The sequence below is a fragment of the Azolla caroliniana genome, unplaced genomic scaffold, assembly GCF_043228905.1.
Source record: "Azolla caroliniana isolate FFs.n. ecotype wild unplaced genomic scaffold, voAzoCaro1.0.p SCAF_31, whole genome shotgun sequence".
NCBI classification, from domain to species: Eukaryota; Viridiplantae; Streptophyta; class Polypodiopsida; order Salviniales; family Salviniaceae; genus Azolla; species Azolla caroliniana.
This window is the reverse complement of record NW_028230466.1, coordinates 120,984-193,072: the sequence shown is the minus strand read 5'-3', so window position 1 is coordinate 193,072 and position 72,089 is coordinate 120,984. Positions and strand designations below refer to the sequence as shown.

At 41.4% G+C, this 72,089-nt stretch overlaps 3 protein-coding genes and 1 pseudogene across 3 annotated transcripts in view; 2 read left to right on the top strand and 2 right to left on the bottom strand.

Moving 5' to 3' along the window:
• The first annotated feature begins 27,669 nt into the window (after window positions 1-27,669).
• Window positions 27,670-34,246, top strand: LOC147849578 (pectin acetylesterase 8-like). Its single transcript, XM_087337355.1, has 12 exons — window positions 27,670-27,917; window positions 28,067-28,149; window positions 28,273-28,399; window positions 28,542-28,642; window positions 31,101-31,187; window positions 31,322-31,446; window positions 31,812-31,872; window positions 31,958-32,005; window positions 32,095-32,172; window positions 32,251-32,356; window positions 32,498-32,640; window positions 33,895-34,246. The coding sequence occupies exons 1-12, from the start codon at window positions 27,716-27,718 to the stop codon at window positions 33,991-33,993; spliced, it is 1,260 nt and encodes a 419-aa protein (XP_087193481.1). The 5' UTR covers window positions 27,670-27,715; the 3' UTR covers window positions 33,994-34,246.
• A 5,732-nt stretch (window positions 34,247-39,978) lies between these two features.
• LOC147849576 (protein HEAT INTOLERANT 4-like) lies at window positions 39,979-50,863 on the top strand. The gene is made up of 14 exons (XM_087337364.1): window positions 39,979-40,286; window positions 41,144-41,182; window positions 41,269-41,322; window positions 41,425-41,488; window positions 42,191-42,249; window positions 42,341-42,468; window positions 42,552-42,611; window positions 42,705-42,763; window positions 44,089-44,174; window positions 44,275-44,313; window positions 44,392-44,454; window positions 44,538-44,585; window positions 44,668-44,796; window positions 50,526-50,863. The coding sequence occupies exons 1-14, from the start codon at window positions 40,059-40,061 to the stop codon at window positions 50,571-50,573; spliced, it is 1,104 nt and encodes a 367-aa protein (XP_087193490.1). The 5' UTR covers window positions 39,979-40,058; the 3' UTR covers window positions 50,574-50,863.
• LOC147849577 (secreted RxLR effector protein 161 pseudogene) lies at window positions 45,489-46,475 on the bottom strand (annotated as a pseudogene).
• Window positions 50,864-70,175: 19,312 nt separating the features above from the next.
• Window positions 70,176-72,089, bottom strand: part of LOC147849575 (putative pectinesterase/pectinesterase inhibitor 51) — a 3,005-nt gene continuing 1,091 nt past the window's right edge. Inside the window, exons 1-2 of the mRNA XM_087337354.1 lie at window positions 71,664-72,089; window positions 70,176-71,229 (exon numbers count right to left, since the gene is read on the bottom strand). The exon at window positions 71,664-72,089 is cut by the window's right edge and continues 1,091 nt beyond it. Of these exons, the coding sequence (XP_087193480.1) occupies window positions 70,538-71,229; window positions 71,664-72,089 (1,118 nt within the window). The 3' untranslated portion in view covers window positions 70,176-70,537. The remainder of the gene's footprint in view (window positions 71,230-71,663) is intronic.

The window sequence follows — 72,089 nt, the reverse complement described above, 5'->3', positions numbered from 1 at the left end:
TGTCTCTTTGTTACGCGCGTGCGTGGAGAACGAGCTGGGATCACGAGGGCCTTGGACCGAGAAATAACCAAATGAGAAGAGGGGAAGCAAACTACCAATATACTTCACGCGCACACAGACACACAGATTCACAGGGGTTGCAACTAACTCTGAACAATGGAGACAGAACGAATGTATATGTATACATAAATCAAGGAGTTACAACCGGGAAGCCGGCGAGTGATAGGCTCCGACGCCTGCACGCACGCACGCACGCACGCACAGAACATGAGATAGAGACTCTACCGGAAGCACTCGGGCGTTCCACGGAGCAGAGTCAGCCTCCCGAAAACCTGCACAGAACGACTATGGAGACAACAGAGGAGAAGAGCTCGGTTCCAGTCCGGCAGCACTTCGTCCTCCACAAAACGCGATCCTACTTTTTACAATACCTCTCCCTCTCTTTTATAGCCCAAGGAGGGAGGTCGTTACCACCCGTTACATCATGTTTATTCCCTGTCCTTTCGGACATGGATACGCCTCGATTTTCTCCCCAATGAATGTGTGCTACCTAGGATTTCACCTCAGCCGACTTGTACCTATCTACGTACTATACAACAACTTGTGCCCACATGTAAGGGCCAGTTTACGCACGTTATACCCGGTTTCCGCCTAGGGACGGTTTTCTCCACGACACCGTCTTTGTCCAAATCAGGTCGCTTTTTCCAGCACTCATTCTCTCTGTGGCCCTTCCGGCCACATTACCAATAGTCTGTTGCAGCCTTTCCTTGCCGATGTCATGATTTAGCATGGCATGGCTTCAAATCCACATACCACACCTCATTCGACCTTGAGGTGTTCGCCGCCATAGAGTTGGCCTTGTGCTTCATCACGAACACTGGGCCCGATCCATTTTCGGCTCTTCTTGAGCCCTCGACGTAGTGCAATCTTTGACGCCTATCTGTGTCTTCTCAACCCGATCCGTCTCTGTCCGAATCGGCTCGCTTTTTCCAGCACTCGTTCTCTCTGTGGCCCTTCCGGCCACAGTACCAATAGTCTGTTGCGGCCTTTCCTTGCCAATGTCATGATTTAGCATGGTATGGCTTCAAAAGGATTTGAACCCATGACCTTGTGGTACATGGGCAAAAGCCTTACCATTAAGTTATACATTGTAATACAAAAAACATTATTCTTTTTCCATTTATTATTTGACTTAGAAAATCCATGTATATTCTAGATTTCTTTGGAACATTCTAGAAATGTCAAGAGTATTCCTAAAGCCACTATAAAAAGAGGCACATGGCATTATCGAGAACCAATCGATTGAACACCATTCTTAAGCCTCCTAGATATCCTTGTATATTCTTTTCACATAATATATCCTTTTGTTATCATCATTCTCTCTCCCTCGATCTCTCCCTCTCTCCTTTTTTCTCGACTATTCTACACCCTCTTTTCCTCTTAGTACTAATCTTTATCTCTTAGTACTAATTCCCTCTCTATTTCAGTACTATTCCTAACCATTTGAACCGATTTACCTTACTTCTTCTTACTCCTCCCTCCCTTCATACTAATCCTCTTATCCCTCCTTTCTCTAATACTATTGTTGAGAATCAAGCTCAACTTGGTCTAGTGTGTGAACTCACCTTGAGAGTGAATAGACACTCCAACGGTCAAGAGTCACCATTATGTCACCACTTTGTATTCTAGCATTTAGTATGAGTCATAGAATCATATTCTATGACACATAACTTATGATCTTTCACATTCCCCATGCTCCATGAGTCTTGTAGTTAATGAAGAGAGAGGGTGACTATATAAAGCACCCTCCTCCCACCTTGTATTGTTGTTGTGTCTTTCTCCTTTGGTAATATACTTAACCTTGCGTATACTCTGTGTGTGTGTCTCTCTCTCTATCTCATACACACACACAGTTCACACCTATTCCGCTTCACAAGAATCCATCTCTTGATTCTTTACATGGTATCAGAGCGATTTGGTAGTTTGATCTAACTCATTCGCCTCATCGTGATCGTGTGTTGTGCTCCACGTTGACGACCAAGAACCGGCTCATCACTAGCGTAGCTTCGCTACATAGCTCGCATTCGAAGAGAGAAGAAGAAGAAGAAGAATCGACATAATGAATACTCAAATGGGGAGCACTCTCCCTACCGAGAAGTTGGATAGAAACAACTTCGCATCTTGGGAGTACAAGATGCACCAATACCTTGTCGGACAAGGCTATTGGAGCTACATCAAAGGAGCGCATGAAGACCGACCCGTCGACACGGCTCCCAGATACGCGACATGGGAGCAAGCCGCAAGCCGCGTGATGTATTGTTTGGCGACATGTGTTCACGACCACATGCTCGGTTACATTCAAGAAGCCAATACGCCGAAGGAAGCGTGGGAAAATCTACGAAAGATTTTCGCCGCCAACACGACCGCGAGGAAGCTTCAACTCCGCCAAGAATTGAACAACATTCAACAAAGGGACATGTCCATCACGACATACACCTTGAAGATCAAGGAGCTTTGCGACTCGCTCAGCTCAATAAGCGTAAGTATAGATGATGATGAGATGGTGCAAATATGCCTCGGCGGCCTCGCACCACGGTTCGGTGTGATGCGAACCGCCGTTCTAGCACGAGAAATCTCCCTCCTTCTTCGAGCTCCAATCAATGCTATTGGTCGAAGAAAACCACGTGCGTTCAAGGAGCAATTAGTCGAAAGGCCACATGCTCTACACGCACTCTAACGGAGGAAGAGGACGCGGACGAGCGAGAGGCCGATTCAGCCAAGGACAAGGCGGACGAGGTCCGACCTATGACAACAACTCCCAATTTCGGCCGCAAAACGGAGGCCAACGAGGAACCTTCGCAAGAAGGAGGAGCTTCTACTCCGGCTCGAGCCGTCAAAACGCAACCGAATGCGGATATTGCGGAAAGCTCAGCCACCACGAAGAAGAGTGCCGAAAGAAGATGCGTGAATCGGCTTCCACAAGCCGACAACTCACGAATTACGCACACAATTCCGACTACGAAGATCGTGGCAGAATGTATGCACGCAACTCCGACCGTGGCGGAATGTTCATGATGAAAGATAGAGCAAACTCTATGTCGGCCTCTACCTCAACTAGTGCCTCCGGTCCGAAAGACGTATGGTTCGTTGATTCCGATGCCTCGAACCATATAACATCACATCAAGAATGGTTCCGAGAACTTCGAGAGCCAGACCAACCCGGCTATGTCGAAACCGGAGACGACACTACGCACCTGATTCGGCACATTGGCAATGTTCCATTCGGAAAAGAAGGTAAGCAAAATTACATTAAAAATATCTTGCATGTACCGACCATTATGAAGAATTTGGTCTCTGTCGGTCAAATTGTAGAGCAAGGGATGCAAGTTCGATTTAATCAAGGCAGTTGCTTCATTGAAAAAGAGGGTTGACTCATCGCACGCGGACGAAGAGAGGGCCGAATGTTCATTCTCGACTCACACGAGATGAAATTCGCCATGTTCGCAAAGGGCATGAAAGCCGACTCCGACATAGAGTTATGGCACAAGCGGATTGGCCATATAAATCTCCAAAAGCTCAAAGCAATGAAATCGAAAGGAGTTGTGATCGGCCTCCCAACATTCAAAGAGAAGGAGATTGAAGGTGTATGCGAAGCGTGCCAATTCGGCAAGCAACACCGACACCCATTCCCGAAAGAGCGGAACGTGAGCAAAGGTCTACTCGACGTAGTCCATTCTGACGTATGGGGACCAGCGCAAACGGCTACATTCGGCGGATGCCGATATTACGTGGTCTTCATTGACGACTTCTCTAGGCACACTTGGATCTACCCGATGCGGCAAAAGAGCGAAGTGTTCAAACACTTCCAAACTTTCAAGAATGAAGTTGAGAAAGCCACGGGCCGACATGTACGTTGTCTTCGATCGGATGGCGGCAAGGAGTACTTCTCGGACGACTTCATGAGGTATCTCCGAAAGGAAGGAATTCGGCGATAATTCACTTGCCGACACACTCCGCAACAAAGCGAGGTAGCCGAGCGCAAAAATCAGCACATCCTCGAAGTAGCGCGGGCCATGATGAACAAGAAGCATATGCCCAAGTCATATTGGGCCGAAGCTGCAAATACGGTCATCTACCTAATGAACCGGTGCACAACATCCAGCGTGCATGAGGTCACTCCGCACGAAAAATACTTCGGAAAGAAGTCGGACTTATCGCACATCTGCATATTTAGAGTGATAGCGTACATGCACATCCCCGACAAGAAGCGTCAAAAGCTTGACCCGAAGTCAGAGAAATGTATCCTAGTAGGATACTCATTGGAGCAAAAGGGGTACAAGTGCTACAACCCTTCAACTCGAAAATCTCGAGTAAGTCGAGATGTCGTTTTTGACAAGTCTGCATCCTGGTACGCACCAGAGACGACTCCGACTCCGACTCCGCTCGACCCAAAATTTGCCGAACAAGAGATCGAGGATAAAGATTTCCTTACGTGCATATTCGAAGAAAGTCCGATCACGACCCGATTGAGTGGACCACAAGAGCCTTTGAGCGATCAAAGCACATCACGGTCTAGCCCGAAGATGGACAAAGGCAAAGCAAAAATGTCAGAATACGAAGATGATCGCTTCAATGACGATGAGTCAACTCACTCACTCGACAGTGAGTTCGGCGGTTTCAAGGTACCAATCGGAGCTAAGAAAGCCCTCATCTCTGCAAATGAAAAACTCCGACGATCCACCCGTGAAAAGAACCCCGTAATCCGATTCGGCTACAATGATTATATGGCGTACCATTACACCTTTATGATGAAGGTAGCGACAGTACGAGAGCCAGAAACCTTTTCGGAAGCTGCGAAGGACCCGCGATGGATCGAAGCAATGAATGAGGAGATGCAGGCACTATGGAAGAAAGAGACATGGGATCTCGTTCCCACCTCACCACACAAAAAGGCGATTGGATGCAGATGGATCTACAAGGTGAAGTATAACGTTGATGGCTCCATAAACCACTACAAAGCTCGACTCGTAGCGAAAGGATACACTCAGACGCATGGCATCGACTACGAAGAGACCTTTGCCCCGGTGGCAAAGATGACGACGATGTGGACCGTAATTGCGCTTGCCACGGCGAAAGGGTGGCACCTCCGTCAAATGGACGTCAAGAACGCCTTTCTATAAGGTGAATTAGAAGAGGAGGTGTACATGATACAACCACCCGACTTCAACTCAAGCACCCTTCCGAAAGTTGTATGCTGACTCAAGAAGCCCCTCTACAGCCTTAAGCAAGCACCGCGTGCTTGGCATTCAAAGATAACGCAATATCTTCATCAAATCGGCTTCCGTATGTCAAAATCAGACAACTCCCTCTACATACGAAGCGATTCCACAAGTTCGATCGTCATCATCTTATATGTGGATGACGTAGTCATTGGAGGTGAGCATCTCGTCAAAATCAATAAGGTCAAATCCCTCCTTTCCAACAAGTTCGAGATGACGGACATGAAGGAGCTCCACTACTTCCTCAGCATCGAGGTAATTCGGACTCCGGTCGGAATCATGATCTCTCAATGGCACTACATCCTCAACTTGTTATACAAGTTCCGGATGGCTGAGTGCAAATCCGCGGTAACCCCGCTCGATCGCAATCTCAAACTCGATGCGAACTCCAGCACCAAAACGTGTGAGCCGACTCAGTATCGGCAACTCATCGGGAGTCTCATCTACCTCACGATCACACGACCCGATCTCAGTTATCCGGTCAGTCTCCTTAGCCAATTCATGCAAACACCGCGTGATACTCACTTGGACTGCGCTAAGTGAGTTCTACGATACGTGAGCGGCACAATGGATTGCGGCATCCTCTACAAGACCGCGATGCCAATACGACTCGAGGGGTACACAAACGCTGATTGGGCCGGCTACAAAGCCGATAGAAGATCAACCTCTGGATTTGTTTTCTCCCTCGGCAGCAGAGCAATATCCTGGAGTAACAAGAAGCAGCCTATCGTCGCTCTTTCGAGTACAGAGGCGGAATACGGAGGCGTAGCCGTAGCTGCGTGTGAAGCCGTATGGCTCAAGAGGATTTTGAAGGATCTAGGCGTACCCATCAAGGATCCGACTTCCCTTTACTGCAACAACATGAGCAGTATTTATTTGGCTTGGAACCCGGTGTTCCACGCACAGACAAAGTACATCAAAGTGCACTATCACTTCATCCGAGAGCGCGTTCTAGCTAGCGATGTCGACCTACAACACATTAGCACAAATCTTCAAACGGCCGAAATCTTCACTAAAGCCTTAGGAGCCGACAAGTTGTGGAAATTCATGACCGATCTCAGATTGACGATCCCTGACCTACCAAGCTTGAGGGGGAGTACTAAAGACATTACGCAATAACGCGTGGATTCCGCAAGCCGAAGCACAAACTTCGCAACTACACACAACGCAAGTTGAAGCACGGATTCCGCAACTCCGCATAAATGCGAGTCAACGCGAGTCGACGTGGATTCCGAAACGCGAGTCGAAGCGGATTTCAGATACCGTCTGAAACCGACCCAACTTGAGCTTGAGGGGGCATGTTGAGAATCAAGCTCAACTTGGTCTAGTGTGTCAACTCACCTTGAGAGTGAATAGACACTTCAACGGTCAAGAGTCACCATTACGTCGCCTCTTTGTATTCTAGCATTTAGTATGAGTCATAGAATCATATTCTATGACACATAACTTATGAGCTTTCACATTCCCCATGCTCCATGAGTCTTGTACTTAATTAAGAGAGAGGGTGACTATATAAAGCACCCTCCTCCCACCTTGTACTGTTGTTGTGTCTTTCTCCTTTGTTAATATACTTAACCTTGTGTATACTCTATGTCTCTCTCTCTCTCTCTCTCTCTCTCTCTCTCTCTCTCTCTCATACACACACACACACACATAGTTCACACCTATTCCACTTCACAAGAATCCATCTCTTGATTCTTTACAACTATGGCCACTATTAGTGCTCAAGAATATCAATCCATTTTCTAGGAGTTGTAATGCTTGAAAGAGAAGTTTCTCGCATTGGAACAAGAAAATCAATAATTGTTGGGGGATCTTCAACAAATCTCCTTAGAAAACCAACTGACACAACAACAACATGGGGAACTAACGTTACACGTGCAACAACTTGAAGCAACCATTGTAGTGTGGCAACAACAAGGACCAAGTACGCAAGGGATTCATAAAGAACCCAAGATCAGCTGCCTTCCTATGAAATTTGATGGACCGCGATCATAGTTTAGAGGATTTCTTAATAAGGTACGATTAGTCATTAAAATGCATCCTTCCCGATATCCCACCGATGCATCACGAGTGGGTCTAGTAGGCACGTTGTTAAGTGGCTCAGCTTTGGCATGGTTTGCTCCGTTGTTAGAAAAGGAATCTCCATTACTAAACAATTTTGAAGAGTTTATAAGCGAGTTTAAAGCCTATTTTGGAGATACTAATAACATAAGGACAACAATCAACAAAATCTGTCGATTATGTCAAGGTGATCGTCCAGCCTCCGCATACGTTGCAGATTTCCGTCTACCACCTCTGATATCCCCTGGGATGACCAAGCATTAATGGAGCAATTTCGTTATGGCCTACGTAACAATGTCAAGGATTTACTCTTGACTTTCCCCAAAGAACCAAAGTCATTGACAAAAGCAATCAGTCGCGCAATACGATGCGATAACCGCCTCTTCAAAAGACGTTCGGAACGTCAACTCCAAATGTCGAGGACAAGATCGAAGCCCACATATGCTTTAGTTGTAGCAAAGTCATTCCCAAGGGAGTCATTTAATTCATCTCCAACAAATACTCCTACTCCAATGGAAATCGACACCACAAGTCGTCGCGGGCCACTATCAGAAGAGGAAAAGCAACGACGTTGGGCAAATCGATTATGTCCTTATTGCGATGGACCGAGGCATATTGCAGTGAACTATCCCCATCAGCCAAGACGACATGTAAATCAAAGAACCTCTAGTACTAATAGTACTAAACCTAAGCCTATTTCTCTAGGCATGTCTAATAGTCTTAATAGCCCAAGCCTTTCAAAAAAATTTGAAATCCTTAGTCAACCAGAAGAAGAGTTAAACGATTAAGTCCATCCAAAATAGGAGTCGTTTGGTTGGACAGCCCTAGATCTGTGCAGCCCATTAGTGGTTCCATTTCCTCTAAGCAAGTTAGCAATGTGTTCTTATCTCAAGTAATGGTTAGTATTAAAAGTACTCCTCTGGTACATGTCTTAGCACTCTTAGATTCCAGAACCAACTCTTGCTTCATGGATAGGAATTTTGCCCAAGCTCATCAAATATCCCTAAGAAAACTTTCTTGCCCAACATATGTACTAGTTATTGATGGTCATCCCATTGCTTCCGGAAAAATTTTAGAAGAGTCAAAGCCGATTCAAGTTGTCCTAGCTAACTTGGTGTGTGTAGTATCATTTAATATAATTAGTAGTCCAGATCATCCAATTGTCTTCGAGTTACCATGGTTCGAATTACATAACCCAAACATAGATTGGAGAACAAGAGAAATCCAGTATCGACAAACCTGAGGATCTACTCATAGGATTGCAACCATTTCGCTACATCAATTGCGTGAGGAAGCAATGAAGAAATATTTTTCTTCGTAGTATCAGTAAACCCTTCCAACATCACTAAAGAGGAGTCCACAATTCAACTTCCAAAGAAGTATCGTCATTATGTTGATGTGTTCGATAAGGTACAAGCCAATACGCTTCCTCACCACCGACCGTATGATTGCCCCATTGATTTACAACCAAGAAAAGAGCCACCATGGGGACCGATCTATAATTTGTCACCAGCTAAGCTAGAAGTCCTTCAAGCTTATATAGAGGAGAATTTGGCAAACGGTGTCGTGTGAATCTTCACACACTATGTAAAAAAATAATGAAATAATTATTATAGATTAGATTAGTAGCTTACTATAGAAAGATGGATATACTCAAGAGCTTCAAAATGTATTTTACTATATACAAAATGGAGAAATACATATCAAGTTATGGGAAAATGAAGTTTGATTAGATAGAGAAATTAGAACTATCCCACATAGATAGGAAAGTTAAGGCCCTGGCTATATAAACACCTTGAGCTCCCTCATTTTTCATTTGTGCTGAGAGAACTTTGGCCACTTTGTCTTGATGGATGATGGTGACCAAAATCCCTAAAACCGGAAACTGGCCGGTAAGCAAATTCGGAGAACGGGTCCGGTAAGCAAATCCGGAAACGGGCCGGTAAGCAAAACCGGAACCGGAATGGGTATGCAAACCGGAAACCGGCCGGCAAGCAAAACCAAAAACCGGCCGGTAAGCAAAACCGGAACCGGAACCGGCAAGCAAACCGGAATCGGAACCGGCAAGCAAATTGGAACCGGAACCGGAACCGGCAAGCAAACCGGAACCGGTCGGCAAGCAAAATCGGAACCAGAACCGATCGGCAAGCAAAATGGAACCGGCTACCAGACGATGTTGGACGCGGACGGACGAAAGATTGGATCATGCAACAAACTAAAGTAAAGTGAAGAGAACTAAAGTAAAGGCCATGTGGACGCAAGCAACTAAAGAAGGGAGTGCATGGAAAAAGTAAAGGTCATGTGGACAGTCACATGCAACCAAAAGAAAAAGCTAGGCAACTAAAAGTAGAGGCCATGCAACAAAAAGTGAAAAGGCTATGATCAAGAGAGAACTCCATTTTTATTCCATTTTTTTTTCTACACTATGATAGACTCTCCATATTATCTTAATTTTCTTCTCAACTCTCTTATCTTAGGGAAGCGATAACACTCAAAAAACCCGAATCTTCCCTACGGAAGCCATAATACTCATATAACCTAATCCTAATCTTCCCTACAGAAGCCATATCTCTCAAAACCCCTAATTTTTCTTTTCTATTAATCTTAGTAAACCTAAAACTTCAAAATCCCAATCTTGGGACATATTGTAATTTCTTTTTCCTTTGTTAATGAAAATTATTAAATTTCTTCTTTCCGTTATTTGTTAAAAATATAAACGCACGAATGTGATTATCCTTCGGTCGGAGGCCCCGGGGTCCTGCCTCAAGTTCGCGTATCCTCGTCGTATTTTCGCGACAACGGTTTCATTTGACATTCGAAATCTCCAGCTGGCGCACCCATTTTCTTCGTCAAGAAAAATGATGGATCACTTCGTCTCGTCATAGATTACCATGGCTTGAATAAGGTCACCATCAGGAATAGGTATGCACTCCCCCTTATCTCAAGTCTTTTAGAACGAATCAATGGTGCAAGGTTCTTCACAAAGATCGACTTATGAGGAGCATATAACCTTATACGGATCCGACCAGGAGATGAATGGAAAACGACGTTTCACACCAGATATGGGCACTTCGAGTATACGGTCATGCCATTCGGTCTCACTAACGTGCCAACAATCTTCAAGCACATGGCAAATGATATATTCTGAGATCTCTTGGATGTTTGTTGATCATCTATTTGGATGATCTACTAGTTTAATTGAAGACCCAAGAAGAGCATGATTCTCATGTACTGTTAGTACTAAAACGACTTCGAGAACATGGTCTTTATGCAAAACTGGAAAAATGTAGTTTTGAGTGCAACCAAGTGGAATTTCTAGGCTATGTCCTCTCCTCAGAAGGCATCTCTATGGATCCAACTAAGGTTAAAATTGTGGTAGAGTGGCAGACTCCACGTTCGTTGTGAGATGTGCAATGCTTTTTAGGCTTCGCCAATTTCTACCACAAGTTTATACAGGACTACTCAATGCTTATTCTGCCTCTCACACAGCTTCCCAAAAAGGGGCAGTCGTTTGTTTGGTCTAAAGATGCGAACATTGCTTTTGTGAGTCTTACAAAGGCATTTACATCAGCTCCTATTCTAGCTCATGTTGATCCGAAAAAACCGTTCATCATTGTGGCCGATGCGTTGGATTTTGCCTTGGGTAGCATTCTATCATGACAAGGCGACGATGAAAAGCTACATCTTGTGGCTTTCCACTCACACAAGTTTGACGCCGCCGAAATCAACTACGAAATTCATCACAAGGAGCTATTAGCAATAGTGGACTCTTTTACACAATGGAGGCATTTTCTAGAGGGATCTTCTCACAAGTCGCCGTATTCAATGATCATAAAAATCTTGCCTACTTCTAGAATGCTCGTGTATTAAATCGACGTCAAGCGCGGTGGGCCCAATTCCTCACTCGTTTCGACATCAAATTTGCATATCACTCTGGGAAGCTGCAAGGAAAGGCAGATGCGTTATCACATCGTTCGTATCTAGCACCACGTCCCGGTGAGCCAGCATTCGATAATCAAAAGCAAGTAATCCTGGGACTGGCACGACTACAAGCAATGTGGGTTTTCGATACGCCATTGGATTCCCACATTATCGATACCATACGGAAGGACTTGAAGGCAGACACTTTTGCTCAACTCATTCTAGCACAAATTGACCTCTCTCGAGCATCTTGTTCCCAGTCGCAACAACCAGGTTACGGACTATCGACAATTCGAATGTCATGATGGATTACTATTTTTTAAGAAACTCTTGTATGTTCCTAATGGTTCTTGTCACCTTCAAGTAGTCCAAAATTGTAATGACACATATACAGTTGGGCATTTCGGTAGTACTAAAACGTTAGATTTCGTACAACGATCATTCTGGTGGCCCCATATGCGACAATTTGTTGAAGACTATGTGTTACCCAGCCGGCAAAGGAGTTAAAGACCAAAATGTGAAAGGGATGGGTTATTCGGAATAGATTATAATTAAATAGTTTATGGGACGTGAACGGGCGGACCAGAATCGGTATACCGATCCGGATCCAGACCGGTTCCGAACAGGTGCCAGTTGGCACCGTTTTGTACTCAGCATCAGTGACCTATATAAAGGCCCAGTTACAATGTAAAACTTGGATGGATAATGAATAGAGCTTCTTGTTTTATCTTTAAGTGTTGATTACCGTTCTGTACTAATTGTTCTATCATATGCGTGTATCAAGTCTAATGCCATATTGCTAAGTAACCAATTAAGTCGGATTAATCGTTGTGTCTTAAGTTATCTCGCTGTAACACCCCTTTGGTGAAGTGTCTTCCGTAGACACCTTGTGTTAGGCCATTGTCCGGCCCTAAGGAATAACACAGTTTTTGGCAACCACGATTCTTGCACAATCGCAGCGAACAGCAGCGGGAATGGATGACTAGACCAACGAACGACCCGGTTACAGAGTGAGCACGGAGACTTGTTGAACGGTTGAGGAAGCGAGAGGCTTTCCAGCAAGTGGTAGAAGAAATCAGAGTGGATCGCTCATTTTCCAAGGTGATCTGGCGAGTGGCCAAGGAGTCACTACGTTCACAACAAAACGACTACCCGGACGAAGGAAGCAACCTAAGCAGCCTTCGAGAAACGGAATCCCTTCTTCAGGCATTGGCAGCGGGCGAAGGCGAATCCGAAGCATTTTCAGCTTTTGAATTGGATTCGGAAGGGGAATACATCACGCATACAAACTACTGCAGCAGTAATGACACCCCAAACAGACCGGAGGAAGAGGAGTCGAATACCTTGCCGACACCAGAACCAGAATTGACAAGGCTGGAACCTCCGACACCGGAAGTCGAGCACACACCGGAACTAGAAGTCGAGGAAGAGAGACCTCCGACACCGGCAGTTGAGGAGGAGAGACCTCTAACGCCGACAGAGGAGGAGGAAAGACCACTGACACCACCAGCCCGCGCACCGACACCAGATGACGATATGTCGTTCCAAAATCCCAGATACCGGGATGATTCGGAAGCGAAAGCTCACGTCCATGCGTTTCAGCAGACCTGGGAGGCAAACCATGTATCCCAACACTTAAATGCAGCCGAAGAGGAACGCTCAAAAAGGGCAGAGTTCGGCATGAGCCTAGAGGGACCGGCCGCCAAATGGCACCGAACATAAGATCCCAGCACCATCCCCACGTTTGAAACATTAAAGACCAAATTCTTGCATTTCTTTCACAAGGAGATGGACCAACGGGAAATGATAGGCTTATTTTACAGTATCCAGCAGGAACCAACGGAGAACATTCAACAGTTTGTCATCCAGTTCTAACGGATCCACAGTCAGCTCAGTCGGACACCACCGGAGGAAGAAACAAAGGTCATATTCTTAGCAGCACTCCGGGAAACCTCACAAACGGTGTGCACCATCATCATAGATCAAGTGATCGACCAAGTTCGGGAAATGGAAAACTGGGATGGTGCTGGGATCTTATGTTGCACTACCGACAGATGAGGACCTCCGCTTCCGGCAAGTAATTCAATGTATGACATGCCTGAATGCCGGACATTCGGCGCTAGCATGCACCATGTGTTCCCAATGCTTGCTCTGCCACTCCAGAAGTCACACAATGGAACGGTGTGAGTATAACTTGTTAAATCGGCAAGCGCGAAGCCGGTAAGAGGGAGCACGAGCTGGAAAACAGCAAGAACGACGCGACGGCAAGCAGTCCAGTGGCCGGCAAGTCCCACAATTCGGATAGGGGTCCGATGGGACCGGATGTGAATTAACCAGATAGTTTTATTAAAAAAGAAAAAAAAGAAAAAATTGTATCAAATCAAAGTAAATCATGCAAGGGCGAGGTGTGCACGGACACATGCAAGAACAAGGAGTGAACAGGCACTTTGAAAAGGTACGTAGTGGGCTATTAATAGGGTATTAAACCCCCGCCACATGGCACGACATTCTATTTTAGTACACGACGTGCACACGCGCGGGTAAGAAAAACAGGCGCCAACATGCAGCAAGAAAACCCCTACCGCATAGAGGTCTTCACATTTCGTGAACAGAGGAGCACAAACGCAGACAGGCGATTGAAGATCATCATACGCGAGCCCACGCACACAGAGCCTCCTCACACACACCCCTCACTAGCACTCACCGACCTCGGAGAAGCCATGGACTGCTAAGCACTCTCTGAAGCAGCCAAGAAGTGGCTAAGGCAACATGGGTTAGAAGGTTTCCTCACGATCATGGAGGCGCCACCGCACCGGGAGGCAGAGAAGATAGTAAAAGAAATCGACACAGAACTTATCACGGAGGAGGCCATCCATGCTTTGATCGGACTTCCGGAGGGGGGCATCTTCACTATCGACAACCCTACCCCAGACCAGCTCTGAAAATATTTTGGCGAATACTCTCTGGCCAGCAAGGCCTACAGGACACAGGGCGGTGAAGATACATTATTTCGGGAGATTGCCCGTGTGCTCCATGAATTTGGACATGTATACCCTCGACCCCCGTGCATGCCTCAGAACCGAGCCGGCTTAATCATAGCAACGTATGAAGGCATGAAGGTGGAATGGGCGGTACTGATTGCGGACAGCCTCTGTGTGGCCATCGACTCTGTAAGAGGCAAGGAGGGTCGGAAAATATGGACTATCGTGGCGCAATGGCTCACCCTATTGGCGCCACCTATCGAGCCCACCAAGACCACGAAGCGGGGGAGAACGACTGAAGGCACCCCGAAAACGGCTTCGAAATGGCAGCAGTTGTTGGCCTCTAAGGTACCTAAAGAGAAGGCGGCCGACACGGACAAGGCGGCAAAAGAGCACGCCAATAGGAAGCGGCAAGCAGAAACGCGGGAGGAGACACCGGCACGGCCAATTAAGATCAGATTACACCGACCGGTTCAACAAGAGCCGGACCCCTTGGTAGCAAAAACCAATATCGGGACTCAAGAGGAGGAAGCGGAGGAGGAACCGTTAGAGCACCTCCAGCGGCGCCAGAAGGCAAGCACCGCAGAACCGGCTGGGGAGCATTCGGACCTAAAGAAGGATGGAACGCCTCTACCCCGCACTGAGCACCCCGCACCAAAGGTAGAACCGGTCACAGAGCTCCCTGCACACAACAAGCTATATCGGCGGGTCAAGATACAGCAAGACCCGAAATTCAAGCTCCGGCAGTACAGTTGCCTTCTGCACCGGCAGGTCAAGAGTAATCAGAGGCGGAGCGGCCAACGGAGGTACAACCGGAACTAGAACGGCAAAGTGGTCACCAACCAGAGCCAGAGTTGCAGCTCGACGCAACCGGACAAGACCGACCACTAGCTAGCGGAACCAACAGCCAACCCTCCATGCAGACGCAACAACAAGGTACCGGCATCCAATGGCTCCGGTGGATTGGAGAACAAATTGTCGGAGTGATGCACTACATAGAGGAGGAAGAGAAAGCGCAGATGGACCGGTTGCTAGTCACAACCAGAGAACTAGAGACGGCTTGGTCGAGGATCCGGACCCTAGAACAAGACTTCGACCTGGCCACAGAGGAATTGGCCAAAATGGACTTAACCGGACCACAGATCCAAGCACCGGTGACTTCGGTAGATGTACAGAATAAAGACACACCAGCACCTGAACATAGTAATAAGACCCCAGAGACGGAACCAATCCCGAAGACAGTGGTGGCGCAAGCAAAAGAGCTTGCCGATTTGAAAGATGAACTGACCGCACAAGAAGCATTACGCACCCGAGAAAGGGACTTGAAGAAAGCGGCAGAAGAAGAACAAAGAAAGACTGTTGAGAACTTCCGCCGGGCAGAAGAGAATCTACGGAAAGGACATCAGGCATATGACCAACTTAAGGAGGAGAAAGAGAAAGTGCTGCAAGAAAAGGATAAGTTGCAACGGATGGCAGAAACGGAGATTGAAAGACTTAAAGAAGAACTCCATCAACAGAAAGATCAGGAAGACCGCACTTGCCAGCAACTCAACCAGAAGCTGAAGCTGAAGACCGATGGTTTTGAGCACCTGCACCGGGACTATAAGCACCTGGATACGGAGCATAAGAAGCAGCAGGAGAAAATGGCAAAGCTCCGGTAGGAAGTTCATCTGGCCGAGACAGCGATGGCTGAAGAACGGGCTGAAAGAACAACGCTACTGGAGGAAGTCGCGCAGGAACATATGGAGCTCCATAAGCAGCATTATGAAGAAAAGGAAAGAACGACAATGGTATTGCAGAGGTTGCAGACCACCTACCAAAACCAATTGTCACATTACCGGGAGCAAGAGGCAGACACGGTGACGCTAATCAAGCAATTGAAGGAAGAATGCCAATCCACGGAGGACAAATCGAAGATGGGACTTGAGCGGATCCAGTTCATTGTCCAGGCATGGAGGAACAAGACAAAATGCTTGATTGACAAAAGCTCCATGCAATGGTGGGACAAATGGGCAAAGCACACAGTCGAGCTTCAGTTGCTAAGGGCGGACACGGAAAACCGGCAGAAGGATGGGGACGACTACTACATGCTAACAAAGGAGGACTTCACCGCCGTAAGAGATGAGTTAGCAGAAGACTTTGTAAATCTGGCAGAGGAACAATCAGCAGTGGTCCGGCAACTTGTAGCACAGTTGGATGATGATCGACTGGATGCTCAAATCCAGTTTGAAAGCTATGAGCAGACCAGGCTACGGCAAGAAGGAGCAAAGCAAGCGGCGACCGTCAACCTCAGCGATGAGGAGCCATCGCCGGGGCAAGGACCGGACGAATATAAGGTCGGGGCGAGTCAACCGGAGTCAAATCCGGCAGAGCAGCTGACAGAGGAATCACCGCCACAACCGCCGGTACCGGGAGCCGACAAACGCCATCCAAGGAGCAATAGTCGGAGGAACCGGAGCCACAACAACAACAACAACAGATTTCCGAAGAACCATTGGATACCCTGGAGCAGAGTATTTTGGATATCTTGAACGAAGGCTAAGGGCCGGATAGTGGGATTCGACGTACAAGGTACTGTCCCACGGGTGTGCCATGTGTTACCCGGCCGGCAAAGGAGTTAAAGACCAAAATGTGAAAGGGATGGGTTATTCAAAATAGATTATAATTAAGTAGTTTATGGGACGTGAACGGACGGACCGGAATCGGTATGCCGATCCAGATCCGGACCGGTTCCGAACAAGTGCCGGTTGGAACCATTTTGTACTCAGCACCGGTGACCTATATAAAGGCCCAATTACAATGTAAAACTTGGACGGATAATTAATAGAGCTTCTTGTTTTATCTTTAAGTGTTGATTACCGTTCTGTACTAATTGTTCTATCATACGCATGTATCAAGTCTAATGCCATATTGCTAAGTAACCAATTAAGTCGGATTAATCGTTGTGTCTTAAGTTATCTCGCCGTAACACCCCTTTAGTGAAGTGTCTTCCGTAGACACCCTGTGTTAGGCCATTGTTCGGGCCTAAGGAATAACACTATGTTCGGACATGTGATACATGTTGCAGAGCAAAGATGCCAAGACATCATCCATATAGTTTATCGGAACCATTACCAATTCCAAGCAAGCTGTGGCAATCCATTTCTCTAGGTTTCATCACAGATCTTCTAGTTTCAAAGGGATTCCACGTGATCATAACAATAGTATATCGATATACAAAGATGGCACATTTTCTGCCTTGTACTAAGGAAATCATTAATGAAGAAATTGTTGAAACTGTCATGCGAGAGGTATGTCAGCATCATGGCCTCCCCGATAGCATCATCAGCAACCGTGGACCCCAATTCATCTCGAAATTCTGGAAGCATCTCTTCAAAATGTTCAAGGTCATTTGTAATCTCTCCTCCGGATATCACCCGCAAACAGACGAACAAACAGAACAAACGAATCAAACATTGGAACAGTATCTTCGGTGTTTTCTAAGCTACAATAAGATGGCTGGGCGGATATTCTCCACTTTGCCAAATTTGCATATAATAACTCTGTCCACTCATCGACTAGGGTTACACCATTTTATGCTTATACGGGCTATCATCCCCAGTGGTGTGTATTCGAAACTTCAGAGTTACCCACAAATCCTTCTGTAGAGGATCGTTTGGAGCGACTACGCAAGATACAAGCGGATTTATCTACTCATTTACAACAAGCTCAACAAACACATAAGGATTATGCGGATCTTCATTGACTTCCATCTAGATTTAACATTGGAGATCGGGTATGGCTATTACGACACATCAAGACTACTCGCCCATGCATAAATTGGACTATCAGCGATTAGGTCCTTTTCGTGTTATCGGAAAAAATAATGATGTCGCTTTTCGTCTAGATCTACCTCCACAACTACGGATACATCCGGTTTTTCGTAGTTCTCTTCTCGAATCGTATCACCACAATACTATTCCAAATCGTATTACACCACCTCCACCCTCGATCAAGCTTGAAGCCGGACCGGAGTACGAAGTAGTTGCCATCCTCGATTCCAAGATTGTTTGCAACAAGCTCTACTATTTGGTCGATTGGCTAGGCTATAGTCCAAGTGTGCGTACTTGGGAACCAGTCGAGAATGTGGTAAATGCTCGAGCTCTTGTTGAGGACTTTCATCAACAATATCCCAACAAGCCAGGTCCTCCATCTAAGACAACTCGTAGCACTCGTCGTCTAAGGGGGGGGGGGGATAGTGTCATGATTTACCATGGTATGGCTTCAAAAGGATTTGAACCCATGACCTTGTAGCACATAGACCAAAGCCTTACCATTAAGCTATACATTGTAATATAAAGAATATTATTTCCATTTATTATTTCACTCAGGAAATCCATGTATATTCTAGATTTCTCTAGAACATTCTAGAAATGTCAAGAGTATTCCTAAAGCCACTATAAAAATAGGCACATGGCATTAACGAGAATCAAATCAGTTCAACGCCAGTCTTAAGCCTCCTAGCTATCCTTGTATATTCTTTTCACATAATATATCCTTTTGCACAGTATTTCAGATGAATAGAAACCTAGAAATGGTAAATGTTGATCCTTTAGACATAGGCACCACACGTAGATCAAAGGATCAAGGTGCGGACGCCACGAGCTTTGGCCATCACCTGCTCGAACTTGGCAGTCGGCACCAGATGGTCATATATAATGGTTTAGCTAAGTGGCCGGGCTCGGAAGAGCCCACATGTTTCCCACATGGAGGAGGGGAAAGCACAGTTGACTATCTAATAGGGCGCCCGACAGCTACCCACTTGATTAACTCCTTCCGAGTGGCCCCATGCCCTATTGGCGCAGACCATAGCTTCTTATACTTCGAGCTAAAATGTGATATCTCTAAGGTCACCAAGTCTAGTCAACCATGCCGTCACACCACAATACATTTCACACATGAGCTCTCTGACATATACTCTCAACATGTTCAGGCCCGTCTCCCCTCCATTGATCCCTCTCTACCATTAGAAAGCCTTAGTACAAAACTCACACACATCCTTCACTCCGCAGCAGCTAGCAGTTTCCCATATACAAAACACTCAAATCAAGGTAGATCAGGATCAATGCCACAAAATAAATGGTATGACGAGGATTGTAGGGACCTACATAGACAACTTACAGTATCGCAACTCAATGGTAGTATTACCTCCACACAAGCTCGCAAAGAAATGTGTAAGATGACACGTCGTAAGAGACGAGCGTGGGAGGCATCCCAATACTGGGAACTCTACCATATGCTCATGAGTAGCGATTGCGCCACAGCATGGAAGAGACTACGGGAGCCAAGACCACAAACACCCATCGAAGATCCCGAAACTTGGCACACATATACAGAGAGACTTTACCAAATCCCAAACCAACCACCTTTTCCAATGCCTTCCACACCCCGGCCTACCACGGGGACACTTTTCACGACCTCTAGGGTCATGAAGGTCATAAAGAAATTACAACATAGGAAGTCCATGAACCACACAGGATTGCGAGCAGAACACATTATATATGCGAGAGAGTGCCTAGCTCCCTTGCTAACTCTAATCTTCAATCGTGCCCTTGCGGAGGGTTTTCCACCACAGTGGACTATGAATACAGTGACCCCCATACATAAAGGGGGGGACCCCATGGACCCAAATACATATAGGACCATTATGATAGGCCATACCCTTGCTAAGTTATATGGTGCAGTAATGGAAGCAGAGCTTAGCGACTACATGGAGACCCTAAACCTTCGTGCACCTGAACAAGCTGGCTTTAGACGAGCCTTCTCCACTATTGATCACATCTTCACACTTAGATGCCTAATTGACCAAACTAGGGCTCGCAAGAAGAGATTATATTGTTGTTTTGTGGACTTCCGCAAAGCCTTTGACACAGTCCCTAGAGATCGGTTGTCTGATAGACTTAAAAGCTTGAGGATACCAGATGATATGGTATGGGCCATCTACGCACTATATGAACAAGTGTCCGGGTGTGTCCGATGCCCAGGTGGCCTATCCAATCGTTTCACTAGCACTATTGGTGTAAAACAAGGTTGCCCCCTATCACCGACGCTTTTTGGGATCTACATTGATGAGATCACAGATTTTATTGCTCGTGAGGGAGGCACCGGAGTGGTCCTTGGGGATACGCAGGTTCGTATCTTGCTCTATGCGAATGACATAGTTTTGCTCTCTGAATCCGAACACGACCTACAGAGGCACCTCAATGCCTTAGATGACTTTTGTGTACAACGAGGATTGGTAGTGAATCTAGGGAAAACGAAAGTCCTTATCTTCCACACATCGGCCCAAGTTAGAGCTAAGTGTCACCTAACTATCTCCCATAGCCCAGTCGAGGTGGTTGGATCGTACGTATATCTCGGAGTCACTTTTAGTGCCCGCTCAGGTAAATTTTCGATGACACAGGCAGCGAAGGATAGACTCACGAGAGGACATGCATCCCTCTCACTCCTAGAGAGACAATGCCACCAAGCACACTTTCAAGAGCCACGGACTAAAGGGTGGCTCTTTGACTCATTAGTGACCCCCTCCCTCATGTATGCATCAGCGGTTTGGGCTCCAGGATTACCATCCTTCATGTGGACGCAATTAGAGAGACCATTGGTGATGATGCTATCACGCCAACTCCGAAGCAAATCGACTGTACCACATGACATTATTAGGGCCGAGTTCACGTTACCCCCAATGCTAGTAGAGGCACTTTTTCAACTTGTAGTCTTTATTGATAGGATACATAGCCAACCACATGATAGAATATCTCATCAAGCCTTTAAGGCCTCTCGATCATTGTATGAGTCCGGCTATACTAGCTCATGGTATGGCATGATGGTGACTTGGCTTCTTGCGAATGGTCTAGACATTAATAACCTACCTCCCCTTAGGTACAACCACACGAGTGATAACACCTTAATCTCTCATGAGAACCGCAATAAAGTAATACGCCAAGAAATATGGCAATTTTACACTCGGTGTAAATGGATCACCCCACTAGAGCCACTCCCATCTAAAATGTCGTACTATAAGAAACACTTCATGCACTTCTCTGAGTTAGGTTTTATCACACGGCCAAAATATCTAAATGTATTCTTACCACATGCACTAAGGGTTGCCATTGGACAACTTAGAATATCGTCTCACCAACTTGAGATTGAAAATGGCCGTACTAGTGGAGTCCCTAGGGAGGAAAGGATATGTAGGTTATGTCACATAGAGATAGAGGATGAGTACCACTTTACATGCAAGTGTCCAACCTATGCCGAGATAAGGGCAAAATACCAAGACATACTTGGTCCGTCTCCCACCCTCCCCAAACTATTAGATACTCTAGATATAAAGAAATTAGGCAAATACATTCTAGAGCTAAAACAACACAGAGAGAATAAATTATAAAATGTTGACAATAATGTTGCTAATGATCACGAACATGTAACAAATGCAGTTTTTCAGGAACCTGAGGAGACAACGAATGCCGACACACTTGCACCACCCGGCCTTTCCATTGATGAGGCAGAAAACCAGAGAAGAATCAGACGTCCTCGGGTGCCGGGTTTCAAAACAACTCAACGTGATGTGGAAGCAATATTAAAAATAAGGGAACGTGAGCTACACCGCCTAGAAGCCATGGCTAGGGCACTCTCTACATTGGAACCCACATCAAGTCCCTTTGACCCCCCACTTCTTTTCGAGAGGCTTGGGTGGAAATAAAATTAGGCTTAGTGTATAGTCACTTTCGAGTATACTACATATTGTACACTACTAGAACTCTTTTAGTTTAAGTTCTATTTTTTTTTACTTAATTTTATTTTTAGTTATGATGACTGGATAAATACTCTATTGTTGTAAACCAATTGTCTCATGGGCCAAATTTGGCCTTAGAAGACGTTAATACATCTTTCTTTCTTTCTTTCTCTACTTTTTTCTCGATTATTCTACATCCTCTTTTCCTCTTAGTACTAATCTTCATCTCTTTGTACTAATTCCCTCTCTGTTTCAGTATTATTCCTGACAACCGACCTCTGGCGCCGCCTTGACTCTCCCTACTCGTGGAGGGTTTAAAACTGTTGTCGGCATTTCAATTATGCCTCGAGTTATGCCTTGTTGGCCGCCTCCATTGCGCGCCGACCCGTCTCGTCCACCACGACCACAAGCTCGATCCACCTCCGTGTACAGTATCTTGATGTCGATATGTGTACTCATCAACGCATCCAAGTGGTTTTCTTCTATGAACAACATCGATTATAGCTCGAAAAATGAAGTCGTATTCTCCCTCGTGCAGACCGCCATTCGAAATGTTGCGAACTTTGATGGCAACCCTTGGAGACAGACCTGCACTGTTTCATCCTCCTCGACGTTCACGATGATGGTGGCAAGGGAGTCGCAGATCTCCTTGATTCAGGTTGTATAATCGGCCACAAACATATCTTTCTGTCAAACATTGTTGAGATCCTGCCTGAGTTGCAACTTCCTGGTCATTGTGTTGGCGGCGAAAATCCTTCTGAGATTCGTCCACACATCCTTTGACATATTGGCATCCCGAATGTAGCTCAAAAGTTGGTCACTCACACAGGATGTGAAGCAATATAGAACTCTGCTCGCCGCATGTTCCTAGGCCAGGAAATCTTTGTGTGTCGATTCGGGTGTTGCATCATTAGCTCCTTCGAGATAACTCTAGTAACCATGCCCAAGCAGGTATTGGTGCATCTTGTACGACCAAGATGCGTAGTTGCTCTTGTCACGCTTTTCAGTCGGAAGCGAGCTTCCCATTCCTTTGTCCATGTTCCTGTCTTTTACCTTGTCTCTGTCTTGTTCGATTGCTTTTCTGTCAGCTATAGAGGATTCTCAACCCTCGTGCTCTAATACCATGTAAAAGTATTCATGTGCGAAAGCGTGTGTGATAGACACCAAGTACACAGTCAATTGTTCGGAACTCGACAGTTAGGTAAACACAAAGAATGGATACACAATGAGAGAGATCAGAAAATAACACTTCAATTTCAAATCATGAATACTTTGTACATCAAATGTGCTCAAAGAGCACTTTTATACAAGTCCTTAAAAGGACTGACACAAGTACCATCAGTACTTGAATGCTCATAAATGAGCCCCTACACTTACTCCCAAATATATCCCCTCGCGGAATATCTTTCCAACAGCCTTCTGGCTCCCACCGATCCAGTCCAAGTTTTGCTCACTCAACACCCTCCACTATGGTGTCCTGGCCCACAACAATAGTATTTGGATTATTCTTGATAGATGTAACACCCCCTTTTCTACCATGCTCACCCTGAGCTTGGGACCAAAAAGTATGCCAATCCCCCACAAGAGGATTGCCAATACTCAAGATTTTGTTCACACTCAAATGGTGCTCTTGCAAGAGCAAAATGTCTAGGATCCCCTTAAAGCTCGGGGATTTGAACTCTTGACGGAAGTTCTTCCTCTCCATCATGCATTTGCTACCGCCTAGACCTTGTATGTTCCACATGATTAATTTCATGAAATCAATTGTGAAGTCTCCCACAAAGGACATAGTCCCTCCCCACAAGTCCATGCCCAACCTCCTTCTCTAATCCTCTCCCATCCTAAAACCATGTCTTGCCTTGTAGCTTATTCCATTTCCTCCTCAAGGCAGCGGGGACCGCAATATTGTATAGACGACTTGTTCATAAGGTGGAAAAACCATTCCACCTTATCAACAAACTGTCTATAAAATATACTTATGTCCCAAATGGCATGAAACTCCAAAAGCTTAAGCTCTGCTTGGTGAGTGTTACCTTTTATACTATCCAACAACGCTCTAAGATTATGCACAATCTCTATCCAAATTCCCGAAATTATTTGGGAAGGTCTTTCAATCACATTTTGAAATATTTAAACATGATAGGTAGTGGTAACGGTTGTGCTTTACAACATTAGGAGTCTAGGTTATTTCAATCTAATTTATGCATGGTATTATGGGCATAAAGGTTTGCGACATCCCCCCACTGTCCTTGGATTGTAGAATGATCCCTCTAGTTTAGAGTTAATCGAAGCCACGGAGCTCTATATGAGGCTCGGCCCTTGTACATATGATACCTCCTGTATTTCTTCCTAACTAATGGGTAGCATAATTTTTTGGAAAAAAAAAATGTTTGCATCTTTGATCAATGTTTTATATAATAGCTTTTATCATTAAGATACTAGAGAAATTTGAGGAAACTAGTTAGCAATCTCAATCCTTCCATATTTTCATGTTTTAATATTTGTTTTATTGAAATCCTATCTTCAAACAACGCATAGAGCCCAACAATCTTAGTCATAACTATTCAATTATTTAGGTAAGTTTTTTCTTCCCTTTATGTATTGTTTTCATGAATTTTAACTTGCAAGTTTCGTGCAAGACTTTACATTACAATTAAGGCGATATCAAGGAGGATGTTATGTTATGAATCAAAACTGCACCTTTTTCCTCCTAATATGCAAACCACTTTAAAGAATACCTCTTAGAATATGAGCAACGCCATACAATGAAGTGATAGTTTGGACTAAAGAACCCTTTTTAGTTTGAAGAGAGAGTAGCCAAATTGAAATGGTAGAATGCAATTCAATGTTAGACTATTAGCTCTTGTGTTAGTAAAAGATGTTATGGATAATATGCAAGAATTTTGTTTTTGCAAAGGTTTTTGCATTCATCGAAGATAATGCCGCGCAAGATTTTGTCTATTTCTTAACAATGATTATATTATTATGATATGTGGTGCTTCACGTGTAAGATGTGTTGGTTATACAATATTGATTTACAAAAGGGTATTCCATGGGGAAAGTGACAAATTTTTATTGGTATAAAAAGGGCACATCCAATTATCAATAATTTTTTAAAACAAAGATATACATCTCAAGGAATATTTAAATCAAGTAGCGCGTGCACACCTACACCAAATATTCCCCTCTAGCTAAATAGTATCAAAGGGAAAGACGAAAATATTAGTTTCGTGACCACATTAAATATGTGGGTGGATCAGAGACCTTTCTAGGTATCAAAGGCAGTGCGCGTATACACATTGAAAATTAGTTCCATCATGGATGAAGTGAAGGGTTAAAGGAATATAATCAATGTGACAACGAGAGATTAATTTTTAGCCTATGTGTTTGTGAAGAAGCCATCCTCTGAGGTCAAATCTTACCTATGGAACCAAAACATGAGAGTCTAGTGTGATGCTAGAACAAGAGGGAGGGCGAAAAAATTTGTAAGCCATTATTTTTAGCAATATCCAACTTTTACTAATGTATTGAGCATCTTAAAGTTGATTCTGACATATTCTACACGCGACTCTACGTATAATAAAACTCACCATTAAGGATGCATTTCCACCAATGGGAAAGCACAGCCCAAATGTGAAAAAGGAAGTGCTCCTTTTGATAATTAAAAATGTGGATGTTGCAAAAATATGGCGGCTTTCTTTAAGAATAGTGCAACATTTTTTGAACTAAATAATAACCATCTATTATTCTATATCTGTTTTTTAATAAACTTGTTTGCTGCACAACAAAATATATCTAGGCATGGTTCCGATACCTAGGCACAACATGTTTTTGTAAACGGGACAATTCTAACTTGTAAATGTAGTGATGACTAAACTAGAAACCTTTAAGTGAACAACATATCAAATAAAAACGACAAAAAAACCTTCTCATTGAAGAAAAAATGTGTGAGAATCATAAAAAAAATGGACGAGTTCCCTAAGGTATACACTTTTTATATATTTGCTTTGGTCCACTTTTATGAAATCTTTCCATTCCTGGGTCATTTTAAACAATGAACACACGCACGCGCACACACCCGAGCAAGGCAATGAATGTTAATTATATGAACTCAATCATATGCATTGCAAGTTGTCAATTGCTTAGCCACGCCCATTAAGACATGCGAAGACTAGTTTAACATTGGATAAAACACCAATGCGTATGGACAAAATTCTATGAGCAAGAAAGGAAATATCGATTATTATAAGGTAACCACACTATTTATGAGTATTATTAGAAACGCATAGAAATGGTCATATCTCATGACTTATTAATGGGGACCATGTAACATAGCACAAGGAGATCCACTTTTATGGATGATGATATGTGTTAAGTGTGATCCTATGAATGATCAATATCCATTGTGCCTTTCAAGCTTACTCCAAGCAATATAGGGTTATGATCATGATCAGATCAAGCACATCGTATCATATTTAAGCTAGCATGGCCACATGCTTGAATAGAAAATTTTCAATGTAGCTCATGAACTACATGCCTACCACTAATTTCCGAGAAAGAGATGAGACCAACGCGTATATTATGTGGGTATCTTGTTTTTGTCCATAAATTTGCTGGTATAATTTGTAATACTATGTAACAACAAAAGTAGAGTCCAATATTAAGATAGGGCCCATTGGATAATTAGGTGCCATGCATAATATGTCGAATCCATTAGGTTCATAGGTCATATATCATAGTGAATTCAAGTGTCTTATATCATACTTCCTTAGAGAGTCCCCCCGCATTCAATGAGGTATTTGGCACACAATAGTCACTCGAGAGTTGGATGTAATACTAGTCCCATATCCTTTAACTAGTTAACATCAGTGAGTTAAGATTGGTTCCATTAGCTTTTCTTTCTAAGACTTTTTTGTGCCACCATTCTTAGTATTCACACCAATCTTATGTGCATGCACACACACACACACACACATAGGCTTGACATCTAAACAACACTATGAACAAGAATCCTGAATAGGTAGACCATGCGGGGCCAATGATCGATGATGAGTCCATACCAACATGTTCAATTCCTCGACGGCTCTTTTTTTCTTTTTTTATATCCAACCCGTCATTCTTGAGTACAGATGGGCATGAACGATCCGAAGTAGCGAGATTATTGAAGCGGGCCGAGATTGTGATCGATACAATTTTGAATTTTGTGAGCCAACGATGGATGGGAGATAATGCATCTTCGTCAACGATCCTCAAGATAATGACAAATTGTATAGGTGTTTGTGAATCTTTCGATTGTCTGTTCGATATTGCATCCTCGTCAACGATCCTCAGATAATGACAAATTGTATAGGTGTTTGTGAATCTTTCAATTGTTTGTTCAATTGATCGGCCCATGGTTGTGAGACCCCATGAATATGAAGGTTTTTTGGGAGCTTTTAAATTTTATCTTTGTCCTTCCACTCTTTATAATTTGTTTCCCTTTTTTTTTGCTCTTTTTAAATTATGTTTAAAAATTTGTGACTGAGAGAGGAGTAGTCCAATGGAGCTTGAGCTGTACAATGCACACCAAAAGTGGTATTCCATTATTGTTTAATTCGTCTGTATAAATATATGAAATCAGAGACAACAGTCTGTCGGAAGATTAAAAAGGATTGGATTTGGATCATCAATCCACAGTTCATTCATTCATTCATCTGATGATGATGATGATGAGTAGTAGTAGTACTAACCACCATTGCAGAATTAGTAATCTCATGATCCTCCTCATCTTTCTGCTCACTCAATCGCTGCTATTGTCGTGTAAATTTTCTGATGATCGAGGCGGCATGCCTATCCTAATCGCTCACGCCCAGCCTCCCCTCATCTTCCTCCCTTCCTCTGCAACACAGCAAGGCGCAGGTAAATGGAATATTCGTTCACTAGTAGTCGGCCATGAATCTCCCAGTCAGTAGCTAACTACGTAACGATGATTGAACTGGCGTGGGATTCGAATTTCAGAGTCCTTGGATTTGGATTTGAATGGGTGTGTGTATGTTTGATTTTTGCAGTTTGCTTGGATGGAACTGCTCCAGCTTACAGCATAGATGCAGGGAGCGGATCGGGAGCAAATAAGTGGATTGTCCATTTACAGGTGAAGTGTGCAAGAAACCTGCAGATTTGGATTGGATTGGATTGGATGATGGATCAAACCCGATTAGGGGGGTTGGATTAGTAAGCGACGATGATGAAAATTTTGATTGATTTTATATCTCAGGGCGGGGGATGGTGCGGCAGTCTATCGGATTGCTTGGATCGGAGCAACACAAATCTGGGATCCTCCGATTACATGACAGCCTTCGGCTTCGGAGGCTTCCTCAGCAATTCGGCAACGCAGAATCCAGGTCTCTCTCTCTCTCTCTCTCTCTGTGTCTGTCTGTGTTATCTGCTCCTCCATCGTTACGATTGGGAATTCAGAAACCCTAAAAAAAAGAAACAGAGAAAATCTCAGACTGGTCTTTTTGGCTGCCTGCCTTTGTGTGACAGATTTCTACGATTGGAACCGTGTCCACGTGAGGTATTGCGACGGCGGGTCTTTCCAAGGGGACGTTGCCTCCGGGGTCCAAGCCACCAGCTCCAGTGGCCAGGTGTGAACACGCCCCCCCGGCTCGAAAACAAGTTTTTCGAGCTCGTATACTCGTTATCTCTTGCTTGATCCTTCCCGGCCATCTCTTGAATACATATCTCTATACACCCTATGCCCCCATCTCGTATATAAATCATTGCATGATATTTACATCCCGACAGTACACACACACACATTCGCAAATACATATATACCCATATTTCATCAGCTCCCCATCTCATCCCCATCTCCAATTTCTTCCCATAGGAGCTATTATTATTATTATTACTATTACTATTACTATTATTATTACTATTATTATTGTTATTACTATTATTGTTATTATTACTATTATTATTGTTATTGTTATTATTATACGGTAGTTTAATTGCCATCTTCTTTGTATGCAAAACATGTTGTTGTAGCCTAGCTTACGATTGCATGTAAGGTTCCTCGCCCCCATGAAGTAAGTAGCGTGGACTACATTCATTGCATAATTTGATCTCTCGCCTCCCCGCTTCCGATCCTAAGAGCATGTTCTGCCTGCTACACCTTCTCGTTGCTCGACGGTCTCAAGCATTGACCGACCAAGAACAAACATGCCATCGTATCTTATGCATGTGATTAGGTATCATGAACATTAATCATTTTTTTGGGGGTCTGAGTGATCCAGTAGCTAGCCAAACATGAAATCCTAAACATTTGTGAGGTTTGCTTTCCTGGATAATACTTAGATATCGACGTGTCTTCTTTTGCGATGACATGTCGCACACATTGTGAGTAACAAACACCAAACTCTTTGTTCATCCCTTTTTTAGTAGCTTAATGCTTTTGTTATGTCAACTCCCTTATCCACTAACAAAACAAAATGTGGTTATACCTCGTCCTTCTATATTAATAACGAAGCCACAAACACACAACATAGACAATATAGTAAGAACACCCTACAACTACATAATTATGTATGTGAATGAAGCAATTGAAATGTGAGATTTCCATTTGAACCCGATTTTTTGTATCCATTTCAAAATATTGTATTGCAACTGGTGGTATTATTTACTCATTAATGTCACAATTATTACTTTTGGCAGGGTGATAAATGTCAGGAATATATCAGGGTCGAATGGCTTTTATCAAAACTTGACACCAAAGACGGCCTATATATGTCGACACACTAATATAACATGTTCCAAAAACACAAACATATAGGTCTCGTGAATAGAATAAAGCAACACATCATTTATAGAAACTCACCTCAAGATATAATTTTTGGCCTCCAACATAAACGTTTTCCATTATCCAAGAAGCAACAATTCAGTTCTACGAAACACACCCATCTCTTTATCACGTCGTGATTATCACCTTACTTACCAACTAAATCTAAAACTAACTAAAACAATTATAACCATCATTCTTATTAGTCTAAACAAAAATCTAGTATCAACTCCTCAAGAAATTATTATTCATTGATAGACTCCCATTGTGTGATCATCCATCCTTGCACTACATGTCCACTTAGACTATTCCCTACTAGACAAGCCCACAAATGAAGCATGTAAATAGGGGGCCTTTGGTTGGAGAGGGAATCGATGGTCCTCCTCTTGCATATTGATATCCTAGTTAAAAGGCATCAATCCTTGCCTTTTGTGTGACCATTTGCGTGTGGATGAATTTGAGGATTATTTCCTTGGTGCATTTTGGAGGGTCGAGGAAATTGATCATTTTGAAGTAGCAACAAAAATAGTGATCAATGCATAACTTTCAAATACAAATCCTATTGAATTACAAGATGAATTGTTGATGAAATTTGTATTCATTTTGAGTTGGGGCTAGACAAACAAGAAATATGTTAGAGATATAAAAAAAGGTTGAATTTATATTTAGGATATCAAATTTTGAATTCACACATACAATGAACATGCTTAGGATACATCTCAAATCACAATCATGGTTGTAGAGAAGTCATACTTGGTACCGTTTCATGCTTTGTAATGTTGAAGCATGATTTGAGAATTTCATACAAAGGGATTTTTTATCTAATGTTGGAACAAGACGTGTTCAAAGTGTTGCCTTCTACCATGGTTCATTGGAACTACTTTAGCTTAGTATCATAGAATATTGAAGTTGTAATGTTATGTTGTTATGTGTGAGCCTTCTGACACTAAGTTTTGTGCTTGATCCTTGGATTTGAAAGTCTTTTATAATTTTAGGCCACCAAAAAGACCTCACAATATCCCTCTTATTGCCCTTTCTAATAGAATCTTAGTTTCCTCACCTCACAATTTTTAGTTAATTCAAGAAACAAAGTATGGGCCATACATTTTATCCCTCCTTTTGAATATGAACATAACAAATTTCTTCTAGTCTACATTCAATGTATAGATAATCAACGAAGAATATACATGTTTGTGATTCCATAATAAAGTTGTTTATGCACATAATGCACTTACATTCAAGAAAACTTCCCTTTTTTATTACAGGAAAAAACTCTTTACTTTAGAGGACAAAAAATTTGGGATGCGGTTATTGATGATCTGCTTAATAAAGGCCTACGAAACGCAGAAAATGTATTACAAGGCTCTAGTCGAATGAGCTACATGTTTTTGTCATGACTATGAGAGATCATGTTGAAAGCATTAAGTATTCATTTATTTACAGATTGTGATGGAAAGTATATTAACATGTATATGATTAAGTGTAGGCAATCTTATCAGGAGACTCTGCAGGAGGTTCTGCAACTTTCTTCCAATGCAATAGATTTCGTAGTAAACTATCTACAAGTACAGATGTGAAATGCCTTTCCGATGGAGGTTTCTTTATGGACATGTAATATAAAACAGCCTTTGAAAATTTATAAGTAAATTTGTAGTATAGTGACATCCATAATCACATATGCATTATTAATTTGGTTTGTTTTTGTTGCATTCTTGGGCAATGTCCTTTTTTATGCATCATGAAAGATGAATTGCAGGACATGTAACCTCATAAATGACTAGAACAACATTGACTCTTATGCATATCAAGATATATGATTATGATGTTGTGTGTGTGTGTTGTGTATATCAAATGTGGAGCACACCTTGAGGCTTGCATTACCATACCCTTTAGAAAAGTCTAATTACAACATAATCAAAAGAGACATAATTTCAACATGTACTATATGAAATCTAATGATTTGATGTGGGTTGTAGACCAAATATTGCAGGTGTATATTCATTTCGAGAATTCTTTCAAGCAATCGTACAATTGCATGTAAGTCTATTAAAACCAAATTTATGCATGAAATATGATCACTTTATGGGACTCTGATTGCTCTTCTTTATGTTATGAAAACTAGAACATCGCCCTTCCAAGCGAATGCACTTCACGTAAGTCACTTGGCGAGGTACCCCATTTCAACCATCTCTACCACTCTCTTCTTCTTAACTTTCATTTTGTCAATTTAATTTAATTTTTTGGGTTTTCTTTGGATAGTGCTTCTTTCCACACAACAACCTTGGGTTCATTGAAGTTCCCATATTCTTCGTGCAATCAGCATATGACAGTTTTCAAGTGAGTTAAAATGTGCTATTGTTAGGAGATCAAAGCTATGCACACATTGTGAGACTTTTCCTCGTGCTCTTTGATTAGGTCCAATATATTCTAGCACCACCTGGGGCATATACAAATGGTTATTGGGATGCATGTAGACAATCTCTATCTGCATGCTCTGACAGCCAACTATCAACAATAAAAGGTGATTTTAACTCCATCCAAAAATTGCGTACGCATATAATAGCACATATGACCCCAAACTTGTGTTTTCACATAGTGCAAAGCTTCAATTTGCTTGTGAAGTTATTGCTTTGATTAAAATTCTTTTTGGTTTTTTGTATAGACAATTTAAGGGGGGCAATGCTATCGGCTCTTCAACCATTGATAGGATCCAAAGCTTGGGGGATGCATGTGGTATCATGTTATTATCACACTGAAGCTATAGATGCAAACCTTTGGAATGGCATAACACAAATAAATGGAAAGGTATGGCCTCCTCTTTATGACCTTAGATTATGCTTAATAGTAGACATATGCACTTATGATGAGCTTGTGTGTTTAGAGACACTAATTGATTAGTATTAAACAACACAAGTATGTGCTTTGATACATAGAACAACCAACCTAACCATTTTCCAATTAGATCTGACTCCTAGACCAGACCACAACTCGAGCCTCATCATAAAGAAAAAACTTGAAATGTTGACTATGACGGTTTTATAAACCCAACGTACAAACAACAAATTTAATACTAGAATTTAATACTAAAAATAAGACTTGAGTATCCCATTTTGCAACCGGCCAACTTCTAGCTAGAGCAACAATTTAACCTCCAATCTACATGTGTACACTTCGTAAAAATCATTTGAGATCATTTTTTCTTGAAAAATATGTTTTTCCATTCTGTATGCATATGTATGTTGGTATTATTGATGTGTTGAGAGTCGTAACATCTATCACCATATTATCGCTTGACTATGATGATATTTATGTTGTTTCCACAATTGCTTTATCATGGTCAACCTACGTGCCTTTATGTTTTTCATTTTATTGTGCTAAGCAAAATCTTACTCACACATTTCCGCCATAATATAAAATTCTTTTGTGTTTCCATCCTAAGCCTTACAATGCTGTAAATTTTCAAATTTTAATGACTTAAAAAGGTCATCATTTCCATGAGATTAGACCACCAACTAATTGTCTACTACACAAAGTTAAAGCTACTTGTAACCACTATGACGATGTTACTGATTTATTGTAGATATAAATAACATAACAAACATTCTTAATGAAGACCCAAAATACATTAAATTATACAATATAGTCTTGGGAACGTAAAAGCAACAATTAATTAAAATGTGAATAATCCTAAAGCAACAAGTCCCTCCAACTCACACTTTTGAGCTATCAAAATATTAGAAAATAAAAAAAAAGTGAGTTGTTGGGATGTAAGCACCAATAACTTGATATAAGTGTGTTTCTGTTCATATCGTGTATAACTTCCACATGTACAATGTACATCCTTGCCCACTATGTAATTAGCAATGTATGTGGAAATTGAATTCACGTGTCTATGTGTATCAATATATAATTTAATGGAGTAAATATTTGCTAATGTTCACAAGTAATAAGTGTACAATACCATTGATCTATACAATTATTAGATATACTTTTCATAAACCAAATCAATGTTGCTTTACAATTTAAATGGCACTTACACTAATGTTGTTTGCTAAATAGAATATTGCACAAGCGGTCCATTCTTGGTATTTTGAAGGCAACTTGGTTCAATTGATTGATTGTCCATACCCATGTAACCCAACTTGTACAAACCCATAATTTCTATAAAAATATCTCCATCATACATATAAGTCACTGTCTGAGAACATTAATGATTGATTATTAACCATATTGACCATGTCCACATGCTCAAAAAGGTTTGTATCACACTAGTACCAATTTGTTTTATACAAGAAATGACATGTTGTAAAGTTTCAATTTAATAAAACACAAACCTGCACACTTTGGATATTTTCCCTTGGTATGTGCTTAGGTTTCCTAATTCACTCATAAATTATTTTTTGTTATGCAATCTTCCCTATCACAATATGGTAGTTTTCATTAATCAACGATAAATGTGGGTATTGATTGTTCATTTATGCTAGTTATCCACTGACGTGTGGGAAGGTGTTCTAGTGGGTTTACTTTTGGTTGGTATGTTGTTGACTTCTTTGTTGATTTATAAACAGATTTGATCTCGACTAAACTAACTTTCAAAAGGTTATATCCTTACCTAACTTAGACGTGTATAGATATCATAAATATTGTGGAGCTTAATTCATATGCAAAAGACCATAAAACGAGTTCAAGTCCAAGTTAATTTTCATATAGATAATGCATGCATGATAAAATATTATTGGGATTGACAAAAGCATGTGATATATATTTCAAATGTTGAGTTGCTCAAGCTTCACACGTAGTATGTATTGCATGTGTTGCACCAAGCTACGAAATCACATTCTTCTTCGCCAGACTACATTCACTTGTATACATGAGAGCTTATCCCTCATTAGCCACCCATGCCATGCCTTCCATACAAGACCACTCATAGTTCTCCTATTTGAGAAGTGGCATTGGACATTGATGAGGAGACTCGTCAATTATGCATCTCTTTGTACCCAACATGTTCATGAATATGAGTATCACCACAAATACAGTGGTTGACCTATGGGGTTTAGGGGTTCGGTTTCGGTTTCGGTTTCGGGTTTTATCATGTTCGAGTTTGGATTCCCTGAGCCTTCAATTCTCTCCCATCCAATGTAGATTCCTCCCTTAGCCATAATATGTACTGTCAATCACAATGTTCATTAGGCACAAAATTCTTGGACGTCAAAAGTCATCATGTGGAAATTCAATCTCCAATAACAAAAATCAAATGTGAATCTCTCTCTTGCTCTCTCTAGTAAAAGCACACAATTACATTAATTGTATGTAAAATCCACTTGTTACAACTTATTAGTCTTCACCACCTACCTATGTAGGGAGAGGAACATCTTGTAAAGCCAATAGAAAACCTAAATATGTGTTTGAATAAATGATCCCCTCATGCTCTAACATCCAAAAAATCCACATAAGAATGCCTATTAACTTCTTTATGTAGGCTTTCCGTCCATGCCTACTATCAACATTAAAGCATTACACATATTCCAATTGTGTTGCAATCCCCAATGTCATAAAATTTGGAACAATATCTCTAGCTCGTCATTTGGATCATTTTGAACATATTGAGAAAAAACCCATTGTTGAGGCCTCAAATAACAATGGGTCAAAACTTGCCAAATATCCAATAAGTACTTCTAAATAATATGCACTATAGAACATTTAATGAACCTATGTGTATTGCCCTCCAACTAAATGCAAAAAAGGCATGTACCTAATCGTAGTCCTCGTCTCTTTAAGGTTAAACCTAATCGGAGCCCACCAATCATGACTCATGAATACATTTGCACAAAAATGGCAAATGGGAATGCCAATCACTTTGCAATTTTTGCCACCACCTTGCATTTAACTTACATACATTCCACATATTTTCTACTTTAGGTGATAACCAAGATAATGATGTCATTGCATGATGATACAATATATTTGTCGTGACATGTAACACGTTGTTGTGATGTTCTGTGTCCAATGGGAGAAATTGTGAAATAGTGTGGCTCCACACACATTATACACATGATTATAAATATGAAAATTAGCCTAAGGTCTGATGACATTCAAGTGCATATAGAAGGGTGCAAGCAAGATTTGAACCTTGCACTTCTAAGATAGGAAGCAATTATCTTACCACTAAAGCTACTACTAAGTGCTTTAGATTTTGTATATTTCCTTCTCATATTTAGTATTCCATAGGACAAAAACGTGTACACAAAACCATGGTTTTAGCCTATGGTTTTGTGCATGCCACAAGGAAAACTGTGTGCCCGAAAACCATGGGTTCAAGCCCATAGTTTTGTGCATGTTAGAAGGATAGATAAACCTATAAAAACCCTCGTAAGGCTTGCGTAATGGGGGGGGGATCAATCGATGGATGAATCAATCAATATATGCATCAAATCGAAAATTAATAATAAGAAAACTTAGTTATCTTATTGGTGATGTGTATCTATCTATCTGTCTATCTATCTTAAAAAAACTTCCTCAATTTATGTTTCTCTCTCTCTCTCTCACTCTAACCACATTAGTGTGTCACTTCAGCCGTCCATCATCCATAACCACTAGCGGATAGAGGCTTGGTGCTTGTCCGCGCTTGTGACGCGCACATCCCGACGTTTGGCACGAGTGTCACGCACCACACGACAATGTGTACCATCCTTTAACTACCAATCCACCCAAGGTGCACATTCGTTTTCATTGGCAAAGATCCATGCAATTATGGTATATCTTATAATTTCTCCCAAATAAATTCATAATTTGGGGGAATATATAACCATCAATTCGCATGTTCAAATTCTAACAACTTTTGATCCATAATTTGGGGGAATCTATAACCATCGTTTTGCATCTTCAAATTCAATGTCAACTACATCTCCCAAAATCTACTAGCCCCAATCAAAATAAATGATTGAATTGAGATCTTAACTTCTCTTTTCCATGCTTATGCAACACTCGATAAGAAATGAGCAATTCATGCGGTAAGGAATTACAAAGTTCTTGATCACCTCAAAAAACGATAATGTTTCTTGCCATGACCTTACCAATTATTGCTCCCATATAGTAACATTGAATCTTTATAGGAACATCCATTGAGCAATGGTCATCACGATGCTTGAATCTTTATTTTCCCATGCACCCGTCCTTCATGCTCAATAATATTGCATCATAGATATCCATGGTTGATCTTGTTGACATGTATATTGTAATAATGTAGATCTACGATCCAATGTAACTCCCATTGTTTCTCCCTTCCACAACAACATGAACCAAAGAGGTTGCAACAATGATTGTAATGCCTTCTTAGTCAAAGGCATAATGGTAAAAAATATAATAGCATGGGTATCATGATACATTGTTCCACTTTGAGTTGTACATGAAGTGGCCATAATCTCTCTTTCCACCCACCCTCTCTCTTAGTAAATTAATTGTATGTCTAATGCATTTTTACAAATATATTGTTGGTCTCCGTACATAGGTGGAAGGCATTCCTCAACGCCATAAAAAAAGTTCAATTCCTTGATGATGAAACAATCTCCATATGTTCCAACGACCATAGATACCACATAAGTATGACTTTTAACATTTGAATATATACATTTACTCCACACCTACCATCAAACATGAAAGCATTGCATATATTCCATTGATGTTGTAAACACCAATACCCTAGATTTTGGAACATGATTGAAACAACAATTGAGAATGCCAAGTACACAACAATTTCTATCGCCTTGCATAAAACTTGCTTACGTTCCAGTCCATGTGTACTTTAGATGAGAGCAATGCTTACCATTGACAATCTTGTCGCATTTGTCAAGTGCTAGTCAATCCAAGGTTGATGGTTTGTCTTCATATGCAATCGTTCATGTAACTATGCACATTTTTCCAAATAAAAACATATTTTGATGGAAAACACAACCATCTTTTAGTATCAACAATCTATAACAACCTTTGACATTAGGTTCCAACTACATCACCAACTTCGACAATCCCTAACCAAAACAAATTATCTAATTGAAATCTCAAAATTTTCTTTCCGTGCCAATGTAATCAAGAAGAAACAAGTCTTTCCTTTTATAATGACTTACATTGATATAAACCATTCTATTGTGCCCATTCAAAACACACACGATGTTACCAACTCTTTTGTGCATACAAGTTGTCAAACTTTAAGGAGGATGTGCCCATTGAGCAATTGGGATTTAGCACCATGTGCATTTATCTTAGTTTTTCCATGCACCAATGTGCCTTTCTCAATTAAATGTTGCATCGTATATATCCATTGTTGCTCTTGGAGAAACATATCTCACAATAATGAAAAAAGATGAGCCATCAAATTGATGTCCAAATTTAGTATCGTCGAACCACCTAGTCATTTGGGAGTAGCTAAATGATTCCATGAAATCCATGTGGTTTCCATCTTTCGCCAAAAACTAAAGAGGTTCCAATATCTCTTGTAATGCCTACTTGGTACAAGGACGCAATGGTAAAGAATACTGAAGCATGGACTTCAAAATACATTGCAACGCTTTGAATCTCGCACATGAAAGGACCACTATTGACACTTCCAATTTATAAACTTATTCTTCAACTTACTATCAATCAGCTCAATTGATTGAGAATTTGCCACGTCAACTCCTAATGGATACCCTATATGTCAAAAAATTCCAATCCTATTAATCCTCAATTCCTACCATCCCAAACTAATCTTTAAACTAAGTACGAGATATCAAACAACATTTTCCTTTTGAGACATGTAAAAGCATAAAGGGATCATTCTTGAAAACTTGCACCACTAGTTATCCTTCAAACAAAAGCTATAACTACACAATATCACTACTAGTTGTATGATTTGATAACATACCAATAACGGATATGTAGCAATGAAACATAGAAAAGGATTGAGACATCCTTGTTGCACTTATCTAGCGAGAGAAATTCGTAGAATGACTGTAGCATTAAGCATTACAAGTTTTTGAATGAGATTTTTAAGAGAATCTCAATTAGTATGAAGAACAAGGGTTTCACATTGAATGTTACGAAGAACAAACAAGTTAAAATAATAATAATAATGAGGTTTGTTGGAGACATTACCTCGTACATAAGTAATGTGGATTATACATCTATCACTTTGTGATCAATATACCAACTCGTGGTTCAGAGAAATGCTAATATTACCATTATTGTCATCCCATACATTAACGAAATAAGTTATGATGAAATTCGACGCCATACAAACTTTTCTTCTTGAAGCAATACAATCTATATACCATACATCACCAAAAGAAGTTTTGATGAAATTGGGAGCCAAACAAACTTGTATTGTCAGGGCAATACAATACACATAGTAGATAAAACAAGCACATAACCTTTGGAAGCATGTATGGGAGTTGAGCTCGTGGAGTGTGACATTTGTCTACAAGCTATCACAATTTCAGAGAAAGAAATTAAAAAAAATCCCAAGACATGGTGAGAAGAGCTAATAGGCGAAAAGAATTAGCAAATGTGGCGACGCCATATAGTATTCTAAGCAATGGAAGTGGTCCGAATGGTCCACAACATCACCGACCCGAACAATCAGGTTCACAACACCACAAAATTTCAATAAGCAATGCCAAAAACCTAGTTATTTTTCACACACGTCGCATCATGGCTATGAATCACGATGATGATCGATTGCCTTGTGGCTCATAGTATATACACATGGCTTCGTCTCGAAGCAAACTCTGACAAAAATTGCCGATGAGAAATCATGAATAGCCAGCCCCCTGACACGCCACGACCTTCAACAAGCAATGCCGGAAACCCATAGTTATTTAATTACACTCGTGACAAAGACGATGGGCTTGGGTGGGGGAGGGCTTATAGTATATAGAAGGCCAACGATACGTCTGGGCAGACCGGCCAAAATCGGTCCACAGGCAATCAATCGGGACCCACCAAAAGACCAATGTGTGGCATTTGAGTTGTCCAACAAATCGTTATTTTTTTGGGGGTGCTTTTGATGTCACGCCCATAAATAGGCCTTTGGAATTGAATGAAATTAGTTACAACTAAATTTATCTGTATTTTACAAATATGGCCTCCTTCCTCATTCCTCTGCACCACCATAGCTTAAATCTCAAGCGGGAAACAGAGCTTCCATCTCTCTCTGTCTCTGTCTCTGTGTCTCTGTCTCTGTCTGTGTAGCTATGCCTCGGAAAGCTTCGAAACAATCGAAAGCTCCCAAGCAGACTTCCTCCTCCTCTTCATCTTCCGAAGGATCCAAGCTCCTTCCTTCCTCTTCCTCTTCTTCTGCTCCTCAGGCGCCGAAGCACTCTATATTTGCTCCTCCTAAAGCCGTTGTCCCTCCTCCGCTTCCCCCCAATCATCGCGATGCAGAAGAAGGAGGTGAAGAAGCAGAATCTCCCAGACCTCTGGTAAGTTGCGCCGCTTGTTTAATCTTTGAGAGAGAGAAGGGGGAGAGAGAGATATGGAAGATTTTCCACTAAGTTGTATCACTTGCGTGTGTGTGAGAGTGAATGAATGGTGTGGGTTTGTATGTACTACTGCAGAGGAGAGTGAATTGCCTGTTTCGCTTTGAATGGTGTGGGGATGGTAATATGTGGTTGGGTGCAGACCACTGCTTCCGTATAGGCATCCCAACATGTTCAGTTTATTTGAGAAGACCAGAATGTAGAGATGGATTAAAGGATAGCGAGAAAACACGAGAAAGAAAGAAAAGTTCAATGCCTATGAAAGGCCAAAATCAACTCATGACAAATCAGATGTGCACAGGTGCATGCCAATTTACTATTGGAAATGTTTCAATAATCAATGTGTTGAAAAGAAGCTCCTCAATCACCCCCGAAGAGGACACACTTCAGTTCAGAACTACTTTTCCAGCTCTCACCCAGCTCATACGCTTCAAAGCGGCATCTAGTAGAGTTGTGTGTATAGTGAGATTTGGACCTGGGTTCATGGGCTGGTAAAAATTTGGCATGGGGGGAGAGAATGAGGTTAGATTAGACAAGATACATTATAGCATCCGCAGAGAAGCCAATATTGACCCACACGACCTAAGTACACAAGTTTTCTTGATGTATGTCTCCTTTCTAAGAAGGGATATAGATAGATAGAGAGATAGATAGATAGAGATAGAGAGATAGAGAGAGAGAGAGAGAGATAGATAGAGAGAGAGAGAGAGAGAGAGAGAGAGAGAGAGAGAGAGAGAGAGAGAGAGAGAGAGAGAGAGAGAGAGAGAGAGAGAGAGAGAGAGAGAGAGAGTTTTGTACAGCAAGACCTGTGGAAAGAAGCTTTTCCAGTAGGAACAGAGGTAAACTATGGCTAACAAGTTGACTTTCTTCTATACTTAGTTTTTATGTGAACCTTTTGAATTTTTAATCATCTTGATTGCTGCAGTGGGATCAATATGATAAAGTTTATGATATTAGTTGGGATTTCTCTCACTTAGAGGTAAATAAATCATTAGAGTATATGACTGTAAAATTTGCAATTTGTAACATTTTTCCCAGGACCAATCTAAAGTAAAGAAATTATGTTTTTTTTTTTGTGCAGAAAGCTTTTGAGAAAGGAGGTATGCTATCGGGACAAAAAGCATTTCTGTTTGGATGCACAGAACGTAAGTATTTATACTCATGATTCTACTCTATTATTCGTTCATTCAAAGGTTGTCCTTTACAATTTAGCTATGTGGGATCTGGAAACCCAGCCTGCATGTGGTCATGTACCTGCAGATGGAATCAGCATAGGTTGTGATTTAGCCCTTTATGTTGGTCACCTGTGAAATTGTGTTGGATCTAACTTTTATTGTAAGTTCGAACATCTCAAGGCAGGTTGTGCGTTTCTGTTTACAAAGCTTGGTAATTTAGTGCACTGTTAAGGGCGTTTAGAGTGTGTATACTATTGTACATTGTCTCCATGAACTAGATATGTGTTGTTTTATAGTTTCTTATGTGCAGAGGGTCTCTCTTTCATTCAAACAATAAAATGATGCACTTTTGTGTTTATAGGGAGTATTATCCTATCTTTTACTCAAAAGATTGTTGATGTATTTATCCCAAATCACACGGCACAGTCCAAAGTCACATGATCCTGATTTGGTAATCATTAATTACTGCATCTTTGCTCATTGCCATTTTGTAAAAGTAAGCTAAAACTATGGATTAGTAGATTACCCATCAACTTTCTGCTCCGTGTTTAAGTTTGAATTATATTATGATGATGCGAAGGGCTGGTGCAAACAATAATAGCTAATAAAAACATTAAAGATCCATGAAAATGATTGAACTAATAATGATTGATGACCTATACCTTTTTACAGCTCAATTTATTTCACATGGAGATGTATCAAAAGTTGTCCACATTCCAGCTGTAGTTGTGGTAATAGTTTTTAATGATTTAGTTGGGGAACATTCAAAGTCAAGAATTGTCTGCAACTGCTATATTCTGAACATTGGTTGATCCTCTCAAGGTTGTAGCACCGTGTCCACCGTCAGATAAAATAGGGATAAAGTCTGTTCAAATGGAGGGGGAGAGCATCATTTCAATGAGGGAGATGAAGATGGATTGGGTGCCATACATACCCAATGATATGATGGAGTAAGATGCCTATTCAATGGCTGCTGTTTTATGGTATTGTTTCTTTGTTGTTAAAGCATGATTTTTGGTTGGCTTTGTTGCAGTTATGTTTCTGTCGAGAAGTACAAAGCTAACATTTTTACTCTCAAATGTGTACAACGGAGGTATATTCTCAAGTTCAGATGCTTGTTCTCAAATGATCAGATCGTTTCTCTCTTTTATTTGGTTTCAATGGTATGTTTTTTCTCTCCATGTAGAGTTGCACTGAGGAATCTGAAGGAAGAGAGACTGAAAAAATATGAGTACTGTTTACCTTGTGAGTTTCTAACTTTATTCTAGAAATTTCAGTTGCTCAGCTATCCGTCATCATCTGAACAATTGTCTGAATTAATAAAGTACATGTGTGCATACACTCCTGTTGTGGTTAAAACACTTTCTGATAAACCAAAACAAGACCTTGTATTTTCCCTCAGAAATAAGATTTTTTTTGCAAGTGTCTGTTTTCAATAATGTTTTTATTGGAGTTCTATTGACAGGTGCTGTATGTGACACTCGGAGAACACTAGTTGGCCATTGGTAGAATACAAGCCATATGCTTATAATAGGGCAGTATTAGGCTATATGAGTATATTTTACCTAATACTTATGTTAGTCCTCGAGAGGAAATGGAATAACTTGTTTTTATTTATGTTAATATTTAAAAATTGTTTGTTGTCTTATCTACTCCTAGATGTTCACAGTGCTTTACTTTTCTGTCCTTGTGAAGCTAATCAACTTGCTATTGCTAGGGCTTTGCCTCTCTTATAAAAAGAGTAGGCTTTTATGGGTATATTGAACAGCACCTTTCATACCAAGAAAACATCATAATCGTGTAAAACATCAACATCCATATTCAGGTTATGGATGTAGAATATATTTAACAGTTTCTTGATAGTGTATTGTAATGAGATTTGCAACTGACAATATTATTCAGATTAAATGATTTTGACTGAGAAAAGTTTCATCCCCAAGGTGTTTCATTCTTGAAATACTTGTATCATCAGTCCTCAAGAGGTTAATACAAATAAACAAATGTTAAATTGCTCAAAGTTTGGCGTCATCCTGCTCTCTTGCTGTCATAATATCTACTCTTGTCATTTTAAGGAACATACAATTGTAAGTCCAACCATTTAATTTCATGGGCTGTTTTTCAAGTTTCTATTGTATGATTTCATTAATCACGTCAAGCACAAAATTTACATGTGTATGTGCTGTATCTGTCGTTTTTCCCATGTATCTTCTATATGTTTAATTTAATTGATTTACAACTTTGTCCACAGACTATTTAAATTTCCTCACTGCCTTAGATGTTTAGTTTTGTTATGTTTCTGCTACTATTAGATTCTAAGTAAAGGATGTACGAAAAGATCTATCATTTGAGACAAGGGGAATTACAAGTCTATTCCATTACAACATCTGTCAAAAATTTGTGGTTGGGCATTCTTTTATTGGAAATTATATTAAATACATGCTTGTGTGACAATGGAGCTGATGTTTCCCACATTGTATAGCTGGTCAAATTTCTTGTATGTTTACTTCTGTGCATAGAAGTGTTTATATTTGTTCTGTAAAGGAAGTTAATCTTTCTCACTTGCCTGGCAGATTTCAACAACCCTTTTAAGGAAGAAGAATTAGAACCTGACACTTCCGTTTCGATTATGTATCCTTTTGATGATGGAAAGCCTCCTGTAAGACATCAATTGTGTTGGAACTCCCGTGGAATTATATTTTTTATAGTGTAAACTTCATTATTCTGAAGGTTATTTTCCTTGTGTGGACTGCTTACAGATAGTCACGGAATTCGACTGGGATATGGATGATCTTGAGGTGATTGATTATATCTTAGTGTTAATGTTTTGTTCATGGTATTGCAGCCGTAACAATGTCTGAATTCACGCTGTGCAGGAATTTGTTGAAAGCTACGTGACAGAGGAAATTATTACTGCGGAGGAGAAGCCAAGCTTTAAGGTTTGCTCATTTTGCCTAACACTTGTGCATATGACTAATATAAACCTAGTTGATCAATGATTGACTGTTTCTGATCATTAAAGGAGTTTGTGAAGCAAAAAGTCTCAGCAGAGAGGAAGCAACAACGGGAGGTAAGCTCATTGGGTTCACTATTGGATGGTCATAGATGGTTAAAAGTAGCTTATTTTCTTCTCCCCACTTTGTTCCTTATAGGCAAAAGCAGCAAGGCAGAAAAAAATAGAGGAAATGAGTGCTGAAACACGGGCTTTCTATGATAACATAAAGTTCTACAAATTTTATCCTCTTCCTAGTCCAGGCACACCAGACATCTCTGCACTCAAGGTTATACAAAAACTTTTGCATGACTAGTTATGTTTTATTTTAGCTAAATGCCTGGTTATGAAAGCTCGTTGGTGTAGTATTGATGCATGAATATGCATGCCATGTGACGTTCTAATATTAGAAACAGCTTACAAAGATATATAAGTAGTTATAACATTTCAATCGACATTCTCAGCTTTGAAGAATCTTATAAAGACCGAATTCTTCTAGTTATAAGTAGCTGTAGAACCATTGTAGCTATGGAATCTTGTGCTATAGTATAGATAACAGGTGATGGATGACTAAGTTTTTTCATGGGCATGTAAGCTTGTTGTTCGAGGAAGAGAAGAAGTCTTATGTGATATTCTGTAGGGGGTCCTGGGCCTGTAGTTATATCATATAGATTTAATATGTGAAGGGAAATGATTGTTCTGTGCACAAGTCAGTGAAATAACACACAGGTGGATATTTTTGCTTGCATCTGAACGTGCACAAAGATGTGAACAATTGTTAAGGCTTAAAAGTTTTATCCTTCATTATTGACCATTCCTGATCTCTATTTTTAATCATATTTGAACATCATTTTCAGCCCTGGTAAAAGCCTTGACATTTTCTCTCAATTTAGCTCAACACACTATTGTGCATAGTTCTCATTTTCAACATGCTGCTTTCAAAAGTTGGGTTATGAGAGTTTTTATGGACAGGGGGAAAAACCTCCTAAAGAGGAAAAAAATGCCCCTGTAGTCCTATGTGTATTTACACACATCACTGTCCTAAGTGTGTTCACACATTACTGTCCTAAATGTGTTCACACACATCACTATCCTAGGTGTGTTCACACATCACTGTCCTAAGTGTGTTCACACACATCACTACCAAAATATGTCAACAAAGCCCCCTTGGGAGTGATGCAGTGAACAAGGAGCTGACCCTCATGGTTAAACAAGTGCCAAGCTATGTGGATAGAGATGAATCCACAAATGGGATTAGGCCTAAAGCTTTGCGGAAAGCTTCAAACTTCTCCCTAGGCAGAGCCTTTGTGAAGAGGTCTGCAATGTTCTCCTGCGTGGGCACATAAGCCAAACTGATCTCTCCAGCGGAGAACCTTTCCCTGACATAGTGATAATGCACCTCAATGTGCTTAGTGCGAGCATGGAACACAGGGTTCCTCGCAACTGCCATTGCGCTTTGACTGTCAGTGAAGATGGTGGTGGCAGAAGACTGACCAACACCCAAATCAGCTAAAAGGCATCTGAGCCACACACACTCAACTGTAGCTGTGAAAGCTGCCCTATACTCAGCCTCACAACTAGAAGTGGCCACAGTAGGCTGCTTCTTGCTCAACCAAGATATGCATGAACTACCAAGCATGAAGCAAAAACCACTTGTGGACACAATGTGTCATAACAACCAGCCCAATCAGAGTCAGAAAAAGCATGCAGGTCTGGCGGTAGTGAACCCCCCTTGGGATAAAACAACCCAAGTGACCGGGTACCACTGAAGTAGTGAAAGATGCGCTTAACTGCCTGCCAATGCTTAACTCCTGGGCAATGCATAAACCTGCTCATCTGAGAGACAGCAAACTGAATGTCAGGTCGGGTTATGCATAAGTAAATAAAGCATCCAACTGCCTGCTGATAGAGAACAGCATCAAATGCATCTCCAGCATCATGAAGGGTCAAACTTAAACCTGTCTCCATGGGAGTGGCAATAGGTTTACAGTCTTCAAGGCCAAAACGCTGTAATAATGTGTCAATGTATTTTGATTGACACAAAGCTATTCCACCATCAACTTGCATGAATTGAATGCCCAAATAATGATGCAAATCCCCTAAGTCTGACTTCTCAAAAGAGGCATGCAAATCAACCTTAAAGTCAGCAATATGCTTCTCATTGGGACTAGTGAGCAACATATCATCGACATACACAACCATGATTAGAAATACATCATCAGCACGCTTAACATATAAGGTGCTTTCAGTTGGACTATTCTCAAACCCAAATGCAATCAAATAGGCATGTATCTTTTCATACCAAGAATGTGGTGCTTGCTTCAAGCCATATAATGCCTTTCTCAACCTGCACACTTTGTGTTCATGCCTTTTCTGCACAAAATCACGGGGCTGGGATACATACACTTCCTCATGAAGATCACCATTTAGAAATGCTGTTTTAATGTCCAATTGATGTACATTCCAACCATGATGAGCTGCAATTGCACAGATGCTACGAACAGTAGTCATACAACAGGTGGGAGCAAAGGTCTCATCAAAATCAATGCCTTTTTCTTGGGCATAACCTTTCGCAACAAGCCTAGCCTTATACCTGTCAATTGTTCCATCAGGTTTACGCTTTCGCTTATATACCCACTTAGTGCCAATAGCCTTCTTGCTAGGAGGCAAGTCACATAAAGACCATGTACCAGTTTTCAGAATAGCATCATATTCTGATTGCATAGCAGCCATCCAATTTTCTGAATTTTGTAATTCATCAAAACGAGTACGATATGACAAAGGAAAATCCAATTTATTGTCTTGCAAAGTTTGCAACAGCCATTTAGGCACAGTCTTTGCCTCCTCTATATCAGCCCTCTCATTAATAAGTGCATCATGTAAGTCTACATCAGAAATAGAATGATCTGCATTAGAAATGGAATGATCTGCATCATTATGAGTAGCTTCCAAAGGCTGAGAAGGTGCCTCAAGTGGGCCAACACTTAACTGTCCATTTGTAAATAGAGGCAAATTCTCAGCCAAAGCTAGAAATTGTTTGAAGCACAGAAACACGTTGGACTTTGTCTTCAATGGATATTCCCATGCATGCCTAGAAAAGTCATCAATGAAAGTCACAAAATAAAGATAGTTCCCAAGAGAATGTGTTTGCATAGGACCACAGATATCGCTATGAACAAGCTACAATTTTTGCATAGGTCTAACTGAACCATCTTTTGGAAAGGATGAACGTTGCATTTTGCCCAAAATACAACTTTCACAAACATGTTTCCGAGGTGCCTCAAGTTTGGGCAAGGAGGACACCATTTCAGATTTTTGCAGGCGAAGCAAACTTGCAAAATTCAGATGACCAAAGTGTGCATGCCCAATCTTTGCATTTGAAATAGCCTAAGAATCCTGTATTACACAGGCTGAATCATTTATAGATCTTTCATAATCTACGAGCTTATACAACCCATGACATAAAATGCCAGAAGCAATAATAACATCCCCATTGGATAAATCATGAAATGTACACCTGTCATCAACAAATTTAACAACCAAGGCAACTTTGGCTAATGCTGAAACTGACAACCGATTTTTCTTGATCCCTGGCACAAACAAAGCATCTGACAAGATGAAAGGACTACCATTAGGAGTAGTCAAAATAATCTTACCAACACCCATAACTGGATAAGAAGAGTTGTTGGTGCATGTGATAGTATTCCTTGTAGGGGCAGGCTCCAATGAAGTAAAGAAATTGCGTTGTGAGGTAATATGTTTGGTTGCCCCACTGTCGAAGTACCAAACATCTGATTGTACAATAGACATACATTGTTCAAGTAAAGATGGTTGCAAGAGCGAATATGGGGAATAATGGCACATTTCACAGACAAAGCTATCAAAGCATGTGCTTGAGCATCTTTGCCATCCCAACGAAGTTGCTCTGCAATTGGTACAACAAAAACTGTAGCATGGGCATGAGCTGGATGATCAACATCCTCGACAGAATCAGTACCATCAGCATTTGTGTTCTCAACAGGACGTTTTTCAGCCCTTGAACCACATTCCACAACCCCTATTCTACTAATACATGGAGCATCATATAAGCAAGCCCAAAGAGGGTAATTTGTTCCATCCAGTTTATCCTCAACAGCAAGCAGCCGAAATACATCATTGTTCTCAGCCATGGCTGTGGACTGAACACATTTTATGTAAAAAATGGTCTGCTGAAGGGAATAACGTACCTCTTTGACTTGAAAGATGAACAAGTGAAGAGAAAAGGGAAGCAAATCTGATTTTTGAGGGTTATAGGAATGTCTTGGAAGACTCAAGGAGGCTTTTTCTAGGATTGAATCGACTTGGAAGCATAAAAAAAAACACAACTGAAACTGCGTAGAGGAAGAAAACACGCAGAAATTTGTTTTTTCAACAGCAGAAAAATGCCACCACAGATGGCACAAACGGACTGTGTATGAGAGCTGTTGCGTTGCTGCTCAAATGTCACTTTGTAGCTCTGATACCACTGTTGGGTTCTTGCTTTGAATCCCAAAAAGCTTCACCACTTTAGGGTTATGAGAGTTTTTATGGACAGGGGGAAAAACCTCCTAAAGAGGGAAAAAATGCCCTTGTAGTTCTAAGTGTGTTTACACACATCACTGCCCTAAGTGTGTTCACACATTACTGTCCTAAATGTGTTCACACACATCGCTATCCTAAGTGTGTTCACACATCACTGTCCTAAGTGTGTTCACACACATCACTACCAAAATATGTCAACAAAGTTAGTATTGCTATTTAGTGCATTGGTGGATTACAAAATGATTTGCTTTGTGGCTTCAGCAATTCTCTTGAAGGATGAGAAATTCTTTGAATTGGATGCAATGACTAGAGATTGACTTGAAATGTGGATGGTTGCTAGTTGGTTTGTGGCTAGTTTTCGTTATCAGATGTCAAGTGTCGTTAAGGGTATTGGCCGATTACAAAGGTGTGTGATTTTAGGGATTCGACATATTGTATCGGGTTTCTGCTTATTCTTGAAGGAGTCTCCATAAATGAGAGTTAGTGTGAATTGGACATGACAACTTGGAGTTGCATCACTATTAGGGTGAATCAAATTTGGAGGTTCAAGGATGAGCTCTCCTATGGGTGAGATTGTTACATTGATCTTCTGGTTTTGGGGACTGCTGTGTCATTTGGTTTTAAATTCTCACATCATTTTTCCTTCTTTGCTTACTTGTCTCTCCTGCGTGGATGTTCTTCAACATATTATTTATTTTGTCAAGATCTAAGGTGTGTATAGAGATCCACAGAATTTTCTACCAATGGACAATACTCCAGCTTTACCTACTGCTCTGACATAGTGGGCAGCATCAATTGTACACATCCTTAGTCAACTTCACCAGAATACATATCCATCCATCAATTAGCAGCTACAAGCATATGCTTGTTGTTCCAAGACTACCTTCTCCTCAAGATTTCATTCCAAAAATAGATTTTTCCCATGCTTATGCTTGTTCGGTGTGCTATTACTCTTTTATGTTGGACTGAAAATAAGATATCTTTCTGAGAGAATAGTTTGATTTTGCAAGGATGCATTTTATGTTCTTGTCTTTCTCCTGACGGGTGTCAGATATTCCATTTGGAAATTGGGCATATTCCCTTGTGCGTTGTTATGAGCCAAATGATCATTGGAGATTGTTTTTCATAGTTTCAGCATCACCTTGTGTTGAGGCTCAAGAATAACTGCTCGAGATATACCATACATGAATAAACCTTGTTTTTGGCGACCAACATCTGTGCCATGTGCATAGATCTGTATGGTTCAGCAGATTGTAGTTATCTTTCAGTCTCAGTTCAGTAAATGAAAATTTGGAGATTTGGAGACCAGGTCTGGTTTATTATCCAGTATGATTCATACCATGTAGAATAAAATATGATCCTTTTTACATTGTTGTGTCTTTATTTGTTATCCAAGCAAAGATCACATGGCATTTGTACAAATTTAACTAATATTTGTTCTGATTGTGGATTTTACAGAGTCCATTTATTAACAGATATTATGGCAAGGCAAATGAAGTCCTCTAGAAGTAATTATATGATACATTCTAGTCAGAGATTCAGCAGAGAGAACGGGATAATTGAACTGTATTTTAGAGGAATACCTGGATGAAGCTGCTCAATTATGGCAGCCAAGCCTGCGTTGGAGTTTACAGCTGAAAATTTTGGTGTTGCATTTGCATCTGATGTACATTACATTGTTGTGGGGTTTGTTTTGTTTCTATGGCATTAGTCTGTTCCAGCACTTCGCTTGCATTGAAGCGGAGTTTCAAACAATGATCTTATCCATTGGTAAATTCTATTTGAGCATTTTTTTATATCCAGTTTTTTTTAGCAATGGGGTCATTAACTCTAGAATCGGATAAATGGATAAATGCTTTAGTAGTCGATGTTTTGAAGTAATTTCTGTTATGTTGTAGATTGATAACTTCAAATAAAAAATTGAACCATGTGTTAACTTTTTGTATAACTTTTTTAGGTAGTGCTACCAACTTGGGATCGTACTGTCATATGAATTGTGATTTGTGATGACATTATGACCATAATTGTCTCTTCTTTAGGGCTTTCAGTAATGCTCCATAGGCTATCATATTTTCTAGCATTTGTATGTGTAAGGCCATCAAAATGAGTGGTGCTTTGTGCTTGTGCTTTGCAACATGAGTTTACATATATTATTGTATGAGTTTCTTTCTAGCATGCCTCCTCAAAATGGACATGATGATGTCAACTGCAAAGTTGGAGAGACAGGCACTATTAGACATTCGGCATTGGGGCTCTGTCCCTGAGTTTGCCATTTGTAACATGAATCTGCTGGTGCTTATAGAAAGGGAAGGGGTCAAGATAGGGCCCATGGTATTATGCATCTGCATGTCTGCATTTTCATGATATCCTAGGTGATATTAAGGATGGTAGGTCAGTGACGTTGAGTGTATTGATTTTTTGGCCCTCTATTTCTGCCCACTGTAGGTCTTGGACCATTGTTTAGATTGCAGGATCACCATTGGGAGTAGATTGTTCTTATATGCTTACGTGCTTACCTAGATTTTGGTATCAACAACCGAGAGTGAATGAAATACTTATTAGAATTCTTACTGCAGAGTTTTTATAAAAATAGTATGATTACAATCTTCTTTTAAGGTTTTGACAACAATTGATTTGATTGTCGATGTGCTTACGTTTTATGTGCCAACGTCATTGTTTTCATTTTGGGTGATGGATAGAATTGATGTTATAGACATTCTTCATCTGCTCTGTCTAATTATAATTAGTGTTCAAAAAACTAGAAAGCTAGAAAATAATTAAATCTTAGCACATTCCAAAATTTGACAGATGTCCTAATCTGCCATTGTATAATGCAATCCATGATTGATTTGCAATCAATGCTCTTTTAAGACTTGTTGAGTGAGTATAGTGATGTGGTCTTTTTGCCTCTTGCAACCAAAAGATCCCGCTTCAGAATCTGGATATATTGATCCCTCTCCAAAGTTATGGATTTGATTCTAGTTAGACACATATGAGTCTCAAGTTGGTAGATCTTACAATTTGTTAACTGCACTTTTTGTAATGTCATGTTGAATGGTGTGCTTGTGATATCTGCAATATCTTGTCTTGTAGGAGAGAACATCTCTTGATGTTGTGTAGAGCTAAGAGCACGTCTGACTCACTATCATCTCCATCCTCTTTAATAGGATGTCAATTTCCTTGATCCTTGACACAACATCCTATTAATGAGGATGAGATTAGCAAAAGCTTTACATGCTTGTCACAAGGGTTCACTCTACCACTCATAGGGGTTGATAATCCATTTGACAACAAACCTTTTTGTGGTAGTTGTAACACTTCATGGTCCTCAATTGGGACTTGCTTCAATTGTGGCTCATATCTATTTTCTTTATCCTCTACCTCTACTTTTACAGATTCTAGATCTTTCTTGCATGGGCCCCGAATGTTGTACACTTCACTAAATTGTGCACCTATCTTTGACCTCTCCTAATTCAGAAGCACATTGCATACACTCGAGTATCCTCTAGCACAGTCATGTGGAGTACTGCATAGAAGGCGTCCCATAGTATGGATAATGTCCACATGACCATGAAGACTTGCATTTGTAGATCCAAGCTAATTCTCAATCCCCTCAATTGTTGAACGATGACATCAAACTCATTGATGTTAGTGGTAAATGAGTCACATTCCTTTGTTGGAATCTCACCAACTATCTATCACCAAGTTGTAGACAAATAGTTGACATAGATAGTTGGTTCTACTCCAACCAATCCTTGTCTTCCATGTTAAGTCTCTTCTTATCAACAAGCCTCATTGTTGCATCTCAATGCAAACAATAAGGATATGATTCTTCATATAGAGAAGTCAACTTCATCAAACTTACAGATATACAAGCCTCGTATTCCTTGAGGTGAGAAGGCCCTTTCAATCTTCCTATATGAGCTGTTACACTATGAATCATTTGATGACTTTAATGACATGTCAACAATATGGTATAAATGTTATTGGTATACCTTCGTGAGCCAACATGAGCCCACGTCAATGAAATTCCTCAAAAGGCTTTGCTACAATTTTTGGTGTGGTGAGCACGTTCTTTCTTGGGATAGAGTGCTACTTGCTAGCTCTTCATTGTACCCTTTATGGTTGACCAATGCTAGGATACCACTTGTTGAAAATGCAGTTTTACCTCAGTAGTACCACCACGAACAATAGGGCTATGGTAATACATGTAGAAAATTAACCACATTGGAGTTATCTAGCACAAAAGGTCTCAACCACCAAACTCTAGCTTGGTGAGTGGCATTGGTATTGGCTTGGGTAGTGGCAACACATTGGTTGACCATTGTGTTGTGGCAATGAGGTGAGTCTTAGGTAATGTAACTTGCTATTTTGCGACCTTTTTTAGGGTGCACTTTAGGACTAACAACATTTGTTAGATGCAATATAAATATAAGAAGTGTTTAATGTATTCTATCGTATTTAATGTTGTCTTTCGTTGTTTGCATAGAAGATAATGTGAAAGTGAGAAAGGAATAATTGGGATTTTGGATGGAAGAGAAGGAACTAGTGGTTATGAGTGTCATGTCGAGGTAGTTTCAAACCTTTGCGCTTCTCTTTGTAATTAAGTAAAGCATAATTTCTTCCCTTCTATTACAAATTGTAAATAAGTAAACCATAACTTTTCCCCTTCTATCTTCCAAAATACTTGTGAGCGACGTACCCAAGTAAGTTTGGAACCTTTTGCCCTTCTGTTACAAGATGAGCATTGCAATCATCAAGCAACTAAATCTCTTGAACATCGAGATTTATCATGGTTCATTTCTTTTTCTTCTCCTCTTCTTCCTCCTCCTCCTCTCTCTCTCTCTCTCTCTCTCTCTCTCTCTCTCATTGAGATCATGGCCATGGAAAGGGTTGTTGAATATATGCTTAAGGTTCAAAAAAGTCCCTCACATCGACTTCCTAGAATTGCATGGGAAGCAAACAAAAAGATCCAAAAGACGCATAAAAGCAAAATTTTGTGTTCCGGTTGGATGCAAGATATAGAAAAATGGTTTGGTAGATGGGATGCGAGACACTTGCTTCATGATGTATCACTAGATCCCTCTATAAATGAGGCCTTTTTGCAAAGCCAATGTATCATGACATGGGACAAATGTGGAGGCTCACGCTTCACACATTATACTACACATGTTGCACCTAACTACAAGACCATATTCTTTGCGGAACGGGGATACCGTACACATCGATACATGTTAGAGCCCATATCGTTATCTGCCATTTGAACCATTGCTTCCATGCGACTTAGCTCACATGCATTGCGATGTGAGACATGTTGTTGGGGCACAAGTGATGAGAGTGGTCGGCCATGCACGCTTTGCCCTAAACAAGTTCGCGAATCTGAGTATCACACTTTGATACAATGCTTTGCCTTTGATCATATCCGACCATTCTTTCCACATCTCTTCAACCGAGCCCAATCCTTGTATGAATTCCTCTCACAACCACAATGTGAACTCTCGATTGCAACATTCATTGGTAAAGTTCTTGAACATCGAGAGTCACTACTCACTTTCACATGTATCACATGAAATGTAATATTTTTGGTCTCATAGGTCATATTTGACCTCCGAAGACGATAATATAATCTATTTATCTCATTATATATACATAAATCTCATTATATCCCTTGTGAGGGCACTTCTGACTCCTTTTATAGTCAAAGCAGGTTCTCACATATGTCCCATGTAGTGTACGTGTAGCGCATAACACGACAATTTGCATTTGTTGTATGTATGTTGTATGGTAAGAATAAGGGGTTGGCTTTCTTAGGGGGTTGGTTGGTAATAAAGGAAATAGAATGTTTGAGGGTGACATAACAATGTCCTCAATAATGGAGCTATTCGTGATGGTATTAATAATAGTCAAGTTAGGCTCTCACATGTGTGCCATGTAGTGCATAACATGACAATTTGCATTTTGTTGTATGGTAAGAAATTACAATAAAGAGTTGGATTTCTTAGGGGGTTGGTTGGTAATAGAGGAAATTCTAAGGGTGACATAACAATGTTCCCAATGATGGAGCCATTTGTGATGGTGGTCTTTTCATTATTCAATGTAAATTTGGTGTTGAAGTGAAATAGAGGGTTCAAGGAGAGGCGAATGTATGAGTTGAGATGAAATTAAAACCAATAGACTTAGATGTGTTGAAATAGGAGACCAAAGTTCTAGATGAAACATTATGAAGGGAAAACCAAATTTGGGTTGAGGTTGGGTGTCTCGTCAATTGAACAACGTCCGTGGAGGCTTATGGCGAAGAGACTTTGTGGGATTCATTCCATGAAAGGCCAATGCACAAAAGTCCTCGTGGAAACTTGCCTCTCCACAAGAAAGGAGAATGATGACGGGATAGGACCATATATTCTTGAGAAGGATAGACTAAAATATGCAAACAAAAAAAAGAAGAACAAAAATACACAGTACACAAGATGTTACGTAGAAACCCTAAATAGGGGAAAAATGTTAAGAGTCTATTACTAATCAATAGACCAAACTAAAGTAAAAGAAGGAAAATAGAATGGATAGAAGAACCCGTTCCACCCAACCACCCTCGAGCTATGATCTAGACATAGCCAACCTACCACCAACGTCCCATATTGCTGGATATTAGGATGACTAATACCTTGGAAGAGATAAGCACGATCGTCGAGACGAAAGCCTAGCCTGTGTCTAAGACAACAACCTTCCGACGTAATGTGCTTATGAGGGTAGCTAAGCCTCATATTTATACCTTTTCCTAGGCCCCTTGAATAGATGTGCCTTTCTAAAAGGCTCTCCATTCATTGGTTGTCCAAATCATGATAGTGTATGCACCTATCATTCCTTCTATCCAATCATTAGTCCCCTTTTTAACATTAGTGAACATACCATTCACTAATGTAAATATTAGTGACCTACCCTCACCAACGTTATGTGTACATAACAAAAAACCATGACCAATAGAAAAAAATCAATATGGCAGAGATGTACAAGGAAGAACAGAGTACAAAACTTTGTCAATACAAAGTGTATCAACCACACAGGGCTCTTGTCGTATGATATCTTATAGGTATGGCACCACTCACTCACGCGCTCTTGCGTCTCTATCTCTTACACTCTGTCTATTATGCTCTGTGCAATACTTCATTATGTTCTACACTCCTTACACTATGTTTGCCCTAGGTGTATTTATACTCATGCACAATATGGGCTATTTACAAACATAGCTTTCATTATTACTATTATTATTAATCTCAGTTGATCAACCAACTAATTGACTCCTATGTCGATTTTCTACTCGACCCAACTAGCCGACTCGCATGTCGGCTAGTCGACCTGACTAGTCGGCCTTTTCCTTGATCTGGAGCATCCATGATGTAGTCGACTACTCTCTCTATCTCTTTCAGAGCAGTCGACAACCTTGTTGACTCGCTGGTTGATCCGATCGACTATCCAGTGTTCGTCTTGTCTCTGTTTGACTGGCGACTTCTCTCATAGACACTGACTGTCAACTTTCCACAAAGGAGGGACATATTCCTAACAAACTTCCCCTTCAATCCTATGTGGAGGAGTCGATCATTCCAGTCTTTTGTCCATAGACTCTGAGTCTATCCATAGGTAGGTTCTTAGTGAGCATGTCGGATCCATTATCATCAATATGGATCTTAACGAGGGTGAACTCTTCCTCGTTTACTTTCTCCCTCAACCAGTGATACCTTCTCTTTATGTGTTTGGTCCGAGAGTGCTACATATCGTTCTTGGCTAGATGTATGGTTCTTTGACTATCAAAATGGGGCAAGAATTCTCCTTGCTTCATTTCGGGTTCACTGAGGAAACTCCTCATCCATATTAGCTCCTTACCAGTTTCAACAATAACCATATACTCTACCTCTGTGGTTGACAAAGCCACAATCTTCTACAACCTTGACTGCCATGACATTGCTCCCCCTTCATAGGTCATCACATAACATGATGTGGATCGACTGGAGTCTATATCTCCCAACATGTCTGCGTCGATAAAACCTTCGAGCACAAATTTCCAGAACCATACATAAGGCACACCCTTTAGGTGCCTTTCAAGTGCCTGAGTATCCACTTTACTGCTGCCCTATGTTCTTTCCCTAGATTACTCATGTATCGGCTGACCAAAAGATGTTGCGAAGATGCGCGGATGTGCGTGCTTCGCTTGAGTGGGACCACTCGGGTCTCGGACCGGGGAGGACGTTCGCGAAATTGTCGAAAAGATGACGATGTGTATGTAGGAATCGAGGAAACTAATGTCACACTTGAGAAGATCAAAGATTTTACACTTGAGAAGAAGATAGATTTCAAGAAGAATATTAAGAAGAAGATTATATTGATGGTGATGATAATGATATCACATATTGGGGCCCCCTTACACAAGCCCAACTAGAGGCTTTTATAGGTCTCTACATGCTTGTGACATGCACAAAACCATGGGCTAAAATCGTGGTTTTGTGCACACAGTTTTGCTTATGACATGCATAAAACCATGGTCTTAAAACCATGGTTTTGTGCACACGGTTTTGTACGTTTGTATCCTATGGAATACTGAATATGGGAAGGAAATATATACAAAATCTAAAGTACATAGTAGTAGCTTTAGTGGTAAGCTAATTGCCTCCTATCTTGGAGGTGCAAGGTTCAAATCTTACTTGCACCCCTATGTACGCACTCAATGCCATTAGGCCCTTGGATTATTTATTATTGATTTATTTTCATTTTTACAAGTATTTGTGTAATGTGCGTGGAACCACACTTTTTCACTTTTTCTCCCACTAGACGTGCAACATCACGACATTCACCCCCACCAAACCGCACATCCTCCGGTATGTGCTAAGAACAAAAGAGTGATGTGGCAGGGTCAAAGGCGGTTGGTCTTTGATTTCCTCCTTTCTTGCGACTCACCCGCACCGTCTTTTTGTCGTCTAGTTCGAACATGTCTCTGGTTTCTACCCAAATTGCCGTTGCCATCCGATCCACCATATCATTCGCTCACCTTTTATTGTCATGGCTCCCTTTGCTCCTCCTAAGCATAACGCTTCATGCCTCGTCCATGTGCCACCTTCATCTCGGCCATCTCCTTGGTCACCTAACTTTCCTTTATAATCCTTTCTTGTCTCATGCTTGCCTTTCCTTATGCTCACCAGCCTCGACCGGGTGTAACGGCTCGTCTGCTTCGACCTCCATCTAGGCCGGCTCAACTTTTTTTGGATCGGTCTCGACCAATCAACTTCTGGCTTGGTCGGCCTTTGTCCGGATTCGCATTCGGCCAAATTGGACTCAGATGATTGACTTTTGTCCGGGTTAGTTTCCATCCGGTTTTCGGTTGGGTCGGGCTCGGTTGATCAACTCTCGTTCGGGTCGGCTTCCGTTCGGGTTAGAATACCAACCGCGTCATCTTCCATCCGGACTGTATTCCGGTTCTTCCTTTCTTGACGCTCTCTGGCTCTTCATCGAGCTCTATTGTAGTTTTGTTTTTGGCGTCCTTGTTGGCTACCATTCCTCCGTATGCGATGGCTTCAACCCTCATCTCCTCGCCGCCACCTTCCATCTCTCTGGTCTTATGTTGGCTCTCGGGCACAACTACCGAAGTCTCCGGAACCGGTGTGGAGGGATCCCTTTGTCTGTGGCCATCCTCCTCATCGTTGTTTCGGTCCTTCAATTTCCTGCCGCCACCTTCCCTCTCTTCGGTCTCACGTTGACACTCGGGCACAACTGTCGAAGTCTAAGGAACAATTGTGGGGAGAACCTTGGCACCATCGGTGACAGTCGACTCATCCATAGACATCTTTCCCTCAACATTGTTATTCACTTTGGCTTCCTTGCCACTTTCTGTCTCTTGGGTCTCATGTTGTCTCTCGAACGCAACTGCCCAAGTCTGTAGATCAAGTGTTGGGAAAGTATCGACACGGCCATCCACCGTGGACCTGTCCATAGCCATCTCCGACTCGATGTCGTTCCTCATGGCTACCGCCTCAATCACGTCAGCATCACACTCTTTATCTCCCTTGATCACGTAAGCTTTGCTCATGCTTGCACCTTCATCACTTGATATTTCGGACACAACGTGTGTTCCGAAATGCTCGTCCACTCTTAAAGCAACATTTCCTGCTCTCGAGTCTTCGGTCTTTCTCTTGACCGTCGTTCCTCCATAAGTTGAGAAGGTGGCTTGTTCTACACCTTCTCCCGTGGTACTATCGTACCGAACCTGGGCCTTCGTATTGGCCGCATCATTAGTCTGCATTCGTCGGGAGGTCTCTTCTTTCTCGATCACCATTTGCTTCAATTTTTGCTCCTTTTGAAGCTTCTCTTCAGCCTCAAATTGTGCCTTTAAGTTCTCGAATGCCTCTCTCATAAAGACTTCTATGTTGAGTATCGAATCTTCCCTCTTCGAGCTTTCTTCCTTGGGTGGTGGTGTATTGCCACATCTCGTTCTCCTTTGAACACCTCTCATGGGTTGTGTTGTTGTCGACGAGAATCTCGTCTTCCTCTCATCGTGTTGTCGGCATACCCTTTCCACTCTTCTCCAATCCTCGGTGAGGCCATTTGCACCATAATCTTCTTCGAGTTTGAGTCCAATGGCCATCCTTTCCCTTCGATCGATCGACGTCACGAACAACAAAACCTTATCCACCCCCACCAATCTTTGTTCATGCTCCGATAGTTGAGAAAAACAACACTCGGAAGTCTAGGAATGCTTGCGTCGCACCTTGGTGGGTCTTCACCGATGCCACCCACTGGTCGAAATCACGCCGACCTTGTCCCTTCGGTCTCTCGTAGCCATATGACTTCAATAGAGCCTCCGTGAAAGTCACCCACGAATCATGAGCTTCTCGAAGCTCTTTTACCTCTTTATAAATCAGTTCAGCCACCACCCGACAAAAGTACTCCAGCCTCAAAGCTTCATTCACACCTCTCGAATCCATCTTGGCATTGTAGGTGTCTAGAAAATTTTGGACTATGCCCCCGTCGAAATAGCTGACTCGCTCGACCACGTTGTCGACGACTTGTTGGGCCGCATCTCGTCTTTTCCCTTCTGTAAAATATTCCATTATCATCAAGTTTGACATTGCCTCCATGAGATATTCCTTGTCCATCTTCATCCTCCCCTGTCGCTCTTCACGTCGGGTTCACCAAAAGATGTCGCGAAGATGCGTGAACGTGTGTGCTTCGCTTGAGCGGGACCACTCGGGTCTCGGACCGGGGAGGACGTTTGCGAAATTGTCGAAAAGATGACGATGTGTATGTAGGAATCGAGGAAAGTAATGTCACACTTGAGAAGAAGATAGATTTCAAGAAGAATATTAAGAAGAAGATTATATTGATGGTGATGATAATGATATCACATATTGAGCCCCCCTTACACAAGCCCAACTAGAGGCTTTTATAGGTCTCTACATGCTTGTGACATGCACAAAATCATGGGCTAAAACCATGGTTTTGTGCACATAGTTTTGCTTATGACATGCATAAAACAATGGGCTTAAAACCATGGTTTTGTGCACACGGTTTTGTACGTTTGTTTCCTATGGAATACTGAATATGGGAAGGAAATATACAAAATCTAAAGCACTTAGTAGTAGCTTTAGTGGTAAGCTAATTGCCTCCTATCTTGGAGGTGCAAGGTTCAAATCTTACTTGCACCCCTATGTACGCACTCAATGCCATTAGGCCCTTGGATGATTGATTATTGATTTATTTTCATTTTTACAAGTATTTGTGTAATGTGCGTGGAACCACACTTTTTCACTTTTTCTCCCACTAGATGTGCAACATCACGACACCGTTTTGACTACAAATGCTATGTCTAGTCTTGTATAGACCATAACATGCATCAAACTGCCAACGTCAGAGGCATACGATACTTTCCTCATCTCGGCCTTGTCCTTCTCCCTTTTTGGGATTGCTTAGCATTTAGCTTGCAATTTGTCGGCAATGTAGAATTGACTGGCTTTGCTTCTGACATGTTAAATCTTTCTAGGAATTTTGCCACATACTTCTCTTGTGACATCCACAACACCTTCTTAGTTCTGTCTTGAACTATGTGCATCCCCAAAATCTATTTGGCCGGTCCAAGATGTTTCATGGAAAATGATTTGCCTAATGGTTTCTTCAAGCTCATGATTTTCTTCATTTTCTTCATGTCCTGTTCGACTATTAACATGTCATCAACATATAATAAGAGAATCAAGAAGTCACCTTTGTCATAACTTTTGATGAACACACAATGATCAACTTGTGTTTTATGGAACCCGTGTTCCAGGATGAAGGATTCAAACTTATTGTACCATTGGCGTGGAGCTTGTTTCAGATCATACAAGCTTTTCCTCAGTCGATACACCAGATTCTCTTTTCCTTTATCCACGAAGTCTTCGGGTTGTTGCATATAAATCTCTTCGTCTAATTTCCCATGCAATAATATCGTCTTGACATCTAACTGTTCAATTGCCAGATCCATACTGGAAGCTATGCTCAGAACAATTTGTATGGATGTCATCTTCACAATTGGAGCGAATATCTCGTCAAAGTCTACACCCTTTTTTTGTTGAAATCCCTTTACCACAATGCGAGCTTTATATCGACTTCTCCAGTTTTCACCTTGTAGACCCATTTGTTTCGAAGTGCTCTCTTCCCTTTTGGCAACTCAACCAGGTCATAGGTGTAATTTTCATGCAAGGATTCCATCTCATCTTGCACTGCACTCAGCCATTTCTATTTGTGCTCATCGGCTATGGCTTCATCATAGCATTCGAGCTCACCTTCATCAGTCAAGAGGACATATTGATTGGCGTATCAAGTGAGTGTTGTCCTTTCTTTGAGTGGATATCTCCTGCCTCCTATTGTCGGGGTTTGGATGTTCTTGCCGACTCTTCATTCGGCTCGGGTTCATACGTTGTCGTGAAGATTCCAGGCCATGGTGAGAAACCGGGGAATGTCGGAAGAATCGACGGGGTGGAACATGTGCACTCACCCCTGTAAAAACGTGTGAACAATAGGGGTGCCTTTATGGTGCCGAGTAGGAGTTAATTTGGGACAGAGAATCCCATGTAAATCGGGATTTATCCCGCATAGTCATGTGACCCTCACCTTTTTCTATAAAAGGGAGGGCGCGCCCCTTGTAAAAGGGTTCCCCTTCGAGGGTTCCATTTTGGGTGTTAATAAACTTCTGTGCATAACGTCGATTTCTGTCTTCTCTTCATCTTGGGGGGGTGAGTTGTCTCTATTCTCTGTTAGAGTTTCGGTGTCATTTGTGTGCGTGCATGTGCGGTGTGTTCAGTTGTGGCAGGAGGCGCGCAGACTGTCTGTGCCTGTCGTGAGTTCCTGCTTGTTGGCTTCTCAGCACTCCACGGTTCGGTATGTCTGTGTGTGTGTGGGTGTTGGCTTCTATCAGTCGTGACGAGCCCGCGAGCTAGGTGGTTCGTTGGTAGGTTTCCCTACTTGAGTCGGCGAGCCCGTGTGCTCCCTGTAGGCGGCTTGGCGACAGGAGGTGGTCGTTCTGGAAGACGCATGCCCTGCACAAGGGTCTCGTCGTGCGAACGAGCCCGGGAGCTCCCCGACCGCGCCTAGGATGCAGGCTCCTTCTTCCTCTACGTGTGGAACTAGCGTCGCGTATGTATGTGTGTGTGTTTCGGGTAAGCGTAGGGTCTGAGAGCGAGTGCGTGCGTGGTAGCCGATGTAGAGGTGCCGACTGTAACCGGCTTTGCTTTTGACATGTTAAATCTTTCTAGGAATTTTGCCACATACTTCTCTTGTGACATCCACAACACCTTCTTAGATCTTGAACTATGTGCATCCCCAAAATCTGTTTGGCCGGTCCAAGATCTTTCATGGAAAACGATTTTCCTAATGCTTTCTTCAAGCTCACGATTTTCTTCATGTCCTGTTCGACCATTTACATGTCATCAACATATAATAAGAGAATCAAGAAGTCACCTTTGTCATAACTTTTGACGAACACACAATGATCAACTTGTGTTTTATGGAACCCGTGTTCCAGGATGAAGGATTCAAACTTCTTGTACCATTGACGTGGAGCTTGTTTTAGACCATACAAGCTTTTCCTCAGTCGATACACCAAATTCTCTTTTCCTTTCTCCATGAAGCCTTTGGGTTGTTGCATATAGATCTCTTCTTCTAATTCCCCATGCAATAATGTCATCTTGACATCTAACTGTTCAATCGCCAGATCCATACTGGAAGCTATGCTCAGAACAGTTCGGATGGATGTCATGTTCACAACTGGAGTGAATATCTCGTCAAAGTCTATTCCCTATTTCTATTGAAATCTCTTTACCACAACGTGGGCTTTATATCTAGGTGCGTTGTTGACTTCTCCAATTTTCACCTTGTAGACCCATTTGTTTCGAAGTGCTCTCTTCCCTTTTGGCAACTCAACCAGCTCATAGGTGTACTTTTCATGCAAGGATTCTATCTCGTCTTGCATTGCACTCAACCCTTTCTATTTGTGGTCATCAGCTATGGCTTCATCATAGCATTTGAACTCACCTTCATCAATCAAGAGGACATATTGATTGGCATATCAAGTGAGTGTTGTCCTTTCTTTGAGTGGATATCTCCTACCTCCCATTGTCGGGATTTGGATGTTCCTACCAACTCTTCATTCGGCTCGGGTTCATACGTGTCGGTAGGTTGTTGAAGATTAACCGACTTTGACTCATGTTCCTCAATCGACTTCAGTAGGTCGGCCGACTCTGGCTTTGAGTCGACCGACTCAGATTCGGCTATTCCGACTGGCTGTCTTCTAATTATCGACTATGCCAAGTCAACTAGTCCTGTGTTCGGAGTTGGTCAAGAAGACAACCCCGACTACTGTTTTTTCGAGTCTTCGATTGTCTTGTCATCCATAAAGTTAAATCTAAGTCTCGAATCCTCATAACCTTCTTATCGAGAAGGTCCCACAACCTGTAGACGAATTCAATCTCTGAATACCCTAGGAATATGCATGGTTTTGACTTGTTGTTGAGCTTTGACCTCTGGTCCTTAGCTACATGCATATATACCAGGCATCCGAACATGCTCATGTGTTGGTAGGAGACATCTTTACTTGACCACACCCTTTGTGGAACATCACCTTTCAGAGGCAGTGAGGGAAACATGTTGATAAGATAAACAATTGTGTACATCGCCTCAGCCCAATATGATTTCGGCAACTTTGCATGCGAGAGCATGCTCCTCACTCTTTCCATGATCGTCTAATTCATCCTCTCTGCAAGCCCATTCAACTCAAGTGTCTTTGGCATTATGTATTCGACTTGAATACATTGGGACTTGCAGTATTCTTCGAACTGTCCTCTCTACTCGCCACTATTGTCGGTTCAGACAACCTTCAACTTCCGACCAGACTCTCTTTCAGCTTTGGCTTGAAATTCTTTGAAAACCGATAACACTTGATCTTTCGACTTAAGCGCGAAAGCCCGCAACTTTCTACTGTAGTCATCGATGAATGTCGCAAAGTATTGTCCACCACGATGTGATGGAGCATCCACATAGCACACATCCATGTGGACCAGTTCTAGTGTACATTCTCTCCTCTTTGGTGGTCTTGTGTGGAATATTGCTATGTTCTGCTTTCCGACCTAGTAGTCAACACACTTCTCCAAGTGCACTCCTTTTACTTCTGGAATGAGCTTCTGGTCGGCTAGGATATGCATTCCCTTTTCGCTCATATGGCCAAGCCTCTCATGCCATCTCTCCGCTCGAGTCGGCAACCACATTTGCATCATCCTTGCACAACTTGGCTTTCATCATATACAATGTGCCTTGTTTCTGTGCTCAGGCCACCATGAGGTTCCTCAGACAGAACTTCCATTTGCCATTTCGAAAACGACCACTATAATCTTCATCGTCCAATCTTCCAGTTGATATCAGGGACATGTCGAACATCCTTTAGGGTCAGGCAATAACTAATCGACTTTGTTAGGCACACACTTCCTATGCCGTCTATCCTGCATTCTCCATTATCTACCATCTTCACATAGCCATAGTCACCAGTTGGGTAAGATGAGACCTACTCTCTCGAAGGAGTTATGTGGAATGATGCACCGGAGTCAATCACCCAGGTGCACTCTTCATTTGCACGATTTGCATTTGCATGTTCACAAATGAACAAAAGTTCTTCTTCGCTCGTAGCGACAACTAAAGTGCCCTTCTACTCATAAATCTTTCTAGGTTCGACATCATGCGAGACACCTTTGTCCATCTTAAGGTGCCGACCGTCCTTCTAGAAGTGTCTAGGTTTTCCACAATAAAAGCATGTAAGCTTAGCTCTGCACTTGGATCTAGCATGGGACTTGTCCCTTCTTTGTGGACTCCTTTGTTTGTTCCTTCTTTGTTTGTACTTCTTGTCTCCTCGTTCAAGATACTTGTCTTTACCACTTGTAGAGACAAGTTTTCTTCTTGACACAAGGTGCTGCAAGTCACCACCAGGTTCTCCCAGCTGTTTGGCAGGGTATACTACAACAACAAGGCCTACATAGCATCATCAAGTGGGAACTTGGTTGCCGCAAGTTGATTTACTAGCCCCATAAATGTGTTGATGTGCACCACTATGCTTTCTACGTCTCTATACTTTAGCCTTACTATCTTTCTCATCAAAGATGTCTTGTTGAGGGCATTCTTCCTCTCGTATAGCCTTGACAACTTCTGTCACATCTCGTAGGCATTAGTGTCGTTAGCCACATGCTGAAGGACACTCACATCTACGCACTGTCTGATGGTGGTCACCACTTTCCTGTTTAGGAGTTTCCATTTAGACTTTAATACACGTGTGGGTATTTCTTCTCTATATAGATATTTGACAATCAAAAGATCTTCCAGTCGGAGTAGTTATGTAAGTTTAGGATTGTCATGTCTGGGAAGCCGCTCGCGCCTCCTTCCATTTCTGCACCTCAAACTCTGATACCCGTTTAACATGATAGGACTGTATATTCTTGAGAAAGATAGACTGAAATATGCAAACAAAATAGAGAAGAACAGAAATACACAGTACACAAGATGTTACGTGGAAACCCTAAATAGGGGAAAAACCATGGGCAATAGAAAAAATCACTATGACAGAGATGTACAAGGAAGAATAGAGTAAAACTGTACTCTATCAGTACAAAGTGTATCAGCAACACATGGCTCTTGTTGTCTGATATCCTACAGCTATGGCACCACTCACTCACGCGCTCTCGCGTCTCTATCTCTTACAATCTCTCTATTACGCTCTGTGCAACACTTCGTTATGTTCTACAATCCTTACACTATGTTTGCCATAGGTGTATTTATACTCATGCACAGTATGGGCTATTTACAAACATAGCTTTCATTATTATTAAGCTCAGTTGATTAGCTAGCTAATCGACTCCTATGTTGATGTTCTAGTCGGCTCGACTAGCCGACTCCCATGTCGGCTATCCAATCAACCTGACTAGTCGGCCTTCTCCTTGACCTGGAGCATCCATGATGTCGTCGACTCTCTCTATCTCTTTCAAAGCAGTCGACAACCCTTTCGACTCGCCGGTCGATCCGACCGACTATCCAATGTTTGACTTCTCTCTGTTCGACTGGCGACTTCTCTCATAGACACCGACTATCGACTTCCCACATAGGAGGGACATATTCCTAACAAATGGTGTCTCCCCAACCCTGCTCTTTGTTGCTTGTTGACAAAAATGCAAAGAGTAGAGGGAGAGTATCAATATTGATAAATTGTGAGGAGAAAGAATAAGAAAATTATTAAATGCAAGAAAGGAAGAAGACACCAACGTTTAAACACCAAACAAAGTTAGCATAAAGATAACTCAAATGCAAAAAGAAAGATATAATGAATGAACCCTATGATGATGAGATGAAACAATATACAAGTGGGATAATGCTTCTGGCATTGATTATGGAAACAACATGTAATGCATATGTGTTTATTGAATATGTGAATAGAGGTGCAAAACAAATGTCTAATAGCAAAGCAATGGATGAAACTTCAATGACAAGTGAGCACTTGAAATAGAAAAGAATAGAAACCCATCATAGAAAAGATTAACCTATCAATGAAGATTTACAAAAAATAGCTCATGAATTGAGTTAAACCGATCCATAAAGAAGGAGATAAATTTTTAATATTTGACTATTGCACTATCATGGTTCGTTTGGTTATAACCGAATTATATAGAAGTTTAGAACTATCACGGAACAAAATATTAGCTCATGGCTTAAACATCACCACAAATGTGTATTTGGTCGAGAAAACTTTAAACCAAAAAGTTCCACTCTTGGTCATTAGGTTACACTAAGACTAATCATGGAACAACGCCAACTTTAAGGGAAAATTTTATATTGTTGATTTTTGAATTTTAAGATTTTTTTTTAAAAATCGTACAAAGAAGTGAGCGTTGGAAAAGAATGATAGAGATCAAAATGTCATTAGAATATAAAGCAATTGTAGCAATATGATCTATGTGAAGTCCAACACCATTCGACAAATGATCGAGAAACCTGACCCAAGATAGTTTGGCCAAATGTTGCTTAGGCTTCAAAAGCATATGTATTAATCCTTACATTAGCATGCAAAATGCTATGACAATTGCATATCACTAATTTCTTGCATAGCTCTTTGCCAAGGAGTCATGATAGAGCTATCAAAGGAATATTGACAACAAACAAGATCGTGAGTAACCGAATATAAGGTACATGGCCCATACCATCGTCAAATTATGGAAATAATTGCTCACCTTGTCCAATCTGCACTTGTTAAACTTCTCTAGAGTGTAATTTCACCCCATGAATCAACCTTGGATTTGAATTCAAGTCACCCTTTGCCATACATAATAGAGATGCACTTCATGCTTGTATACCATCTAAAAAATCATTTTGCCATGTGCATTTAGATAATGATCATGGAGCTTCACGAATGCTAATATTTTTATTTTTATTTTTATTTCTATGTATGGATGACTAGAATTCGCTCCTAGTAATCATGATTTGTCGCATAAGTTGATTTTCTTTTTAGTAAATATTAATCTCTCTCCCTCCTCTCTCTCTCTCTCTCATCAATACATGTTAGAACCCTTTCCTTTGTCTGTAGTTTGTACCATTTTTTCAATATGACAAAGTTTTGGGCCACATGTGATGAGACTCATTGACTACGCATATTTTTCCCAAGACAAATGCAAGAAGTATAGTATCACACTTTGATACAATGCCTTACATTCAACCAATTGCCAATACAATCTGCTCGCTACACACATTCCTCACAAAATTATACCTAACTTGAATTTTGACCTAACTTGAAAACCAAAACCGAACTGCAAAACCACGGTTTTAATAATTTAAAGCAAAGTACGTAAAATTCGTGTTCGTCTAGCATAACATTCCTTTTCCCACATTGGAAAACGAATGCGAATGTTGTTCAAACATTCTTGTGTGTTTTTTTTGTTTTTTCCCCCCTTTTTAAAGTTTTTTTCCTTTTTATCGATTTATTTACCTCATAATAAATAGTTAATCCAAAAGTATGGTATTTACCATTCTTCGAGGGTGTTTACCATATTCGAATGATTGAAACATTCGTGAATGCGAATGCACGTATGGTTCATACTATGGTTCAAAGGTTTGAAAGTCTCTAAAACCATTTGGTTTGAGCTTGAATTTTTTGTAATGGGTCGGTTAAAATGGTTTCGTGGTTTGGTTTGGTTTAAGTTACAGATTTTTTTATTGTTTGAGTTTGACACTCTCAAATTGAACCGTTACCAATTCCTATCCATGAGTCATATTTGACCCATGAGGACGATAATAAATTCTATCTAGCTATCTATAGTGTCAATGCCATTCTATGAGATGCTATGTTTGCAACAACCACATGTCCAATTCACATTTGGATCATCAACCATACTGAAATGTAGAATAAAGCTTAGAACTAGGGAGAACCTTGATTACAAGATTTGAATATGGTATACTCATTGTCAAAGAACCTCAAGGTTAACATGATGTATTTTTCAATCACACATGGAATCAACATAAAAAATTACTACAAATATGACTTCTAGGAGTTGATTGATTCATTAGATGGATCTAGTTTGATGGTGGGGTTCATGATACGTCGCATAAGATGGACCACTTTAAAGAAGAATTAAACCCTCGTTACAAGATGGAGGCCAACATGCAAAATCTATTGGAGTGTATGGTATGAGATGTAAGTCAAGTAACTTCAAAGTAAAAAGGATTCGATAGTGATGGTCATTAGATAGAATTACTCACATGCATGTCCAAATAGTCTTCAAGATGCCATCTCACAACTTATTTCCAAAGTTTTAGCAAATCAAATGAACTTACTTGTAAACATCTCAATATATTAATTAATTGTCTATCAGCTCAAGTACTAACTAGTGTTTGTGTAGGAGAGCACTACTAAGTCATACTTCTCCGTCCTATTGAGCTCAAGTACTAACAGGTGTTTGTGTAGGAGAGCACTACTAAGTCATACTTATCCGTCCTATTGGACTCTTTTTACGATATGAGTGTCACACTAGTGTTGTTCAAGAGAGTACTAGTAGTTACACCTACCTATCTTATCACATTTTTCTGAAAATATGAGTGTTAAGACTAGTTTTTGTATATGAGAGAACTATTAGTTACATCTATCCATCTTGTCTGACTCCATTGAAGTTAAGTGTTAGACTAGTTATTGTATAGGAAAGCACAATTGACTAGATGCCACTGTAGAATGTAAGGGTTGAAAGTGTGACCTTCTTCTAGTGTTAGTTAGACAACCTTACAATTTAAGGAACAACCATGTGCATTACAATGCTTGGCATAAACATATGTTGAATCTACATATTGATATGGACTCCATACTATTATCGAAAGGGTGGCAAGTGACTAAAGTCGGCATGAATGATGTACATCCAAATTTCAAAGGAGCTACTACACTATCATAGCATGAATTGTGATTTGAGTGAGGGATTGTGTGTCTTGTTCTCTCTATAAATTCAAAAGTGAGGTGTGCAATTATAGGTGAATCTCTCTCTCTCTCAATGTGTGTGTTGGGAAGATGAATTAGGTCACTTCAACTCGTTAGAACTTTCACTTGCACTATTCATTAGTAGAATTCTTGAACATTGAGCATCATTGTAAATTCCATACATACCACGTGACAATGTCTTACTTTTGGTCCCACGGGTCATATTTGACGTCTTCTAAGGACGAGAACGAAATTGATCCATCTAGAATCGACAATGAAACATTGCGAATCTCGGATGACATATAAAAATGGATTTACTTGCTTCGTAAATTTGACTTCTAGGGAGGGAGCATGTGGCTTGAATAAGCATTGTTTTGAAAGTAGCCAAACGCCATCATATCCTAGGAAACATGTAGCAAAGAGAGTGGTATAGGAATGAATATGTACAAAATCGGAGACTTGAGCTTGGTTCCTATGGGCTAGAAGGGAGCCACCGGTCGCCTTGTATGAAAGGATCGACGGAAAAGAGTGATGCGGTCTCATATGTGAGTTGTTGGGACCACGGCACACGGATAGAGGCCGGCCGGGCACCCGGTCCGGTGTTGAGGAACTCGCCATAGAAGAGTGTGGAGAGGGCGAAGTCGCCTCTCCAAGGCAACCAGCCTTGGGGCTCCACGAAGTCGGGGAGTGAGCACTCCAAGAACACGGTGCGCGAGAAGAGCTTCCAAGGGCGGCCCAAATAGGCATGGTTGCGTCCGGCCGCCCATTGTTGCCGGAACTCGGGGGTCCCGTCTAAAGTGCAATGGTGGAACACGAGGCCGGTGGTCTCACCGGGGTCGGTGCGGCCTTGGGCTGTGGCCATGCTTGTGGTCGAGCCAGAACCGGGCCCGGGAGGCAACAAGCCGGGCCGGAAGATGATTTCACACGCCTCGAACACGGCCGCCGCGTTCCCGAAGATGAAGTCTACGGTGCCCTCGATCCGGCACCCGTGGTAGAAGTGGCGGAGCGAGTGAGCGTAGAGCGTGTCCTGGTGGCCAAGGAAGGAGCAGTTGTAGAAGGCCGAGAAGTCGCTGTCGACCATCAGGGCCACTGCCTGGTGCTTCGCGGCCCCCGCCGTGTTCTCGAATGTCATCCCCACCGCCATGAATTCATCTCCGCCCACACCTGAGCATATGCAAATTTAGGGTTTAGGGTTTACAGAATGGTGGCAAAAACAGATATGGCCCTACAAAACCAAAGATTAAAGCATCCTGCATGCGAATTTAGGGTTTAGGGTTTACAGTATGGTGGCAAAAACAGATATGGCCCTACAAAATGAAAGATTAAAGTATCCTCCATGCGAATTTAGGGTTTAGGGTTTACAGTATGTGGCAAAAACATATATATATATATATATAAATATACATATATGGCCCTACAGAATCAAAGATTAAAGTATCATGCATGAGAATTTAGGTTTAGGGTTTAGAATTTGTGGTAAAAACAGGTATATATATGGCCCGACAGAATCAAAGATCACAGAGAAGGGCTTCTGGATATATATATATATATATATATATATGGTATGGTATGGTATGGTATGGTATGGTCTTTCTTACCCACTGTGGCTGTGTCATATGTGGTCACGCCCGGCATCTGTGCATTCAAGCTCCCTGTGATCACCGTCCTCCCCATCCCATCCCCCACCATCGCCAGCCTCTTCTTTGATGGCGGAACCCTAACGATCTCCTCATAAACTCCTTCCTTTATGTGGATGGTGTACCATTCGCTCCCTCCATCCGGCGCCGCATCCACAGCAGCTTGCACTGTGCTATAATCTGCGCTTCCATCCTTCGCCACGGTGGCGGAAGCCCTCTGATAGCACCAGCGATTCGCAGAGCCGCTGGAGGGAGGCGGCGGTGCTACAGCACTGTAGAGGCTGAGCCGATTAGGCGGTGCCCAATCTCCATTGTCCGCTCTCACTGCACCGATCATGGCCAGGGCATTGCTGGTCAGGTTAATGGCATAGCTCACTTGCCCCATCA

What these genes read in the sequence shown, in the direction of transcription:
- LOC147849576 (XM_087337364.1), top strand. Translation starts at nt 40,059, where the DNA reads ATGCCTCGGAAAGCTTCGAAACAATCGAAAGCTCCCAAGCAGACTTCC. An exon ending in CAGAATCTCCCAGACCTCTG is followed by an intron (nt 40,287 to 41,143) that starts GTAAGTTGCGCC and finishes AGTTTTGTACAG; the next exon opens with CAAGACCTGTGGAAAGAAGC. An exon ending in CTCAAATGTGTACAACGGAG is followed by an intron (nt 42,612 to 42,704) that starts GTATATTCTCAA and finishes CTCTCCATGTAG; the next exon opens with AGTTGCACTGAGGAATCTGA.
- LOC147849578 (XM_087337355.1), top strand. Translation starts at nt 27,716, where the DNA reads ATGATGATGATGATGAGTAGTAGTAGTACTAACCACCATTGCAGAATT. An exon ending in TTCGGCAACGCAGAATCCAG is followed by an intron (nt 28,400 to 28,541) that starts GTCTCTCTCTCT and finishes TTTGTGTGACAG; the next exon opens with ATTTCTACGATTGGAACCGT. An exon ending in CCAACTATCAACAATAAAAG is followed by an intron (nt 32,357 to 32,497) that starts GTGATTTTAACT and finishes TTTTTTGTATAG; the next exon opens with ACAATTTAAGGGGGGCAATG.